Below are 51,276 nucleotides of genomic sequence, written 5' to 3' on the forward strand. Positions count from 1 at the left end.
TTGAACTTGACACATGCTACGTTTACATGCTGATTTATGTAAACTCCTATGTGACACGCTGCTGCTGACAGAGATGACTTGTGTTTGTGTGTATGTATGATTATGCTGCTGCCTGTCTTGGCCAGGACGCTCTTGTAAAAGAAATTTCTAATCTAAATGAGTCTTTCCTGGTTAAATAAAGGTGAAATAAATTAAAAAAAAAAATGTGTCTTTCATTCTTCCTCTTTCTTTTCAAACTCAGTGGTAAAGAAAGCATTACAAATACTGCGCTTGAGTAAACTGTCTTTGTTCAGCTTTTTGAAACAGTAGCTTGAAAAAAAAGAAAGAAAAAGGATTCTTAACTATTGTGGGATTTTGTTTTTTATCAAACTCCTTCTCCAATGTTTACCTGACTGGGGTAGAAAGTAACTAAGTACATTTACTAAACTAAACCAGTCAACTGCATGTAAAATAATTCAAACCAACTCTGCCTCAAGCAGCTGGCAGTGCAATTTTAGTAAATTTTAAGACGCGTCACTATTAAGTGTGATGATGTCATATGTAATAATACATTTCTTACAGGGGCCATTTTATGCATTGAATGAGTTTACTTTAAATACATTTTGCTAGTAGATGTGGAATGCAGGATTTTCTTTTTTCTTGCAATAGTGTATTTTAACATTGTTGTACTGATACAAAAAACAAAATCATCACTCTTCAAATACTGATGCTTTGGGCTTGTAGGATGGGTCAGCCCAAAGCCTTGGATTTTGATGAGTTGGGTACGAGACACGAAAGTCTACTTTTCTCACGAGTAGTTTTCTTAAAGTAAAAGATCAAAATGGCCTCTTTGGGTTTTGGACTCTGGCTCAGCCAAATCAAGGAATTTAAACACATCTCCTTGAAATCTAGAAAATTGTGACAAGCATTTTCATTATTATTTTGGACAAAGTGGTTATGCTAAAATGACCTGCAGGTTAATCAATGATGAAAACAAGCCGTTACCTTAAACAATTACAAGAAAACTGCTGACACATTGTTGCACTCACCCCGGGAAGTTAGAGTGATCTCTTGGGGAGGATAAAAAGACCACACCTCTCCTGAGCAAAAACCTTTTTTATTTCTCATTGAAAGGAACTTGGTAGAATATTACAGCAGAACACACGACTGAAACAGCTGCCATTTCACGTAACACAGTACAGGAAGAAGGATGTAGTTCAATCTCTTGTGTAATATTATATATAGTATATTTATATCAATAGAAAAGAAAAAAAAAAACTATTGCTCCCAGGTGTTTTGTTTTTTCATATGGCATTTCTGCGTTTGTTGTGTTGAAGTGGGTAAAGTAAAATTCAACAAGAGGTTTACACACCAAAGGAAGTGGGACAATGAAAGTGACATTCCCCAAAGCATGGGAACTTTGTGGCCTTTTTTTATTATTATTAGGCTAAAAAGTAAACTTTGTTTCCGTTGCAAGAAAATAAAACTTTAAACCGCTCTCAAAAAAAATGGATAAATACCATCATACAGCAATCAGAATATGCAAAAGAAAAGAACACAAGGCAGCTCCGCGTAAGAGCAGGCATGCAAAAAAATGTATCAGATTTTTAAAAGGAGCACTAAAGACAAAATGTTGATGATTGCAGGTGTTTGCGTCGTATGGCAACTGATGGAAAGCCAGTTCGTGACAAAACATGGTTAAACGGTTGGACTGAAACGAGGGGACAGCTCGATGCTATGTAAAGTGAACTGGAGTGCTGAGTGTTTGCTGACAAACTACTTCAAAGAAGTCGTTTCTAGAAATTGCTATAACATACTGTGTTATCAATTTGTTGTACTCTTCTTAATTTCCTCTAAGGAATAAAAGAAATGTTAGGAAAAAAAAAGCAGGTATGAAATATCACCCTGGACAGTTGCATCCAAGTTTAGTGTTTTAAATAAGCCACTTTAGGCAGCATTATCTAATAAATGTCTCGTATTTCTAAGACATAATTCAATATATCTCTTTTGAAAAATAATTCTATCTATACTTGATCTTTTTAGTAAGTAAATCTCTTCCAGTATATATTTTTTTCTTTATTTTTTCTTTTCTTTAGGTACAGCACCCTCACTGTGGGTTGTGTTTTCCAAAAGCACCTAATTTTTCTTACAATCAGACTGAATGTTGCTTCAGTCGTCAATGGTCTGAGTTCAAGATTAAAGGATCCAAATGGCGCACTCTAAATACGTCAACAAGGTCAATTCCCTTGAGACCGTAGCTCAAGCCCGGCAATATTAAGCTTTTAACTCGAAAAAATTGTGACCAGTGCAAGAGGCCTGAGCTCACCGCATCCCCTTTGATAAAAAAAAGGTCACCGGGGTCAGACGTGGGCCTGCATCTTATGAGACATCATCAGTTGCCACAGACGTCTCTGCTGCAGCAACTGGCTGAGCAGCTCTGGACCTGGACCTCTTGAGAATGATGCACAGGCACAGGTTAATGCTGATATACCCCAAAATACTGAGACAAAACAAGCAACGCGTGAGCATGCCTCACCACATTTCAGCTATCGGAGCAGAAATTTAGCACCTGAGGGATGGCCCGGGAGGGAGAAGGACAGGGAAGGGAGGGAGGAAGGAAGAGAGTGGGAGGTCATTTTGGACTTATTTGGATTGTCCATGGAAATCCAAATGAGTCCTGTGCTTGTAACAGATCACCTTACGGGACCTCGCTGGGCCAAGCGGATGTCCTGCGATGCCAAGGATGCCCCCTATAGCTGAGTCTGTGGCTCCGGGTGGTGTGGGTCTGTCTTGGTAAGCGGTCCATTACAGGTCATTTTAGACAAAAAACACACACAGCCATGGTGAGTGATGCAGGCGCTCTGTCTCACTCCCACTCTGCACCTGCTTCTGTGAGTATGTCACACTTCCTTAATATCATCACAGACTACAGGTCAGCACCAGGGGAGCTCTTACCATTGGATAACAACCAGGAAGTGAGACTGGCAGCCTGCTGCTGTGTCTTGAGCACTGTCAAACTTAATTTGCTGGGCTAGGTGCGTGACCTTATCAAATAGACGATCAATATATATATATATATATATATGTTAAGATAGATATATATATAGTGACATTTTTTATACATGTTTTATATCAATGGGGAATCTCATACAGGAGCTGACTTCTGCAGTCTGCACTCATTTAGCTATAACATCCACCTAAACTTTAGAACATGATTCTCTTATATAAACAGTAATTTTCTCAGTCAAATATACTTTTTTTTTTATCCGTTTGTTTTAGCATTTTAAAGTTCGATTCGTCATGCACAGAATAGTCGTTCCTCTCTCCGTTTCTCGCCAGGCTTTGCATCATGTTGTCAGCTTCATCACAACTAAGTTAGCCACCTCTCCATCAATCGTCTTCCACGTCGTCACCCTCCGACTCCTCTCCGGCTCTCCTCTCGTACATCTTATCCCGGTGTCGCTCCTGGATCTCTTTCATTTCCTCGGCGTAGCGGCTGAACGCTCCCCCGAACTTACCCCAAGCCTTGAAGGGGATTGTTATAGAGTTTCTGTAACTGGGCTTCACTTCGCTCACCCGTAAGAAAACTCCGTACTTGTTGGATCCCACGTCAAAGAAGAACCGCTTGGAGTCCACCATGATCGAGGTGCCCTCCGGAAGCTCGCTGTAGCCCCCGGCCCCTCCGCCGCCGGACAGCTCCTCCTCATCTCCGCCGTAGTCGTCTATCAACTTGGCCAAAGCGTCGCGGAACTCTATTAAGCCCTGGGCCGGGAGTGCGATGGTTTGTCCGGCCTGCAGGCCAGCGCCGGGGATGCCACCCACCCCCACTCCGAAACCGGGGCCTCGGTTGACGGTCTGTCGGATCCGGAGAAAGCGACCCCGCTGGTTCTCCTTCAGATCGAGGTAGTATTTTCGGTTCTCACGCACCAGGAACTCGCTCTTCAAGGCCCGTCTAGGCCCGGTGTCATCCCCACCGGAAGACTGAGCAATCTGCTCCGGGGTGCTAGGCCCAAGCTGGGCGTAGTGCTCTATGAAATCCCCCAGGTAGTCGCGGAACTCTGCCGCAACTGACATCGAGAGGGTCAGCCGACTTTTCGAGCCCCCGGCGCCGACCTCGGCGATTTTGATGAACCGGCCTTTGGCGTTCTGCTTCACGTCAAGGTAGAAGCGTTTGTTCTGAATGTCCAATCGCTTCGAGGCCAGCTCTTGGGTCTCCGAGTCTCGCTGGTAATGCTGAAACCCGCCGCCTCCTCCTCCTCCCCCTCCGCCGCCGCCGCCGCTGCTGCCACCGCGCTCACTGCCACTGTCCCCATCCGCCATCTTCGCCACCAGCAGCCCGTTTCTCTGCGTATCTTTGACCCCCACCCCCCCTTGCTTGCCGAGCTCGCAGAGGAAACCGGACGCTGCCTGCTGTGCTCTGATTGGCCGCTTCAGCCGCCAGTCAAAACATCAGATAAAGAGCTTGCGTGTAATTCGCCAGTTGTCCTGTCTGTTATTAACACACAACCGCCTCCTGTATGACATTCGAGTATACATTTTATTTGCAATACATACCAGCAGTCCGTGTCAGTGTTAAAGTTGTGTACCAACATATATTTGCAATGGGTAATTTGTCCTTTGATGATTTACTGTTGCCATTACCAGTTCCCCTATGCAGTCAGTATAGAAGTACCTGTATTTGAAGACGCGATGAGTGTCCTTGTGCGGAAATTTAGGAATTTAATTCAACAATGGCCTCCTGATTATGTATTTTGTGCATTTTTGGGACGGATGCCCCTGGAAGGACACTCCACTCACAGTCCCGCCTACTTGTTGGTTTCGTGCGCAAAGGCAGGCACGGCGATCTTACGGTGGGGGATGGGTGAATGCTCTGCAAGCCGTTTGGCGATTGGTCGGAACAGAGATTCGAAGTAACAACACACTCTCTGATTGGCTGTCTGGACTCCCACGAGGGGTCTCATCCAAAAGATTTCCGAAAGGGTTTATTGTTTCTTTGCTTTCGGGAGCTGAAATTGTTTGGTATCTACTCAGTTCTACAATCAAATAAAGAGACGGAAAAATGGTATGTGCGCCTCGGCGAATATTAAATGAATCATCTGGGGTTTCGGCACATTAGTGCTGCAATTAATTTGCTTCTGTAGAAAGTGTTGTTTTAAATGTAAACTGAGGAAATTCGAGCAGAAGGTGTGTGGTCAAAAAGCTTGCTAAAGAGCTAACTGTCAGCTAACACGTTAGCATTACCAGTAGCGCGAGAAGTCTGAATTTTGTTGCCTTCCCGGTAGAAGTGATATATTTTCCACGATGGGTTGTTTTTCCGGATAGTTAATCTTTTGCAGAAACGAAGCGCTTCATTAAAAGTATGAATCCGGTTTCATATTAACGTGTTTTTTCACTCGGTGTAGCCCGAGCCCCTCTGAAAGGTGGATTAGCAACCATTAGCAACCAAGAAGCTAAGTTTAGCTATTTCATTAGCTTAACGGTTGGTTCACTGCTCGTAGTTGACCGTAAGTCGTTCACAATACCTCCACAAATAAGTGAACTGGAGAAAAATTCAGTCTATGATTTCTCTGTGCCTAGCTTAGTTGACTTTGAGGCAAACTTTTCTCCTGTTGGAATTTGTGAATGAAAACTCACAGTTGACCGTCTTAAAGCGGCGCGTCTGTTTTGTGTTTGTCGCGGGGTCTGTGGCAGCAGCCCGCTAACAGCATCTCGTGTTTTTTTGTTAGAACGAGTCTGTGTTAGGTTTCTCAACTTCATGTGGTTATTTTGATTTTAATCATTTTATGCGGGCAATTTCTGGCAACAACAACTGATGCCGCTCTTCTGTGTTTATGTTTTACCTTTGATTGGCGGGAAAGCAATACTAGTTTAATCGGCATCTGTTATCCATTGACGTGCTAATGCGGTGCGTCTGCTTTGACTTTCTTATTTGGTTAATTTCCATTTTTTGTCATTGAACCACTTCACCAGCTATTATTTGGTTAAATTTCATTCAAACAAATGAGGGGATGCTGTCAAGTTCTTGCTATGCAGGGCTTGTTCTTTCACACACAGTACAAGCACTGGAGCCTCACATTTCTGCTTCAGATTTTTTGTCTTGCTTGTCTGATCTAATGCGCTTGTTTGATATTTCAACCCATGCAGGCTGGTGGCAAGGCAGGAAAAGACAGTGGCAAAGCCAAGGCGAAAGCAGTGTCCCGCTCCCAGAGGGCTGGGCTGCAGGTAAATCTCTTTGGTTCTTATATGCATGTGGTTTTACTGCATATCCTGTGTGCCAACCTTCCTGGTCACAGAGGGTTCGCCCTTTTTTTTTTTTGCTTGACTCAAACCACTGTCTTGTCTGTTTCCTGCCAGTTCCCAGTGGGTCGTATCCACAGGCACTTGAAGACCCGCACAACCAGTCATGGTCGTGTAGGAGCCACAGCAGCTGTGTACAGTGCTGCTATTCTTGAGTACCTCACTGCTGAAGTAAGCGTTCCCAATTTTGTGCATGTTTATTGATAATATTGCACACTGTTAATCACGTCATATCGTGTTTCTGTGTGAGATGGTGCTGTTTGCGTCATTCGTGGTCTTTTTTTTCTCAGGTACTAGAGTTGGCGGGCAATGCCTCCAAAGACTTGAAGGTGAAGCGTATCACTCCCCGTCATTTGCAGCTCGCCATCCGTGGTGATGAGGAGTTGGACTCCCTCATCAAGGCAACAATTGCTGGAGGAGGTGAGCTGGCAGTTTCCCAAACAAAAATCTGCTTATTTATTGATTGATTGATTGTCTTCATTGTATGTGCGTCATATTCTCTTCAGTGCCGCAGTGATCTGCTCACTCTGTTTGTTATATTCAGTAGAAATATTATTCTGCCACTCACAACTGCTTTTGCATCAAACATTTGGTCTCACTAATGTTTTCTTTTGTTTTCAGGTGTCATTCCCCACATCCACAAATCCCTCATTGGGAAGAAGGGCCAGCAGAAGACTGCATAGATGCCATGTTGACCAGAAATTTCGGGGCTTGGGCTTTGATAGGACCAGGAGTTCACATTTGTTCTTTTTTATTAATATTATAGCAAAAGAAGAGTGATTGTTAGGCTTTGTGTTGTAATATTTTCCCATAACTAGAAAAAAAGTACATAAAATCCCTTAACGACAAAAAACCCTTTGTATGTTATAGTAGTACGTTTGACTGGGGAGTTCATGATTATTTCAAATGGTGACAGTGAATTTGTTTGATTGGCCTGGGACTCTGTAATGTTTTATACTGAAAAAAGAAATTGTTAAAACCATTTTTTATATAAAAACTTGTTTTGTGGTTATTTTCTTGAAGTTACAATATTTACTATATTACAAGTTTTTAAGCAGATTGTTTTGGACATCAGCATGAATAACAGCTAAATGTGAGATGGTGCTTTTTTTCCTCTTGACTTACTGTAATATTTTGAACTGCACAAGGATATTGATGTATTAAAAGTTGAATTTTTTTACATCAAAGTGAAATATCTTTGAAAACTACTTATTGCAACCTCTGCTACCTTCTTGTGTTGTTACTAGCAGTTCATAAATGTATTAAACACTGCTGCAATCAGGATTCTGATCCTGCAGTGTTTTTGCCTCACTGTGGAGCCATCTGTCTGTCGTGCCACTGCTATGTGATTGGTACCGTGGTGTATGGAGAAGAGCGAACATCTGGCAGATGTGAACCATATCAGTACTTTGAAGTGTACCCACAGTTCTTAAATGTATGCACAAACTGAAATGTCCCATCCATAACATTTTTCAAGTTAAGAAGTCAAGAGTCTTTTCTAAAAGCTGTGTTCAGGGAAATGACGTATTTTATCTTTGAATAAATACCCGTTGCATGTTATCCATGGCTTCGTTTGAAACCAGTACTTGACATTCATTTTGGAGTTGTGTAGTATGTGATGTTTGAGGTGCTTCAGCTGTCCAACAGTACATGGGAGGGTGGTAAAACAATGCTGTCTGTTTAACAGAATAGTTGTCAAACATCTGGATTATTTAAGCAGGATATAATTTCAGCAGGAGAAATTAATTTCATAATTTAGAACTGTTGCACCAAGTTAATTTCTGCGTTTTAAAGAATTGTTGACTGTTATGCTGTCTTGGTTTAAAAAAAGTATACTTTGTTTGACAAAGTGAATCATAACTTGACCATCATAAAGATCATAACTTGGTTACCTCACCATAAAATGTGACATTTCTGACAGAGTAGCCACATGATTTCTCCTGCAGCTTTGCAATGTGCCAGCAGGGGGAGCCACTGGCATTCACAACAACATCTAGGTATTTTGAAAACTGAGATGAACAGCATATAATATTATTCCTTCCATTCCTGCTTCAGAGATGCACCATAAATGTGCCACATTAGCAACATGACAATAAGACAAACCTGATGTGGTAACAGAAACACATTTTTGGGCGCATGTTTGAAATTCCTGGGGCATTATTTTCTTCTGCTGCTATATGAATGCATTACAGGAATACAATGGATATAACATATTAAAATAAGGATATATGACTAGGGATCTGCCTGCTACTTTTAAATTGAATTTCCAGGATTCCAGACTATACTTTTTCATACATAAAATACATTATAATTATTTGCACTTGATTAAAATACTTATTTTTCTGCTATTAAGCATGATTGTAATTTCAAATTTTAGGGATTGGGATTTGAAATGAGGTTCTGCTGCCCTGAATCAATTCTTGTGAAAAAAATTAAAACAAAATAAGATAAAATTAGAAAATAGATAAAATGATAATGAAAACACTACTCACTGAAAACTGGATTTCGTGTTTCTCAATACACACAATTGATTATTGTATTGATATTTCAAGGTGTGTTTAGATTTAAGCAAAACACAGCCTGTCTGTGTCTCCTGCATATAGAGTCTTACATGTCTCTATATAAAACCCACCAGCAAGACCACAAATACAAGGTCCAGACAGCTGTACAATGTGCTGAGGTTCAGAGGCTGATGCAAAAGCACAAATCCTGATATAATTGATCAGAAAGATGGAGATGTATCACTTTATATGAGCTGCACAGACAGACGCACACACACACTGAACTGTATGCCTCAAAGGCATTCATCTGAACAAATGACACATTCCAATGATGTCCTAGAGCAGTTTATCCAACGTGAACAAAGCCAGTTCAGCCGCTTGTTGAGAGAATCATGTAATGTATTTCATATATATTGTCAATATCTGCTGCTCGGGGCTGAAATATGTCAGTTGTGTTCTCACTGTTAGCCTTTTATTATGTCATTTGTGTTGCTATGGTAATTTTTCTGAAGGCCTTTGGTGCTGTTGAGGATGCTTAGAGATGTTTGTAGAAAAACAAAACTTTGAGAGACTTGACTTCAGCTGACATGACAGCCATTCCAAGTGGCAGGAGTACAGCTTAAGAACAAGGACAACACTGACTTCAGTCAATGTTTGTGAAGAGATGAGTGGTGGTAGAAGTATTGAAATTATTTACTTTGCGATCGAAATGACTCATATTGCTCATACAAGTTTGTTTGATCATCCAGGTGGAACTTGTTCTGAGTCTGTCTAAAAGTGAAGTGTTTGTATAATGATTAAAGTTTACTCAAGTATGATGAATGGATACTTTCAAAAGGGATCCTTTTGTGGAGTTGAAACTACCACAAGGTCACAGTGGGGCAGACATGCTGTTTCTCAATTTTTAGTTTTTTTTTTCCTGCTTTCCAATCAGTTGAGAACTCAGTTAACCCTCAATCGGAGGTAAAACTCTCTAGATCTAGATGGCAAGATCATATCTAAAATTAATGTGACGTGAGGAAAACCAGGGCAGTTTCTTTCTCAGTCTGTAAAAAAATTGACACTTTTTAGTGTCAAAGGGGGTAATTACAGATTAAATCAAAGGAATCATTCTGCATTAACAAGTTCTCGGTTAGCTTAGCTTTGCACAAGGACTTGAAGGGGAAAGAGCTATCTCGTCTGTGTCCAGTGGTGGTTAATCCGTACAAGGAGCAAAGCATTAAAACATTAAAGTGAAGTGATTGCACTGTGCCAGAGAAACATGGTCTCTTTGGACTGAGCCCTGGCCAGCTGTTTCCCTCTTTTACACTCCTTCTTAATGCCAATGGAGGCTAATGGCTACTGATTCTATCTTCATACTTAGCATATGGGCATCAGTTAGTGTTATCGATCTTCTCTTTCAACCTCTTTCCTAAAAATGTTGAATTGTTCCATGCAGTCTTAAAGATGTTATTGGTAAGACAAGTTGATTTTTGAGTCTCATACCAACTGATCAAGAGCTGACACTTTAGGATGGCGACTGACCCGTCAAACACTCCCAGAGCATCATTATTTGGGAACTAGACTAAAAAAATCAACTTCTCTTAGCACGTTTAACAATTATCAGACTCTTTGGAAGTTTTATGCAGCCTCACTCGTGCTCAATTTTAGATTTCAATAACTTTTCCAAATTAACTTTTGATTCCTCACAGAAACATACAAGACTCTACCTTTGGTTTTCTCCTTTGTATCCTAACACCTCAGCATCGTGCTCGTCTCATTATTTGCTCTGCAGCTCCCACTGGCTGAGGTGTCGGAGAGTCTCTTTGTTACATGAGCTGCAAATGATGTGGAAGAGATGAATGATGAGACTGCAGAAGAACAACCAGGGTGACAGGAACAGAAAACTGTTTATACAAGGAAAAGAAAAACTTTCTGAAGTTCTGTTTACTCATGTCTGACTCAGAGGTGTAATGACTCTGAAATGACAAAGGATGCTGTGGTGGCCACAGCCCAGCGCTGACAGCGTGGATCGTATCATGACAATAACAGGACTGACCTTTGCAGGAGCAGCAGTGACAGCTGGACCTTTCTTTAAACTAGAAAATCCTCAGATTTGAGCCACACTGATTAATATTACGTTTTTGTTCAATTATCAGCCACATCTTTTACAGATTCAACTGGAGAAACACAACGTCCTCTAAATCAGACTCAGACTACCAGTGGTGTGCTGTATGTGTGGGTCTGTGGGTCTACAGCTTTTAGTGAGGCTGTCGGTGCGACTGCAGATGGCTCTGACACTCTTTCCCTCTGCAGCTAAAACACACTGAATTTTGACAAAAAGTTCTCCTTATCTGTTCTTTTTAAACCACGGACAGTAATGTTTCCAACTACTCCAACTATATCTAATTATTCATTAATTGATGCCTAATACGAGGAGTTCCACTGTTACAATCTGTCCCACCACAGACTCAAGTCTACGAGAATCTTCTGATAAATAGTGCACCTTTATGAGAAGAGTCCAAGTAAGTCACAAGTAATTTTTTTCAGTTAAAGGGGCAAAATGTGAGAATTTAAGTTGAAAAAATACATAAATAAATCATCCACAGACTTTGAATAAACAACAGTGTTGACATTATAATGTCTCCGTACCGTGTTGCAGATTTATAAACTGAAGTTAGCATGCTAACCAGCTAGCCCAGGCCCTTACATGTCCAAAGCTCCTGTGCTGAACAATAACACTGCCCCGGTCCTGAGCTACCTGTCAGAGCCGCAAGCTGCACGGCTAACTGAGCTAACTAGCTACAGTTAGCAGCAGTTAGTGGTTGCTCTGATTGTATGCTGAGTCCTAGGCGATATTTTTTTTTTTAGTATGAATTTGACAGGTGGGCAATTCTTGCATATTGCACCTAAAGTGGTAGTTTGGGTTTTTTGATCCTTAGCCAGTGTATTTCCTGCAGTAGATGCAATCCTGTCTTGTCTACTCTGTTTGACTCACAGGTGATCTCTGGGAGGGGGAGCAGAAATGCCTGGACAATTGTTGGATACACATAAATATGACTCCGAAACAGAGCAAGATTACCTGCTCCTTTACCGGATCATCACGTTCATGTTCCTAACTAAAACTGATGTCGAGAATAAATCAGAAAAGTTTGATTATGAAGCCTCTGCAAACTCTCAAATTATTCTTAAATTATTTCTCTGATCAATTGTGACATCAGATGTATTGTCCACATGAGCGCCGGCCTCTGTGGGAACACATGAAAGACGGAGCTGCCTCACATCTTCAAAGAGCGAGTATGATTTGTTTATTCTTACATCTCTCTCTCCCTCTGTCTTTACAGTTTTCTCTGGAGGACGGTGGGAGGGTGACAGCCAGAGGTCAGCCTTCAGCTCCCATTCTCCTCTGCAGCAAACAGGAGATGCCTGAAATGCATTGCTGGTGTTATGTTTGAACCTGTAATCAGTTCCTGAAAGTCTTTGCTGTTGTATAAACACCGTCTGTCTGCTGCTGTAGATCTTTTTCGAAGTGTTAAAAAAATTAATAAATCTTGTGCTGCACAAAGAATCATGCGTTCTGTTGAGAATATCTTTCTTCACAACATGAAAACCTTATTAGTAAAACCTGGAAGAAGGCATTTTCGTCTCTTGTTTGGGTAAATCATGTAAAATCCAGTTAAGCCAGACTGTTAGCTCCCTGACTTCAAAAACAAGAATTATCCTTGCAGTCAGTAATAGAGTCAGCAGTCCCTGCTCAGCAATATAATTCAGTCATATGCTAGTGAAATACATCGAGGCCACATAACACAAAACACAAGGAAACGTTTTTGCCTTGCCTTGTTAAATTTGAGCCAAACTCAGATATTTTGATAATTGACTCATCATTTAAATCGCAAAAGAAATTAATCTTTTTTTTTGCTTTAACATATAATGATGAAGTCAATGTTGATCACGTAATAAATGGCTGTAGACTAATGACACCATATGGGTTTAGATTGTGTCCCTATAAACTTTGCTTTCTTGATGCAATTTTGTTTGCCATCAAGCACAAAATATCCCAGATATCTCCAGACAGCACCATTTCAAATGACTTGATACACTCAGCCTTTGTCCTGTGTCATTGGTAGTTGTCGCTCTGACACAAATGATTGAGTGTTTTTTTTTTTTTTGCGATCATCCATTCAAAGGAAACGTTTATTTAAAGACCTGATTCACACCCTTGAGATTTGTTGCATGGTTAGTTTTTCGACTTAACGCAGCTGCAGTGAAGATTTTGGCATAAATAACATATTTTCAGATCAATCTGGGATCTCGTGGCTTCAAGAGAATCTTTTTTGGGGCTGTTTGTGTCCCCATCTCCGTCAGTGTTCAGGAGAATGCTGCAACACTGCTTCACTGTGAAGCTCCAGAAATTATTTGTGGACTACTAAACTGGCTGGACATGATATTGACATGGGGTTGAGTAAATGACTTTTTTGGGTGAACCTTTCCTTCCATTTTTTTTTAAACTTGTTGCAGCCCTGGTTAGATTTGCAGCTGCTTTTAGAGGCTTACACACCATCCCTCTTCAACCATGTTGAACCTTACACCCTGTGTAATGGAAGGTCACTCAACGAGACTCACATTAAACCAAAGCGATGTCTGACAACCTGCTTATACTTTAATCCATAGTATAACCTCTCTGCACTGATGTCAGTCTGATCTAGTCTCTCCATAAGAACTGAATTAAATCAAGTAATCCATTCTAGCTTTGATTAAAGCAGGTATCACACAGGTGTGATTTGTTATAGCATGCTGGTGAAACTGGAGGTAATTCCTTGTCTTCACGATGAAAAGAAACGAGGGCGTCCTTTGATCCTCTGGCGGAGAACATCTTCATACACTTTGAGCAAGAGGAGCTTTCACAGAGACCTGTCAGCGACTCCATGTCGTTATGTTTGATGTTTTTCAACCTTATAGCTTGGTTCAACGCAGCCTGGTGCCACACAGGAGACTCTAGGACTGAACACATTTATTAAAAGTCTTTAAAAAAAACAACACAAACTAACAATAGTACGACACTGGCCTTTAAACTAAAGAGAAAATCAGAAACTAGTATTCAATGTGGCTACTTTCAAAACAGCTAAAAAAAAATTAAATTTTCACCGAACATCAAGTAAATTAACAAAGAATGAAGCAAACATGATGCCTCAACTAAAACATTTTTTGCTAACAAACAAACTTGTTACAACCGTTGATAGAAATAAGAAAAATCAAGCAAGAAGTTGGTTTCCGTCCGAAGTTGTCTACATTGAACCACGATTGACCTTTTTATGCAATTAGAGTTCATAGTGCAACAATGAGCTGATTCAACCATCTCTTGTTTATGTTCTACATCACTTCAACGTCTGCACATCTTCTTTTCACACCCACAAGTGAGCACAGACGAGCAGCGAGCTGTGTGTTCAGTTTCAGACTTGTGTATGGCACAGTTGTCGTAACTTCATCAGGTGAGTTTATCCAAGGAGGCACCGGTATGGTCTTGGTAGAGGTTTGTGTCGGCCACATGTTCAACACAAGCACTTTGAATTCCCCAGGTCTTCACACACATACGTGCTGTATGGTTGGCCACATGTATACCTGAGTAGGTATCAACTACAAGAGATGTTATGACTTTACTTAAAACTAAAATCTGTCCACTCATCTACTTACAAACACACACAAACAGCAGTTTTTTTGCTCTCCCTCTGTGTCCCTGAATGTGTTGGCATTGTTCAGGAGGTGTTTCATCTCCACAGTTTGCCTCTGGATCAGCACCAGGAAAACGACCTCCCAACCATTTCGAAGAACAACTTGTTGGGCTTCCTGAAGTAGCGACACAGCTTCTTAAAGGCCTGGGTGCTCAACGGCGCATGTGGCCTGCCTTTAGACTCGTCCAGGCACTTGTCGTGCCCGGCAGACAGGAGACAGTAGAAGCCCTTGGTGGTGTTGTAGTAGAAGTTGTTGGGGCTTATCCTGGGCGGCAGGTCCAGAAACCTCTCAGCCTTTCTCAGCTCTGGGAAGGGATCCCGAATGAGGGCGTCGCCGTCCACCACGTGGATCTGCTCCCTAGGGAAGACCTCTAGCCAGCGGGCCAGATGCTGGTGGTACAGACTCCTCTGCAGCGCCTTGTACCCAGGGTCGATGTGGCCCTTGTGGATCAGGAGTTCCTCCAGCGGCTGGTAGGGCTTGTGGCGAGTCAGGCGATTGTGGAGGACTTGGGTGTAGTCAGAGACCAGCCTCTCAGCCGGGTCCCGGACGATGAGCAACAAACGGACAGCGGGGTTCATGTCCCAGATGCGAACTGGAACCTGAGGGGCAGCAAAGTAGCCTGGGGTCTTCTCCACCGTCAGCTGACCGGGTAAGGTAAAGGGCATCTGGGCTCGGTACCAGGCTAGGCCCCGGCGGAAGTGCTCCTCCACGTTGAAGTAGTGAACCTAACAAAAGGACAGATGGTGAAAACCTTTCTTTAACAGATCTTTTAGCCTTGCACCATTAAAAAGACAAGCCCTTTTCATTTAGACCTTGTCTTGTCCAAACGTATCTACTCCTTCACGCAGCTTTCCAACTTTGCAGTCCTCACATCAAACTGCCTCGGTGAGGATTCCTCTCTGTGCAGCTTCTTCGGCACAGGCCTGTCATCATCCATAACCACTTGTACAGTGCAAACCTTATACAGGCTGAGCTGAATTTCTCATTTTATCCATGCCTCTCTGCACTAATAATGATCACAGAGGAAAAGTTCATCAAGAGTGTGACACCAATTAAAGGTTCAACTCGATACATGAGTTGAAATTAATGTTCCTTTTTACCAGGCAGGAGGCATCCGAGTTTACTTGGGAAGATGCACTTGCATTAGCTGATTTATGTTTCAATTAGGGCTCGGGTTATTTTGTTTTGCACTCGGTAAACAACTCAGAGACGTCAAGTTATTTTGTAAGGTTGGGAATCACTGGATTAATCTTTAATAATGTTTGGTATTTTACAAGCTCATCTATCATTTCTCGTAAGTTCAAAAATCGAATGAATAAAAAAGTTTGTCTAGACGGAAGATGGAAATACTCAAGTAAGGGACCTCAAACTTGTAGGTTGTGCGATATTAAGTACAGTGCCGGACTAAAATCTACTCAGTTACTCTTCACCACTGGTGACAGTACAGTTATTAGGTGATGTGACAGTGATCGTTACCTCGGCTTTTGCCACTTCAACATCTGGGTGCAAGTTGAGCATCTCCAGCAGGGCCCTGGTGCCACCTTTCCGCACCCCAATAATAATAGCCCCGGGCAGCCGCTGCTGGGTGGCATTGTATGTGGAGGAAGAGGAGGAGGAGGAGGATGAAGAGGAGTCGGAAGAGGAGCTGGAGCCCCCACTGCGTAATTCCCTTAAGCACACAGACAGCTGAGTCTGCAGCAGCAGAAGCACCAGCAGTGCTAGTAGCACTGTCCACAGCATGGTGCCACACACACACAGACACACACACACAGAAGTGGAGTAGAGGTTATGTGCACACACTCATGAAGCTCTTGGACTTGTACAGGGTTATGCTTGTTATCAGTCAGCAGGGGGCCTCAGGAGGAAGCTCTTGAATTAGACAACCTAGGAGCAAAGAAAAAGAGATGGTTATTGTCCACTTTTGGTGTCTCACTTAGATGGTTTTCAACAAGTGTATCACAGAAAAACAGACTGTAGCACTTGAAACTGCAGTGTCAAAAAAAAAAAAGGAAAACTACGGTTCACATGACACAGACTGCTGCCACTCTTTGCTGCAGTTTTTTGCGCAGTAGGTTAATCACCCGAAAACTTGCATATACTTCAAACCACACATTGCAGGGGGAGATATAGAATTTATGTTTGTTTCACGTGTTAATCGAGCTCAGACGACAGTCGCCTCATCGCTCCACTCTGCAATAAGTCGGCTCTCAGATGCAAGATGAAAAAAGTAATAAAATGGGAAGAACATTACTTGAAATAAGTAAAGTTATCTGCCAACAGTACAGGTAAATTTCACTTGCCAGGATCTTTTAAAACACAGAAGAATTGCTTGTCTCAAATCACCTACAGAAAAAAACATCCCTTATCTTCAGTCTGCGAACATCGTACCAAGGTTGAGGCAGTAATTGAAGCAAGGTCCATAGAAAAAGACATACATTGTATTAAATACAGTGATGTCACCACACGACAACATGGTGTTATCCTTAATGTTTCAAGTGTGCAACATGCAGAATAGACTTTTCTGCACGTCTGCAGATGGAAGTTACTGGACGATACAGTACCAGATTTCCTGAAGACGAAAAAAAAACCAGGACTAGAAATGTGAAATGTTTCTTTTGAGCGGGGGAGGACACAGTGTCGGCTCCACTCAGAGCATAACAGTGTGCATAGTCACAGAGCGCTTCTTTTCATCTCACATAGATACAGTGTAGGTAATGCCTGCGCGACTGTTTCATGATCCCATATGTCAGAGACGGCTCTGCAATCTAATATGCCATTTTACACAGTCCCTGTCCAAGCGGCGTTGGTTTCAGCCCAGAATATAGGGCTGTGATGTGATTATGGCGAGAAGATGCTAAAATATTCATCTACATCTAAAGCAGAAAGAGAGATGATGCATAGAAAATTAATGCTGTTCCGAGGTTTAGGGTCACCCCAAGGAGCACTAACACCCCTCTGAGTTCAGCTGAACCATTTCTACAGTATGGAGGACAAGCTGCAGTGAACCCGTGATGTCTGCATGCGGGTGTTTGTCCCTTGGAATCGGGTTTGATCTGCGTTTGAGGAGGTTTCCAGCGCTGGAAGAAGTGTTAAGGTCCTTTGCTTGAATTAAGTAAACCTACCGATACAAAAATGCGTAAATATGTAGTCTAGGAGAGGAAATTCAAACTCAGAATTTTAATAATCACAATATTAATGTGGTAATAATATGAACGTAGACATATTCACTTTTTTTAATAACTGAATAAAATAGTTGTTCTCAGAGGAAAAATAAGGTCCACAAATCACTGTTTGAAGCTAGAAAGGTGGCAGGGTCCGCCACATATAAATAAACACTATGAAATTGAGGTCAGTTTGTTCATTCAGTTATTAGCTAGTCATGAAATGTTTGTATTGTATTGTATTGTAGGTTCTTGTGTTTCTTTGCCCTCCAAAGGGTCACAAGATAAATCTGAGCATTAATATATAAGAGAGGAAGAGAGGGAAAACATTCTGATACACAAATCTGTATTTATAATTTGGATTTTACTTTAGTCTCTGTCTGGAAATTATTGGATAATTAAACCTCTTCGGGTCAAATGGGTTATATGAAAAGATGTGAGAAGTGCAGAGGGGAAATGTCTGTTTGGTGAATCTGCTGACAACTGGGAGACATCTGAAACATGACAAGGACCCACAGCGACACACTGTCACAATGTAAGTGGAGTCAGAAGTACAATAATTCCCTCTGAGAAGGATAAAGTTCTAGAATATGGAAACAGTAAAGAAGTACGTCAGAAAGCCCTTGATCAGCAAACATCATCACTAGAATAGTTTATTTGAAGCATAACATTCATAATGCTGAATAAAATACTGTATTATCTTCGGAGACACTGAATAGAGAAGCGCTCTCTGTGGGCCCTTGAGCAAGACATGTACACCCCCATGTGTTAGAACAGAGCTGATCAGCTGCCTGACCGCACAGCTCCCTTTATTTTGCTGTGATGATAAAACATTTTTCTGCTGCTGATCGTATTTTGGTAGCGCTGGGTCGGGTAAACAAGGAAACACAGCACTGGCATCAAAACGGTCCTGAAATCGTTTGCAGCGGTGTATTTCCCAACAACTTTTTAACAACGCTCAAAACTTTGAGCGAGGATTTCTTGAAATAAACTCTCCTGCTTTGTTTCTGTTGTTGCTGTTACTGTTGTTATTGAGCCGAAGCCGCCCTGATGTGACGATGAGTTATTAATTAGTGTAACAATGTTCTGGTTCAGAGGAGGAACCCTGTCTAGCGTTGTTCCTGTGGCGGGGCTTTAATTGCACCTTCAGGGAGCGTCGCTGCACCCCCGACCTTCTGTGCTATCCCCTGGCTTGGTGACATTGTCGTCATCTATGTTGCAACATTCGCCATCCCTCAATGTAAAGCGGTGTGTGGTTTTGGTGTAGGCGCATTGGGTGTGACGACTGTTCACCACGGCGAAGCAGCTTCAGACCAGTTGATATCAAAGAGGTGTGTGACGTCACTTACAGTAACTTACAGTAACTTACAGTAACTTACAGTAACTTACAGCACAAATGCGTGTAGATTTTCAATGGTCCAACATTATTCCAGAGGAAGATTAAACAATTCCTTCTTTTTGTCTGTTCATCATATTTTTTATTACTTAAAAAAAGTCATAGTCATGGTTGAGAACCAAGAGACTGCACTTGATGACCTGAAAAGGTGCAGTATCACTGCTCACATAGACGGACATGAGATGAAAGTACAGTTAAAAGAATTATTAATGACCCTTCACACCTGCTGCACGATGAAGTTGAACTTTTACCCACAGGGCGACGTTATAGATTGCAGATTGCGAGAAATAGCTTCAAGAGATCCTATGTCCGTGCTGTGCCGTTAGGAAGTAAAACTACGGTTCGCATGACACAGACTGCTGCCACTCTTTGCTGCAGTTTTTTGCGCAGTAGGTTAATCACCTGAAAACTTGCATATACTTCAAACCACACATTGCAGGGGGAGATGTAGAATTTATGTTTGTTTCATGTGTTAATCGAGCTCAGGCGACAGTCACCTCATCGCTCCACTCTATACGCAATAAGTCGGCTTTCAGATGCAAGATGAAAAAAGTAATAAAATGGGAATAACATTACTTGAAATAAGCAAAGTTATCCGCCAACAGTACAGGTAAATTTCACTTGCCAGGATCTTTTAAAACACAGAAAAATTGCTTGTCTCAAATCACCTACAGATTTCTTAAAACTACTGCGGACAGACTAAAATCAAGTACATTGGTTATATACTGCTGTACTGTACCTATGTGAGCTCACTAGCATTGCCAACATTGATATTAGCTAATGTTGGCGACATTAACATTTGCCAGCATTGTTAGCTGCTAATATTCCAGCTCGCTAGCTGGCGTTAGCAACGTTAGCGAGGGCACAGACCGGCTCCTCCTTGAGGGGGCGGATGATTTCAAACAGCAGTGTTGATGTAACGTGAACACAAAGGAAGGTGGGAGATGGACCGCTATATTAAGTGGCTCATTGTTTCAATAACACCTTTAATTATTGTTTAAAAAATTACTTTTTTCTCATTATGTAAGAAAATTTGCTTTAAAAACATATTTGTCATGTTACGCCTTTTCTTTCCCCAATTTGTTTAAGTGCACCTCAAACCTTTTTGACATTTATTTTTGTTATTTACTGGCCAACACATACAACACTGATATGATATGATACTGATATATCTCCAGCCCCAAACATTTTCTTTCACAATGACTACGTATAACTTCTGGCACTAAATGTACATTAGCTGCTGACAGCGAGAGGAAGCATTTACAGTCACCATTTGCAAACTGTGGGATGATGCAAATCACTGTGTGAAGTCTGCAGTTCATGTGTGTGCGAGAGCTAGCAACAGAGACAAAGAGAGTGATCTTTTGGGAGGCGTGTGTGTCTGTGTGTAGACGTGCGTGTTGCAAAGCGAGACACACGCCTTGTGTTAAGTGGTTGTGTGAGTCCCTTGTGACTCCTCTGCAGGCTGGAATATTCCCCTGCTGCCGAGCAGCCCCGCTTCCACCTCACCTCATGACCTTCCTCTCTCAGCTCCTCCTCCCACCCTCCCTCTCACCTTTCCATGTCTTCGTCACCCCTCACCTTTGTTCTCTCGTTTCCCTCAGCCTGTTTTCTGACTCTTTCTTCGCGAGTTGTTTGAGTTCCTCCCTGTTTACGCACATCTGCTAACAAACCCCAGCACCATGCTAATGGGGGATGCCCTGCAGCAGCCTGTTAGCTGCTCATAAATAAAACACAGGCGCACCTTTCTGCCCTGAAATACTGTTGAGTCGATGAACTTTTAATCCTGACTGATGAGACAGGATTGGATTTACGTCAAAAGTGCCCCATCCTCAATTCGCTTGCAACAATTTAGGACATTTTTCTTCTATAATATATAATGCATGGATCTTGATAAAAAAAAATAAGAAGAAATTAGGTGACTATGGTGCCTATCTATAAGTAAGAATGACAAACCCAGAACTAGCAGATTCAAATATGTTTTATTTGATACTGGAGTAGGCTTGTTTGAATTAAAGCTGTCATGCTCTCTCCAGCAATGCAAATGGCTTTTGTCGGCGATGGTATGGTATTGCCGGAGTATTTGATTGTCTGCACACAGTTTAAAACTCGTTGTACTTTCTTGGCCCTTTTGGTGTAAATGACTTGAAATCAAAACAAAATGGCCGACTTCATAAGCACCCCTTAATGGCTGGACTGCTCAGCGCCATATAAGCTCTAACTTAGCCCCTTATCCCTGCTCAATGAGGCTCACATGAGTCATTGCAAGATTGCAAGTCCTTGTCTTTTCCCGCTCATTGCGCCTTGTGATTCACATTAGCCAGCATGGATAGGGAGACCCAGCAACAACAACAACAACAATGCCAAGATTGTCAATGATGCGTGAATTCGCCATCTTGACAAAAACAAGTATCTATCCAGGCTGGAAAAGATGGAGATGGAGCGAAAAAAAAAGAGAAGGGGTGGAGTGTAATTATCTGTGAAACACAGATGCTGTCATCTGCGTATTGGGAGCGTCTCCATGTCTTATAAGTTTTGATGTGCGTGTGTATCTCATCTCATCTGCATGTGTGCAGCCTTTGCCTTTTGTGCCAGCGCGCAGCGTGCGACTGCCCGCGATCCAGGCCTTTGGAAACATCTTTTTACTGAGCGATGGTATTTGGGGGTCGGGGGATGGATTATCCTGTACAGAGAGACAGAGGGTGGCAGGGATTGAGGAGACGGGCGGTAGGGAGGCAGGATGGGGCTGAGGTATGTGCATGCTCCACGGGAGGGTGTGTGTGTAAGGCAGCAAGGAAGATTGTCTCTGGTAGGGGGTGGCATGGTGAAACGCTTTGGATTGCCAAGCCTGTCACATCACCATGGCTGTGAGAGTCAGATAAAACTCTCCCTGTCCTCCTTCCTTTCTTTCTTCTTCCATTCACCCCCCCCTCATCTGTCTCTCTTTCACACTCTGGTCTCCTTCCTCTTCCTTTATTTGCCGGGCTCGACCTTAATTTCCTCGCACATTTGTCTTTTCTTTACCTCTAAACTTCCACCTTGGCCGTGCCTCCTCAGTTTGCTCAAACTAGACCAGTTGCGCTTGCCAATTATGGCACACATACGCCACAACCATGGAGATGATTGCCTTTCAGAATAAAAACCTAAATGTAACAAGGCTGGTCCCATATCCTATCCTGTTCCCATTACCCGCCTGGAGTGAAGCTGGCCAACACTCTGAGGGGGGTCTGTAATCAAAATAGATGAAGCCATCTGAGAAAGACGGGAATCGGTCATGCTTCCAGATCATGCCGACTGCCGGCGTTCTTCTTGTGTTCTCTCAGTTATCGCGCAGAAAAGATGGAGAACATTGAACGGTGAGAATTTGGATGGTGGTTTTGGATGTTTTTTGACGACATATGAATACAGAAAAGATACTCGCATAGTCCATCATTGTCCTTTGTCCAACACACTATGATACAAAGAACCTTTTAGGCCCAACAAAGCTTCCCATCTACTGCGAGGTCTTTCAAGGCTCATAGATAAGATGAAAGACATATGTGATGTTGGACGAGAGAGTGAAAACAGCTCTCCTGTTTCAATTGAAGTCAAGGAGTTTCGCCTCTTCCAGGCACACTGTGTATCTGTGTGAGGCGTTCGAGGCACCCTGCACCAGGTACTTGACCTGGGGAGTGATATGCTTAGTTACCCACGTGAGTGGAAGATTTGATCTTTTCCCGAGAGAGATTCAGAGTGAAGAACAATATAAAAACGAGGAAGAAATAGACTGAGGGAGAAAAACAGAACCACCAAAGTAGCTCCTGAAGAGAGTGTCTTTCTCTGTGCTGCAAAAGTGCGTATGAGCATCATGTGTGCAAGTAGAAAATGTAGTGAACATGAATAGAGAGATATTCTTGAATCGACAAGCCCTCCAAATTAATGACAGGATATGTTGTTTCTCTATACCCTCTGATCTCATGCGACTATCAGCAGGACGCCATCATTTCTTTGTGCACTTCCTGAAACGTCTCATTCTGTTCTTTTCCTTGGGAGTCTCTTTTGAACATAGCATGTTCCCAAAAGAGCAACAAATTCGAGCCTGCAAAGCCAAATTATTTCGCAGCAGCAGTAATTGACTGCTCAGTATGTGTTTCTCTACACTTGATATGCAAACTGTGTCAAAAATGAATCATCTGTGGCAATGAAATAAAACCTTTCCAGTTGGGTCTCTGAGCAACATCCACTATAGATGTGGCCATTCCCCATTTATTCCCCAAATTATGTGAATGACCGTGTAGAGAAATGCCTGACTTTATTCTTTTGGGTTTAAAAGATATATATATTTTAAGCTATCTATAGCACACAGGCTGCATTATATGTTAACAACATAATTGATGTTAACATTAAGTTTACCTGCCACAGCTATCCCTCACAAACACAATTCAAACTAATAGAACTCTCTCACAGTTTACTGACCGTATACTGTAGTTAGCCAAGACAACTATAGTAACTATGACTATGTCCCAGTGTCAAGCTGCAGGAATAGTATGAACACATAGTAATGGTTGTACCATGGGTCCTCATTTGTCCTTTTAATTATTCGTTGGATAATAAGAGGGGGAACTTCAGATATAAGCTTGCCAGAGCACCACATTTAGAATAGGTTGCTTGCAAATGACTCAGAAAGCGACATATATGACCATTTGAGTTTACCAGCAGGGGGGGGTACTGGAGAAATTTCTGCGAAATCCACATGTACATGATTGTGATATAAAAAGTATACATGTTGTCAGCATTTTTAGCACCGTTTCAGATCCGTCCAGACGAAAACACTGACATTTCTGAATATCTTCACCCTGGAAGGAGATATCCAGAAACTCCTTTTTTCAGTGAACTGAAACACTGTTTATTTAACAAAGGCCAAAGTACATAGAAGAAGTTTGTTTTTAAGAAATATCCGTGTACATGTGGACAGAGCCTTAGTGTTGATCAGTTCCCTGAGGCGAGACAACAAATCATTTAACAAGTGCCCTGACAAATACGTTCACATTTAAAAGTGAAAACAAATGACAAAATTAAGTATCTACCCATACATCAGGATGCTTTCATTGGTGTAAATAGATGTTAATGTCTTTCAAAGTATCAAAACATTTCAAATGGCTGTGCCATACTGCCAGTCTCCAGTAAGACAATAAAATCACAATTGTCATTTAATCTGAATTTCTATCTTCTGAAGTCAGGGGAAGCCAAAAAACACGAATTGTTGATTAGTTTGTATTCATTTCTTGTTTACTTGCTCCCAAATTATGTCACTTAATTTGCATTAGTATTGCAAAGTATTATCTTATCTAGTGAGGGATTAAAACAGATTCTCAGCTGGTTGCAGTATTGTGTATAAGTATTTGTGATTAAGTGTGTATCAATATAAAAGCAGCACAAAAATGTACCATATTCTTTAAATCCTACATCGATGTAGTGACTTTACAAATACAACAGCCGCCCAGACAGAAAGCCTCTCCTCACCTCATGTAATTTCATCATTTCTACATGTGGCGGCTTCTCTATCTCTGTCACTCTCTCTGTTTATATTTCACTCGTTCTGACCTTTACTGAGGTCTGTCCATCTTTTGCCCATCAGCCCCCTGCTGGTTTTCAAATTAGACTCTTTGGTGAAAAAAAAAAAAAAAAAAAAAAAACACCCACCGCCCTTTCACTCACTCATAATCTTACCCACTCACACATGCATAACACCCAGATAACACACCCTTCCCCAACCTCTCCTGTTTTAGCCCCTCCCCCCTCGACCCCCCTCCCCTCATACTTGCATCTTCAGCCGTGCACGCTCCAAGATCTGGGTCAACCGTATCGAACACCAGAATGCGCCTACTCCTTCTCCTCTCTGGTGTGTGTTTAGTGCGTGTGTGTGTGTGGAACACAAATATTGAGCGCGTGTGTGTGTGTCTGCAGGAGTAGAAGTCGGGGTCCTACTGTTGTTGTTTTATCAGAAAGTGCACAGAGGGAGACTGATTAGGAAATCCATTTTTATCAAAGGAATCTTTGTTTATGCACGTGTGTGTGTGTGTACACAGGCATAAAAAGGCAAGCTGTTTCTGTAATAATGTGTAAGTGTGTGTGTGTGTGTGTAGGTGTGTGTGTGTGTGTGTGTGTGTGTGTGTGACACGGAGAGAGAGAGAGAAACAGAGAGAGAGACAAACAGAAAAGCAGAGCATGCTGAGAGTGTGTGTAAATTTGCTCTAATTAAAAGAGGTTTTGGCCTGAGTGTCTGGGCACACAATCTACAGCCATGTCTGCGTGTCTGGGGTGTGTGTGTGTGTGTGTGTGTGTGTGTGTGTGTGTGTGTGTGTGTGTGTGTGCATGTGTGTGTATTTAGATGGCCCACCTGGCACAGGACTCAGCAAATTATGGAGGTAACAGAGAGGTTTCCTGTCTGTCAGTGCTTGGTCATCACCTGAGTCAGGGACACAATGAGGCCATTACTCTCTTCCATTTTTTTTTTTTTATCTTTGTCTGCATTCTGTCTGTCCGCCTTCTTGATAAATACTTTACCCACCATTCAAAATTGAAATGCAGCGATAGTAATGACGTTATATCTCTGCGAGGTGGCTTCGATCTAAAGAAAGACACTTTTCTGACAAAGTGCTCACAGAGCGCATTTCTCTGCCAAGGTTACCAAATCTTTCATAATTCCACTGGAGGGACGTCTTAAAACTACAGCATGCAGGGTATATTAGACAACAGTGTGGAAGCGCTGTGTCAAGACAGTTTGGGGAAGGTTCTGTTATAACATGATAATTCCTCCGTGCACAAAGCCATAAAAACATGGTTTTCCAGTTCCCTGACCTTAATCCCAACCAACACTCCTTGGTTGAACTGGAACACTGACTGTGAATCAGACTTTATCACCCAACCCCAGTGGCCGACCTCACAAATGTCACATACCAGAAGTGGAGGCTGTAAGAGCCGGGGGTTTATTACGGGAATACTGAGTCAAATCCGTCACCACTGACCTGTAGCTGTCTAAATGGATATTTCACTGTAGTACAACATACTGGCACACTGCTGATTTGTTTGAAGAAACGCTTAAAAACTGGATGTTCAGGCCAAAACATATTTTTTTTCCCTAACCCTAACCAAGTGGTTTTTGTGCCTAAGCCTAACCAGAGCATAAGCACAACATTGTGACAGGAGAAAAGAAGTTTATCTGTGGTTTTGCAGAAACGTTTGTTGCTATTCATACTGGTGATTGGGTTAAATAAGCACTGTAAGCTGTAATGTTGTATAAAAGAGAAGTAATATAAAAAAATACACCCCAAACCAACAGTACTGGAGACAAATCTTTATATAACACGTTGGAGATAAATTCATCCTGCATTGATGGGTGATGGACACTCCTCAGAGGGATAACACATCATTTGAATTACTGCAGCTTCACAGACCACACACACCATGCTTAATTCACGCCCCTGTCCCCTCTCTGCTGCCAACATCCTTGTTTACACACACACACACACACACACACACACACACACACACACACACACACACACACACACACTTACAGACATAACATATGTGGTCTCTCTCACACTGACAGGGGCCCCGACAGCTTGGCCTGACAGCGAGAAGAGACTGACCTGTCAGAGTGGATTTAACCCGACTGTCACATGTCGACAGGACGCTGTATTGTATTGTATGCTGCATGTTTGTATGTGTGTGTGTGTTTGGGAATGAGGGACGGGGGGATTTGGGTGCGTCCCTCTTGGCAGATCTGCGAGGTCAGCAGCTCCAGGGCAACAGACACCATCGACGTGTTTTTGGGGGAATTCTGCGCCTATTGCTGTACGTTTGAGTATCAGGCTTGTGTACATATGGGCGTCTGGAACGAGGGCGAGCTGACAGATGGGGGCGGGCGAGTCGTGTCTGGTCAATATCATCACGGGCCAACGAGCCCAAATATTATCTGGGTCCTGAACTCTGGTGTTTCTGGGTTACACACTGTACAGGCAGGAAGAAAACACAACAAAACAGAGAGTGAAAGAGGCGGGGAAAAGCAGATGGTGTTTATGAGAAAAAGGAGGATTTGAAGGTTGGGGGAAGACGAGGGGAAAGTGAGCGACGGATGACGGCAAAGGGACATGATGTGCCAGCACTATCAGGTGTGTTTGAGCTCCTGCTGCGAGCCTACCATGGCAACAATTGTTTAGATCGCTCTCACCTGGGCAGTAGACTCCAGGGACTGATGATTACTAACGCATGGAGGTGGAGAAGGATAGAAAAAGAGACAAAAAGGCGCTGTAGAGAGAGAAGGAGGGTGGTGGTGGTTACAGATGATGCCACAGTTGGTGTGGTGGTACGGCCAAATGGTGCCCTACGGCGACAGTAATAAACCGAACCGGCTGCTTGTGGCTTTGTTGGCCAAAATGGACGATTAGTCTGATTGGTGTTTCAACTGTTCAGCCCTGAAGTCAACACACACACTGTGAGACAGATACCCCGGCTAGCAGCTATGTGACACCAGACTCATTGGTTTAAATCACAAAAGCCCCTTATGTCCTCACTGAGCCCTGAGCTGTTCTCCTGACTGCAGTTCCGATGTCTAATGCTATATGTTCTCATATGCAATCACAGGAGGCGATGAAGTTAAACTGAAATAGGACAAGGCCGTTTTTACAAGCATCTTTTTGCCTCCCTACGTAAAATCTGCCACTCGGACAGGTGAGGCAAACTACAAGCTGTCAGCGTGTTACTGAGTTTATGTCAAAATCTCTCCACTTGAGCTTAAAGATCCAACAAATACTGAATCCTGAGAGAGGGTTATAATTAAGATGGGACTTATATGCTTAAACAAACTGAAATGAATAAACCTCTCTTCGTTTTCACGACTGAATAAACCAAATGGACACACTGACCTGAAAGGACAACGCAATTTCATACTGTCTTACTTACATTTGGCGGACCCTGCCACCTTTCTAGCCTCAAACAGTGTTCTGGGGACTTTATTTTCTTCTGAGAACAGCTAGTTTATTCAGTTGTGGGAAAATAAATGTTTCTGAGTTTGTATTATTACCTCATTACTATTGTAAAAATGGAAATCCAAGTTTTATTTTCTTCTCCAAAACTACATAGTACCCCATTACAGTAGTCATGTAGTCAAATGTGTTTGTTACAGTTAGCAGCACTGCGACGTGCATTATGTAGAGTGTATTTGTATTAACATGCCACATATGCTACAAAAAACAAGATGTATGTCACTGCTAAACATAATGAAAACTGTCCTTTAATCAATAGATATTATTTCTGCATCTTTATGCTTCATTAAGTATCAATTGTTACCCTTGATGTGTGTTAGAAAGAAGAAAAACAACAGATGAGGCCAGAATGTTTCCTTGTGTGGATCATTAGGACATATATGAGCTCTCGGACATAACTGTGTGGCGATGCACTGTGTGCACAGTCTAAATCGTGGGCTGCTTTTAGAATTAATTTGACCATTTAAAGTTTTGCAAGAAAAGTGGATCTGCAAGCAGAACAGGAAGCACATAATGGACGGATTCTTGCAGCGACTACAAATGAGGCAGAAATTCTGACTCACAGGCCCGGACGTGGGTGCAAATGCATGCACATGTGTTTACACGCACAAACACATTGTGATGTAGCCGAACACATTATGCTCTGATCACAGCATCTGCTCTGTGGCTATTTTCACAGCTCTACTGGTGATGCATCCTTACGTTCTTTTCTCTCTCTCTTTCTTTCTCTCTTTGAGCCCAGTATCCTACTTACTCTCCAAGCTGGCTCGCTCGGCCACACACACACACACACACACACACACACACACACACACACACACAAGTGTCACACCAACACACGCACGGATTCACAAACTCATTCCCCCACACACACAGGAACGCAAACATGCACTCTGTCATTCTTTTTTTCTTGCATTCACACTCACTTATGCACACAGATGTGTACACACAGCATTACATTTACACTTGCACACACACACGCACAGACACAAAGCGGAGGACATGAGGTGCCTAGCAGGGGGCCGTTTTGATTGACCAAGCACTTTATGACTCTTAAATGGCTTTACTGCCTTCCTACTTAACCCCCATACACCACCTCCATGACACACACACACACACACACACACACACACACACACACACTCACACACAACTGGGAATTAATGAGAGCCATCACTAACCGTACACACACACACATATTGCCACCCAGCTTGCGATTTGAGCTCCCTCCTACTGTCTGGAATCCATCAAGGTCACCCCACAAATCTAGAGCATTGCTCCTCCCCCCCGAAGTCTTTTTGTTTGCCCTCCATGACCTTGTTCTGATACACTTTCCTTAAATTTTGGGAGCGAGCCAGGATTCAGATCTAATGACTTTGTTACTGCGCAGAGCAGGTCGATACGGGAGATTGGCTTGATTGATTTTAATTGGCAGGACACCAGGAGGTGGGAGGGCATCAGTCGGATGCGACAGGAGTACGTCAGATATGAGAGTTTGAAGGCTGCTTCTTATCACCGTTGTTCAAATTTGGCCTTCGTCATAGTTCAAAATGTCAACGAGAGAGAGAGTTTGTATTTCAGCCATAATTCTGACCTTTTTTTTGCACTTCAGAAGCAGAGAAAACATTCCAACAAAACACAAAAAAACACTAAAAAGTTAGGAAAACAAACTTTTTTTAAAAAAGCAGCAACAATTTAGAATCAAGCATCGCATCTTTTACTGCTGTAACTTAAAAAAAGAAAACACACATTTGTCAATATCATGAGCTTATCATACTGTTTTCACTCTCTGTATCAGTATGCCACTCAGGTGGAGTGGTGATGTTCGTAGTGAGTGGGAAGATCATCATTCAGCCTTTGGCTCGAGCCCAGTGTGTTGACAGAAATCTAATCCTGCTGTTGTGCCCTTGGGCCAGACACTGAAGCCCATCAAGCCCCAGGACAGCTGCTCTGTAGCTGACCTCTGAGCTCTGTGTGCAGGAGGGCAAGCAAAAGGAAAATTCCCTCCGGGGATCGATGCAGTATCATGTAATTAATAGAGCTGAAATGCATCATGTAGGCAAACAGTCCTGAGTCCAGTTTTTAACACTGAACAAATAACATACTCCTCTTAATGTGGTTGTCAGGTTTTTGAGTTTTTTGGCCTTCACAGTCTTTGTTTTGGCTTGTTCCCAAGGTGTTGAAGAAAAGCAGTCAACAGTCAAACCGCAGCTTGAAATGTGGCTCTAAAAACGTTTAAGCTTCACGGAAGACTGCGTTAGTGGTCAGCTTGTGTTCCGACACGGATTTTACGGTAAAAAATAAACACCCGTACTCTCTTCTCCAACCACTGCTGTAGCATGATATATCTCTCTGTCATGGATCTGTCATTTTCTCCACACTATGATACTTCTGTGACGCACTATCACGTGTTTATATTTAACTATTCATTGGCTAAGTGAGGATGGTTTTGATACAAATCAACAACACGGATGGTTTGTGGAAGATTCAAGATTCAGGATGTTTACTGTCAACCCAGTTGTAAAAAATCTTTTGCTTCGAGACTCCTCCACAGAATACAGATACTGCACCGATAGTTGGATTATGTAGAAGAGGAAGACTGTCGAGGAAGAGTCTATGGATTATTTTTCAGTTCAGTTTTTCAAATTTGAAAATAACTTAAAGGTCCACTTATTAAAATGGTTGATTTTCATCTTTTATTCACATACTGATGCTTTGAGATGGCAACCAACCCGATCTACGATCCCAAAGCGCCAGTATTGGACCAGCTGTTTTCACAACCTGTAGCTACAGGCTGAAAGCTTCAGACATGAAGTGTTTATTAAACGTATCCGACATTTTTGAAATACCAGAAACAAACTTTCAGAACCCACTTTGTGACTCTGGGTCAGCATTTCAGGTGTTTAATTTTCAAAACATTCAGTGGTGTAATCTGCTAACGATTTGAGCGACTGGGAATTTTTAGTCACCAGTACTCTGAATACTTTAGTTTACCGGTTAAGACTCATTCTCATTCTCAGTGCGGTTAAACTGTGAATGACATCACAGTTTGCAGGCTGCAGGCCTTCGTCAGCAAACAGGTGAGATAAAAATAACACAAATTACAACTGAATGTGTGTGTGTGTGTGTGTGTGTGTGTGTGTGTGTGTGTGTGTGTGTGGGTGCGTGTGTGTGTGTGCATGTGTGTTGTTGGCTCCCTCCATCTGTCTGTGCCACCAGGGGTTCATGTCACCTCAGAGTTGCTGAGGTGTGACGGCCTCGACAGCATACATGTTCGTGTGTGTGTGTATGTGTTTCCCCGCTAAGCTGGAGTCCCTGTGAACCTTCACCCTGACAGAGCGAGCGGCTGCCAGGCTGATGAACTCCTACCCAAAGGTTTTGCAAACACAGTTAACACTAACCTCCTGAGTGCACGGCGTCCCACCAGCTTTTTAAACACCGACTTCCCTTCATAATATAAACCCGGAAAAAGACTCTAAACCTACTTTGACTTTGTAAAATATGAATGCTGATACATGTCAGTTTCTCTGAAACCCACAGAGATCAGTTTGACAACAGAGGGCAATGTATGGAGGTGATTTACAGCAGCTCTGATCAAGACTATAATTTCAGGGACGACAAGACAAGGTGGAGAAAATGGAAGGTAGAGCATTTTATTTCTGCTTAGAGGGCAAAATATAAGAGTATTTAATTTCTTGACAATTTGTGATTTAATTTTGTTCATTTGTTATTCTAACAGCTGGTATATATCTCGGAGCTGAAACTATGAGGGCTATCTTATCGCCTCTTGCCTGTACAAAGTGGCATTTACAGACAGGACAGGCCGGGCTATCTGGTTGGAATTCTAACTTCATTAGACATATCCACAACACAATACATAGATATGTCTGACATAACATCAACACTGTTGGTCCTTCACACTTTGTTGTTAATGTTAGTTCATTTTCGGGAAGGCAATTCTGACCATGTCTTACAAATTGCTTCTTCAATCAACTAAAACATGCAAGTGTGGGTCAAAAATGTAGATTTTTGTACATTTTGACCAATAAAAAAGAGATTTAAAGTAACATCAGATTATAAAGCTTTGATGAATACATAACATCGCAAAATTTTAAGGCTATATCGCAATAAGGAATATTTAAAATTTCCTCAAAAGCACTTCATAACTGCTAAAACTGGGTCACAAAATCAAATTTCACAATATTTTTGAGCAAAATATTTTGATATCGATAGTTAGATAATAGACTACTATTGGTACTTTCACAAAATGTTGACACAATGAGGTTAAGACATGTATTACAACATGTAGAACAGTCTGGTAAGTTCAGAACATGTCCTCACTTTACTGTAATTCAGCCTTTTAAAACCAGGAAAAGACTAAACTTATGCCAACTCAAGATGTAATGTTATCACAGTCTCCTGTTGATGATGTTACTGATGTGGGTCTTCGTGTCTGCCTGCAGTCATTTCTGCGAGAGTCAAACGATGAGTGCCTCACTCTGGAACAGAACTGTAGAATAATGGATGAGGCCGCACACTGATAAAACTCTGTCAGGAAGCCGACGTACAAATGACACTTAAAAGTTTTGATTGTCGGAAGTCATCTGAATATGAATATCTCTTGTAAGTGCATTGTGCGATTTTGTGTCTGTGTGTCTCTAAGAGTGTGTTTGAGACGTTAATGGGCTCATTGGATGCCCTGTTAGACCCGAGGACCGTTCAATGGAGCGAACCGACTGTTGCCGCCTGCTGACTTTTTATGTCGGCATGTAAGAATGTGCAGGTGTCTCAGAGATATTGTTAGTCACACACTCAGCTGCACACACACACGGGGACAGTCATGGCTTCTTACACACAAATATAAGCATGCGCACGCTGCCCGTTCGGCATACTTTGTGAGACAGAGAATTTGAGAGGGCGAGTGAGAAATGTGTGTGTTTGTGTGTGAGCGCATGAGTGTGTGTTAGTGTGTGTGTGTGTGTGTGTGTGTGTGTGTTCCGGTTCAGTACGCTTCAGAGGACGTATGCACTCTGCTCATAAATAAAGGCCATGCATTATTCAGGACCGCTCCTCCAGCTAATGCCCCTTAATGTGCCCAAACAGTCATAATGTACTCTGCTACCAAGGTGGCAGAGACCCCCTTAACACACACACACACACACACACACACACACACATACACACAGACGTCAAACCTCCGCCCCTAGATCTGACACAATGTCTTTGTCAGTGTCGCACTCAGGCTCTTATCTGGCTCTCAAATCGCCCCATGTTCCTAATTTTCCAAAAAATCCATTTGACTTTTGATCCAAATTGCTCTCGCTCACGCTGTCTCGCCATATTCCATCGAAATTTGCTCAATTTGCCCTTAATTCTCCATCGTCACTGTCTCCATCTCCCACTCCCTCCCATACATCTCTTCACTCAGTCTTTTTGTTTTAAAATGAAAATATGTCTGAGTTGAGTTTTTTGAAAATCCGACTGTCTTTCCTCTCTTTGTGGCCCCTGGATGCAAGCTTTCTGCAGAATTAGGATTTCGTCCAAAGGAGGATTTGTAGCTGTGAAGCTCCGGTGCTGAAGGTTCCTAAGCACATAATCTTAATCAGTTTTTAGGGAAATTAACCTGATTCCATCCAGAGGTAAACAGGAAACAGTTTGGAGCAAGAAAAGCCTCAGAAAAACATAAAATTGGTTTAAGGTGAAGTGTTTATCGCTGCCGCTTTGCTTGTCTGCATCTTATCAACAGTGTTTTATGTTCTAATCACTTTGTAATTGATTCAAGTGTTCATCGTCTGTGGGTTTAATTGCTTTAGTGGTTAGTGATCCTATTTTGTTTTGGTCTTTGTGCAGCACTTTAACTCTTTGGAAGTGCAATATAACTCAAGTTTACCATTTGTATTTGCTGTAAGGAATAATGCATGTATGAGGCATTCGATTTTCTCCGCAGTAGAAACACTTAAAGGGGCAGCTTTTCAACCCGATCCCCAGAATAAATGTTGGCAATGTATGTTCCTACCAACCATGCATATGTTGCAACTCTCTTTTTGCAAATTCTTTTGTTGTGCTTACGCTCTTGTTAAGAATTATTCATGCTCCATTTACATTTGAAAATGGATATATACTTTTTTAACCGTCACTGCCCACATACTTCCAATGCATCCTTCACGTTGGCATGGATATTAAGCAATACAACCACTGGAGGGCGCCGCTCAGAGTCAAAACGGTCTTATATGCACCATCCAATCTCCTCCCAGCTGTTCTGCTGTAAATGTTTGTCTCTGTGCCGGACCTAAGTAACATCATACAGATGTTTAAAACTTTACGACTACTCGAATAACCTCACCTCAAAATGTTCCACCATTTTAAAAACCTCTTCCTCTTGTCCTGTGGCCGTGTCACACTTGAACTTTTAGGGACTTAAAGCCGCGACAGCTGAGATGTTCAAGGAAAAAAAGGCTCCATTCTGCGCATGCATGGTTCGTTCTCAACGGGAGAGCAGTCTACTTTGGGAGAACGCCTGGTTTGCTGTACCCAGGAGCACAACAGAAAGTGTTAGAAGGTAGTTACAGACACAGCAACTGTAAGAGATAAATGTATCTTGGTGATTATTAGACGGGCGCCGTAGCTTTTCTCTCTACCATCACGGCTCAAAGTCCCTATAGGTACAGCTCCATTGTTTCATATTGGAAAGAGTGTGAGTGTGGATTGAAGGCACTCGCCGTATCTACATGCTTATCTAATGGTTTAGGTACAACAACCAGCTGGTTAGGGTGAGGGAATAAGCTACATTCAGCTTCACCTGATTCTGCCGCCATGACCACAGCTTGAAAATGTCCCAAATTCATGCTAAAAATATCCAGTGTTTTGTTCAATTACTTAACAGCTCCCTGTTGGTTATTGTGGGAATAGCTTTCGAAAAAAAAATATTGTGGATGCAAAATACTTGACCTACCCTGCTGAACAGTTCAGTAAGACTGCGAAATCTGATTGTCCAGTTAAAATAAAGGATTTTAAAAGGATAAATGATCCATATAAGGTAGAGATCATCTCTGTTTTAATTTTTTTTTATGTCTTTCAAGCCAAGTGCTCAATAGCTTGTCTGTTCAGTGTGGGCAGTGCAGTGGCCTCATTTCTGATGGATTTTTCTCTTGAGTTTGAGTTTCTGTGGGTCTGACCTTTAGTCGCTGCTCATTATAGCTGTCCTCTTCTTCTTCTACTTACCAAATACTCACTGTCTGTGAACAAGGTGATTTTTTTTTTTGGACGAAGCAATCTCATGTATTTCAGTGTGACAGCATCGCAGACTGAACATTACAAAACAGCATTTTTATTCACATGAGCGGTTCACGGATGATTACACAGTAATTTAACGTGATCTCTTTGTTTAGGAGACGCGCCACATCTTGGTCTAACATTAACCTCTCACATGACACTGATTGCTCACAGTTTGTTTTGAGACACACAAAACACGCCCCCCCCCCCATTCCACACACACACACACACACACACACACACACACACAGACCAGACAATGCCTCCATTCATCTCTTTGCTCTCTCCGTCTCTTCTCTCTCTCTCTCTCTCTCTCTGTCTCCTCCTCTGCTCACATCAGCTCTTTATAAACACGGTGAAGGTCAAAACCACAGAGCGCATCACGTCTGTCCCTTTGCAGCCACGCTGACCTGAGTCTGCTCCGGTCATTTCTTCTCTTTACGTCTGTTTGAATACATCAGACGCTCTAGTGTGGAGGGGTTTTTTTTTTCATGGTGCAGACTCACCTATTACCACTTAGTCATGTGGGAGTGTCATGATAAGTCGCGCTGCTTTGTTTTAGCTGCTGTTTGTTCACAGTTTGGCTACATCATGCTGTGGACATGTCAAAATCTGTTCTGCAGGATTATTATTTTCAGCTTGGATTAGTTTGTTTGAAGGGAAGCATTCGATCAATCACAACAAAAATGTCAAGGATAACACAAAGAAATTTCTTTTTTTTCATCTTGGTCTTTGCAACAAGTCCTCCAAATTAAAAGACAAAATAGTTTGCAAATTACAATTTCTCCAAAATCGTTGCATTTACTGTTCTGTGATGTGACAACGCCAAACTGTGTCACTGTTGTGTTTGACTTCGGCGACTTGTGAAAACAATACCCTCTCATTTAGTGGTCAATGTAGCAAAAAAAAACGTGCAAGATCCAGTTTCAAAATAAAGGCACTAAAACTATGGTTACGTTTCAGAAAACCTACCCTTTTTTTCGGCTTTAGATAACATAACTGGTCCACTGGATCAAAGTTTTATGAGTGAACCACCCGACCAACATCCAAAATCCTAGCATCTGTTTCTGGCTGCTTAGATTACAGTCATCCTCTTCTCCCGTCATTATCGCCCCCTGCTGGTGCTACATCTTTATCCGCACTGTCCTCCATAACCTTCTGCGTCCTGGACAGGTAGGCCTTTTGCACGCTTTGGTGTAACATTTGGATGAAGGACACAATATTTTAAGGCCAAAGAAAGATCTTGGTTTGGACAATTTTTTGTAAAGGGTAGGTGTACGGCTGGTTATTGAAGGTCAATATTTTTATGGCATTGACCGAATCGATTTGATACCATCAAGTATCTAAAAAAAACTTGCCATCTGATACCAACTTACCTATTACCAATACCTAAGGAGTTAATCTCATCAGCATCAGTGAGCCAATAAGCATGCGGCAAGATGTAATACTGCTTGTGATTGTCTGTCTTGAGGCAGGAAAAACACTAGGTTGAACCCAGAGATGGGGCTCACCACATGTATGAGTAATGTAGTCTTTTGTTCAACGGATTTAATAAAATTGGTAACGAAACAAGTATAGTTCAGAAACTATTAGCAAAGTCATGGTTTCGGAACTGATAATCCAAAATGTTTTAACATTACCCAGGCCTAGGGGGGAGACTTATGGTTACAATACCAACCACTTGGTTAACGGTGCAGTATGTAGGCTTGGGGAAGAAATTTTAATCAGAAACTGACCTTAAAGGACAACACAATTTCATACTGTTTAACACTGTTTATATGTGGCGGACTCTGCCACCTTTCTAGCTTCAAACAGTGTTCTGGGGACCTTTTTATCCTCTGAGAACAGCTTGTTAACTCAGTTATGGAAGAAATACATATTTATGAGTTTGTATTTTTACCTCATTCCTATTGTGAATATCAAAAGTCGGAGTTTGAATTTCCTCTCCAAAACTACATTGTGCCCTCTTAAGGTTAAGGAACGACCGTGATGATGATTAAAGAAGCCACTGTTGACACTAAACAGTCTGATGTTTTCTTCACACTTCCAACCGCTGCGACCTCGTCCTCTCTGGAGACTGTACAATAACATCACCCAACATCCTACTTTGTTACTGACAAGAGTCTTAATCACCAACTGATAAGAGCCACCAGTGGACTTAGTCGCTTAAATTTAAACAAATATTTGGGCGCATAAAGCTGAAACAACTGATGCTGTTATTTATCTTGGGAGGACATTCTTGCACTTTAATGTGCAGAGAGTAAGAATGAATGTGTCCAGGCGGCATCATACAAATAATTACCCAATGAAATGAAAACCTAAATGATAATAAATGATCACTTTCACAATCTTAAAAAAAAATGTGTACAATTTAAGCAAAATAAGTGTTCACTGCCATTAAAGGAAAAACTTGTACCTTCTTCAAAAACAATGCTGCTTGATTCATTTCTAAATATAACTTATGCTCATCTCTGGCATCACTGACAGTAAAGGAACACGCATTCACGTTCAAGTCATCAAAACCAGTTCCCATCTGATGAGCACAAGTCCCCCCAGCTCTACCTCTGAAAGTGGTCTTGGAGGTTTTTTTTCTTATTAGATTTCAGAGCTCCCTTCCTCAAATATTTCCCCTCTGCTTTCACTTCCCCCGTAACTCACTCTGCCTCTGAATTTGTGCACACCCGCCGCATGCTTGAATGCACACACAAAAGAGACCTCGTCAACTTAATCTACACACATGAATGAGCCCATACTTTCCCCACGTGTCAGCATTTGTGACTAAAAAGCCAGCAGCTCATAGTGTACCTCTCCGCGTCTTTACTTTGCTGTCTCGCACGGGAGAAACGAACAAATAAGCCTCCAAAATAAACTTCCAAAGAGGGAGGGTCGACGAGGTTAACTCACCTATACTGCGCAGGTACAGTCACCCTGCACAGCATGAAGTGGGACTTTTGTGTAAATATTGGCTGTGACGTACAGAGTGAAGTGGTTTCTCTGATTCAGTGCTATAATAAAAGAAGAGATTAAAAAAAGAGGACTTACCTTAATTATATTTTCCTCAAATCTATCTTTATAGCAGCCCTCTTGTTCTTCTTGTTCTTCTTGTCTTATCTTCACCTTCTTTCCTTCCGTCCTTCCTTCCTCTAGTCACTTTTGCTCCACGGGCGTCACTGAAGAGGTGTGTGTCGCGTGTGTGAGCGCGCGTGTGTGTGTGGTGGTGCGGTATGTGTGTGAGAGAGAAAGAGAGAGCTGGTAAGAGAGCGACTCTGCTTTGTGCTGCCGACCTCAGTGAGCGTGTTGTTGCAACTGACTGAGTGACTGGGAGAGAGGGAGGGAATGTGTGTGTGTGTGTGTGTGTGTGTGTGTGTGTGTGTGTGAGAGAGAGAGAGAGAGGGAGAGAGAGATTAATTCACACACAAACACATCTCCGCCTCAGGGAAACACCCCTCTCCTCCTTCCTCCCTCTTTTCTTTCGCCCTTCTTGTCTTTTTATTCTTCTCACATCAGCTCCTTTCTTTCATCTGATCACCTTGAAGGACACGTGGAGCAGAACCTCTCCACTCCTCGGCTCTCAGCCGAGCCTCCTGCTTCATTCTCGTTTTTTAACCTTCTCTTGTGTTTTTTTTCGCAACCCCCCCTCACGATCCTTCCTTCAGTTTGTTGTTGCGAGTCCCCAGAATCATAAATAAGTTACAGAGAGCTGGCACCAAACTACACAAAGGCAACAAAAACAAGCCAACTATCTGTGATGGGCTCCTCTCCGTGAGCTGCTGGCTTTTTGTCTGACTTCATATCAGTGAAAATATTTTTCTCTTTTTTGAACTTTCCATGTTACTGCCTATGTAGCTACAAAGACCTTTAATTGAATAGGGAGGCAGTAGGTGCAGAGAGAGAGAAAGGAATGCTGGCACTTTTCAAATCATTTCAAGGACTGACACCTTATTAATGGTTGTTGAGTGTGACTTAACAGCACTTGGCTAAAGTTTTTGGTGAATGTGTGTCAGAGAGCCATGAAAAGTGCGAATGAGCGAAGTGACTTTTTCAAAATTTTTAAAGGTGCATTATGTAGTTTTGGTGGAGAAATTTTAATCAGAAAGAGAAAGATCTTCATTGACGGATTTAATACCCAACAAACAGAAATTCTCTTCGTTTTCATACGAACTGACCTAAAGGACTACACAATTTCATACTGTTTTACTTTGTTTATTTTTGGCGGACCCTGCCACCTTTCTAGCTTCAAACACTTATTTTCCTCTGAGAACAACTTATTTATTCAGTTGTGGAAGGGCTAAATGTTTCTGAGTTATTATTACCAAATCTTTTGCAATTGTTCATCTTAATACAAAAATATCCATCCATCAACTCTTTTTATTCAAACGAGTGAAAAATCTGCAAGTTAAGTAAACCTGTTTTCAATAGAAAGCGAGAATTAGATATCAAATGTTCTTCCTTTTCTTTCTTTGTACAACAATCACTCTAAGGAATCATTCCGAGACAAAAAAGGCTCAATAAATAAATACTAGATGCTTACACATCATTTGCCAAATTTGCCGTCCAAATCAATACCTGACCATCTTCACAATAAAAGGATGGAGGGGAGAGGAAGCCGCTGACTGCCTGAATGAACACTTACAGGTAATAGAAAAAGACAGCAGTCAGTTTAACCTTGAGGAGACCCCTCCTCAGTTTTGTGTAAGCCCATCACAGCGATTACAGAATTTAGCTTCAGCCTGCTAATCTGCTCTGGATCCACATTAAACTGCTCCTCAGGAGGCAGAGCAGGGGGGGTTGTATGTGTGCAATCATATGCAGGCCACTCTCCTGGAGTATTCAGACTCCTTTGTTTTGGCTCTGTACTGCAGCACATTGGGTTTGAAATGAAGTCAAATCTATGAAGTTAAAATACTCGACTTTAAGATTTGATCCGAGGGCGTTTACGTCCACATCTAGGGATTGTAACCCCTTTTTATACATAACACCCCCAAGGGTGAAGCAGGGCTCTGAGTCCTCCTGTTCACCAAATCTGGATGTAAACAACCTCAAACACCCGTAAAGCTGAAAATGAGTACTTTGACCTCATGTTCAACTCTTTGTTTCTTATACAACTAATTCAACAAATACCATCCAGCTTATGTTTGTATCACCACAACAGGGACTTCTTATCAAATATAACTGAATCTTTCTTCCCTACAATATCTGCAGCATTTTATAGATGGTTATGTTAAGTCAACACAAAGCACTTTTTAAAGGATGAGTCTAGTGTAATTCTATATTTTTATAACCGTCAATAAAATTCCATAAAAGATAAAAGATAAAAGATTCCATAAAGTAGATCTCGGGATTGTTCACAGCCAAGAAGTCAAAAGCTTTTTTGGCTTCAAAATGCCGCTGAGCAGCTACTGTAGGGGAGAAATGGGTCTCCACCTCCAACGCTGTGTACAGATTAAATGTAACGTCCTTGGTTGAGCATGATGAAGCAACGTGTCACCTTGTTTTAAACAGTTTTACTGATTTATTATCGGATCAGTTCATTATTGTTTTTTGTCCAAAAAAGTATTCAGCCAGCCAAATTTGTAATTTGTTTATATATTTATATTAATATTAAGTTTTCAGCCAAATGGAACTAAAATGGTAATTTGTAAATTTCTCTGAGTGCAGAGCCAAAACAACAGGAAACATGTCACTGTCATAATACCTACAGACTGTAGTGTATATCTGTGTGATGCATGTCAAATCGTGTCAGTAGGTGGGCAGTGTGTGTGTGTGTGTGTGAATGTGGGGGTGGGAGATGATGAGTGACCGAATTAGAAGAAGCCCCCAGTCCCTCCGAACAAAGCCCCTCCACCAGCTGAAGTATGGAGCGTACGAGCTTCTCTTATCGCCACATTACTGTCGATGGCGGTGCCGAGGTTTGTCTTTTTTTCACTCCAAAACAAAAAAGCTGACCCCCTGTTGAGCTTCTCTGCGGGGGGTGCACTCGTCGAGCCATCTTCCTCTCCCTCTGAGACCCCTGGGAGACGCTCAACCCCTCCTCGCCTCCTCCCGTGCTCGTTTCCATCACTCCCACCTTCCCCCATTCTCTCTCATCTCATTTCCCTCCCTCCGAGGCTCGAGTTAACTCTCGCTCTGATCTACTCATCTGATCGCTTCCCCCCCCCCTTCCAAAAAAAACTATTTTCCTCTCCTTTTTGTCATCTTCTCTTTGTGTTCAGGTCTCCTTCCTGTCTCTATATCCCCTCTCCGCCCTTGCTGTCTCGCCCTCCGACCCCCACCTGTAATCTCCCTCCTCTTATCTGTCGCCTCTTTTTACAACTTCTTGGAAAACACCACATTTCTTTCCCCTTGCCACTTTTTATTCTCTGTTGTTTCCCTCTCCTCCCAAGCAGCAAAGCGATTTGGCGCTCGCTCGGGCCTGTGAGAAGACCCAGGGGGTTGGTTGCTCTATGAGGCGACATCTCTGAATAAATAAGCATGGGTAATTTGCTCCGAAACCTGCAGCCCCTTATTTTTTTTCTCTTCTTTTCACCCTCCCAGTTTAGCGAGAGGAGATAAAGACACAATAAAATGGTGGGAGATCCTCACAGAGGCTCATTATATGGTTGTCAGTGAAGTTTTCTCACAGGGCTTTGTGACAGATCGCTCAGTCCCACTCCGCTTCATCCATTTCTTTTCAGGGCAAATTATCTATATTACGTTCCAGTTTCTCCCGTGGCTGAGTATTTGGATAAAACCGGCCTCATTTAAGGGAGTAATGAACCGCCGATTCTCGCTGAACTAAGGCAGATCATCAAGAACAAATTGCGAACCTTGTCGCACAGAACTAACAGCTATTAGCGGCGTCGCACCTCACGCACCCGGGCCTATGAGACTGTGATAAGGATTAGGCAATTTAGAAGTAATTTGCCTTCAAAAGGAGACATTTTATGCAATGGACTGGACACAGTGTATCCATGCACGGGTTCAATTCTCTTTCTCTATGCTAAACACACACAAACACAAACACACCCTCCTCCATTCATGGCCCGGTAAGGGAAGTGAGTGAGCACCAGGTCAACTGTGAACATCAGGTATTAATAATACAGGAGAGGAAGCAGCCCCTCCGTCTACAAAGCCGCGCACTCCGACTCTGCGTCTCCGCTCGCCATCCCTCCGCAATGAGCTACATAACTCAACACAGACGGGGATGAGAGCCGAAGAGGTGCGTGCAGGGGACGAAACCGGCCAAATTGGCATCCAAACGTGATGAAAAACTATGAAAAAGAAGGGAAATTAATCTGCTCTTATTGGATCTCACAACATTCTTTGGGACAAATAATCACTGAATTTGCAGCAGGATTTTTAGGTAAAAATGTAAGCAAAATTTTGACAAAATGTTTGTGTTAATTTGTAATAATCTGTCAAGTCAGCTGTCAAAGGCCGTGTAAGTACCTCACTGACAATCAGAAAGTGTAATTATATGGGCATAAACCTGAGTATTTCTTTGCTGCGAGCTTGCGAACTGGGCTATTATCAAAACTTTAAAATCAAAGATACATTATGTGACTTTCTATTTCCCTCAAAATAACAACTTCAAAATCATGTTGATGGTGCAAATTGTGCAAAATGCCAATTCCTACTTAATGTTGCTTTAAAGACATACAAACAGGGTTGCTCATAATACATGGATAATTATCACCTGACTCTGTAGTAGCAGCCTCTTTCAGCTCGGTGTTTTGGTTTTCTATGCCCAACAGATTGTCAGTGTGTTTGAAGTGAGTTTTAGGAAGTTACAGAGGCTGGTTGGAACAAAACATTGCTGGAGGGCAAGTACTGGGGACCCAAGTTCTCCTAATGTAGTTACAAGATGGTTTGTTTGTGAAGAGTGAGGCTTGAATTGACATGACTTTGTCTCATAAAAGTGAATATTTGGTCATTTTCATGCGCAAACTTTATTCATATTTCTATGAGAAAAAACTGATTCGTAAAAATCCAAAGACGACAACTAACTCCTTGTACTGTTTTCTTCATTCATAAAAGGTGTTTAAGATTTACAGCTGAATAATAAGGTTGTAGTTATTAATATATCACTTTCATTTTCAAAGGTGCCACTGGTTGAAAATAGGGATGCAACTGCCAAATATGTGTAGTTTAATTATCAATTGATTAAGTTTAGTCTTTAAAAAGTGTTCATAACACTTCTTTTGTCCAACCAACAGTCCAAAACCCCCAAACTCTGCATTTACTCTCAAAAATGACAAAGAGAATTAGCATGTGTGTGTGATTGACTGAAAGGATAAATCACAACTCATTGTCTTCTGATCGACTAATTGGTTAATTGCCAAATCCCTGCAGGTCTAGTTGAAAGCTACAGTACAGTATGTGCTTACTCTACCTTGATGACACTTCCCTCCACCTCTGTGCTGTTATAATATGAGACCATGTTCAGCCTCTTCTTGAGTTTAACAGCCCTTTAAAAATAGATACTGTATGAATCACAGGAAATGCAACGTCTTACCTTTTAAAGAGGCTCCAACTCTTATCAGCTCCCCTCTTGGTTTCAGTCTGATGGTCTACGTTGGACCGCTGAGTCGACTCCTGTTGTAATGACAATAACATTCAGACGTCTCTCTGTGTGGGCCTTATGTAAGCAGCAGCCAAAAGTCGGCTTTTATCGTGTCAGTTAATGTTGCTGTTTAGTTCCTTTTTACTTCGCAGCATTTTGTACCTTAGATAAGACGAAATTAACTCATTTTCATTACTGACAAACGAAGCTGAAGCTGAATTTTTTGATATTGATTTGACTGCATGCACAACAGAAATGGCCGTAAACAATTACGTTTTTTTACTTGTAGTTCATTTCACATCCTGATTCAGCTCAACCGTCTGCTCCTGCAGCCCAGTCACGTCAGTTCAATCTGTGAACAAATCCTGGGATTTTAGACTCCGAAAGTGTGAGTGTGTGTGTTACGTACAGGAAAGTCAACTTTTGCATGCTGTTGATTTCCATTCCATTGTAAGTATAACAAATGTCGCAGTATAAAGACGAGAAAGTCTAATTAGGGATCAGTCTTTGTGTCCCCTCTGAATCCTAAAGTAAACTTGTTTTATTGCCTAAACCAACCAAAACTGCCACATTTCGTGTTAATTTTTGTTACCATGACAGCGAAGGTCAACTAATACTGGATCTGCTCTGTTTAGAAGTTAATGGGAATGATCGGTGTATCACCTGCACACAAAGTTACACTTTCATGCGATGTGAAAGTGGAAAGTTGTGTTATTTATACGCAGATGATGAGATCCTGGTTGGCTTCTGTGTGACGCTGTTACCCTCCTCAAAGTTGTGGAGCTCTCCTGTCGGTGTGAAATCTGGCCATACTTTGGTGTTTGGAAAGTGAAAAGCTGGGGAACATGGTTACACTATAGGAGTGTTTTCAAATCCTGCGAAAGTAGGTATTTCCAAGTTGGTTTTCCCGACTTCCAAACTAGATGCGTCCTGGCATATTTGCACGGGAAAACATGGGCACTGCAGAAGGTGGATGTTTGTATGGCAAGTCTGTAAACTTCACAAGGAACTACAGGGGCTGATTTTACAGCTTAAGGCACTTTAAGAGAGAACACTGTATAAGGTGGAAAGTAATTGTTTACTTTGTGTGTTTATGTGTCATGTGTGTTTATGTTGGTGAAATCAGGCTTGGTAGATTTTGATGTGTTTCCAACTTGGAATTCCGCCTATTCCTCCATATTATTCCAAATATGACAATATTCTGAATTTGATACAGGTCACGTATATTCCAATTTAGGCCTCATTTTGAATTTTGTTGAAGAAGATGGGGTAAAAATGGAGTAAGACGTGGTATTTGCTGATATTATTAAGGTTTTTGGAGCATTCTTCAGACACACAGCCTCTTGTGTGTTTACAGTCAGCTCTGTGCGTTGTCATGGATGTTTTGTACTCACCAGCCAGCCAGCAGTTTCCAAGGCTGGGATTTAGATGTATGCCCACGAGAAACATCCACAAGTCAGAAAAAGAAACATTAAACACTCAGGTTTTGGGATATGCACCTAAGAAGGACGTTGAGGTAATGAAAAATGGAGGCTGCGTTTATGTTTACGGCTGCATGAGAACAGGAATATTAGTGGTATATACTTTTTCGTTAGCCATTCAAGCAGCTGAGTAGGAATATTGTTCGTCTCGGTGTAAAAAACTGAATCATTTGTAGTGATTGTAGTAAGCGTCGACATAATCAAACATGGCAACACTCAAGGAGGTTAATGAGGAAGCAACAATAAGATTCTCTTCAGAGCTTTCAACCACTGTTTTTGTTGTTTGATTTGTTGTTTGTTACGGACGTTGCAATTACGATATAAGCCTTGTTACACTGAGAAAAGGAATGTCATCAAAAAATTACATTGCCTGAGCACTGATAAGTCACATCATATAAACTTTATCAACGTCGTGTAATTTGCATTTCAGAGCTTGCGCTCATTTAACAGATCTTTTCTGTGGAACTGAGATACACAGCTGTTCACTCCCTGCACAGAGAGACCCACTCTGTGAACACTTGCTGGAGCCACCACACTCTCCATGTGTCCACCACCACTCCCAGCTCCCGTCAGAAGCTGCAGAAGGACAAACAGGGTTCATTAGCCGCTGATGAGTCATTTAGCTGCAGCAGGCCGAACAGAGAAAACAGAGGCTAATTAGCCAGTAGTCGCCAGCTGGGACATCTAAACCTTTGCGCTCTTGATGTGCGCCGTCTTTGTGTCTGGGCTGAGAAGCTAAGAGAGTAGCTACTGTAGAAGAGAGATCCAGCGAGAGGCCTTGATTGTATTCAAGTCTCTTGCTTTGAGAAGACCGCAGTTACTTGAATGGAACGAGAACAAACTGCTGCATGAAGGAGAGACTTTGCACTGAAGGAGGTGGTGGCTCTTTCATTCCAGGTTATTGAAGATAGTAGAGACTGCGTTCTTGTATGTTTTTGAGAGATAATTTGATATAAAGTATTGCCGTGGTGTTTCTTCACTGCAGTTTCCATTTGTAAATCAGAAACAGTGATGTCTTTCTTTTTGTAATTTCTGTTTGTGAGGTTTGCTTTTGTCCCTTTTCCAACTGGTCCCTCCCTACTTGAACTTGGCTGAGGTGTTACTCCACATGAAAAGTGTGGAGCTCCACAGCTGTGGAGGGAAGGAGGATGTATTCGCAAAAGTGGATTGCGTTTCAAGATTGCATGCCAATAAAAGTCGCTCATCGGGTGAGGATGCTGAGGACTTCTGCGTTTTAGACACCACAGCAAATTAATCTAACAAAAATGATGTGATACAGCTCTTGGTGACTTTTGAATTTATATTTCAGTTTGATGTTCCATCACAGATTAATTATTTCATTATTTCTTTCCTAACCTAACCTACAGTAAACCAAACCAACTGCCGTAAACATGACTGTCCTCGAATTTTGTGAACTCTGATACAAATTTAACCTCAGCAGGTGGTGGTTGTAGGCCTGAACCTGTGCATGTGTGACTGTATGACCTGGAGTTTTACTGGTGTAACAACATGGCTAATGAGGTAGCTTCCAACATTCAGGATTATCTCGTCCTGTCCCTCAAAAGAGATCAAGGGTTTTTCTGTAAAGTTTAATGATCACCAAAGATTCACTCTCACTGTCACGATTCAATTAAAGCGACTTGAGTTGAAAGCCGTGCTGTCATCAGCGGTGGTGTGTCCAGGCCCTAAAGTAATACTGACTTTAAATCCAACATTTTCTCCCCTCCGTCCCCTGTGGCTTCAAGTGGCATTAGACCAAAATCTGCAACCGCCTGTGATTTTTAACCAACTGCTGACTCGATGCATTTTAAATAAAGCCTCAGCAGCGGGGTTAATGCAAGTGCGTCTGTGCACATGAAGTCTTAGAGTCTCAGACTAATTACCTGACACGAGAGCAGGACGTAAATGACATTTTCGGGAGAGTAGAAGAGACATTTTTGACATTTTATAGAGACTCTGAGTTAGTCGAAGTGGCCGGGGACATCAGAGCAGTGGACACATTACAAACCTCCAACTCCAACCGTCAGTTAAACAGAGCCAAAGGCAAAATAGATTAAATGTTGAAGCCCTTCTTAACTTGCTTCTGTTAAAACCCCCTTCATGTAAAATGTGTAAAAAGCAAAGTCGGGTTTCTTTTTTAATCAGCAAAAAGAAAGATTGTTATTTGTGCAGACACCTCAGCTCACTCAAAACTATGATGGAATATTTTGTTCTTCAACTAAAAATATGTAAAAACAAGCAGAAGAAGTGGAGGTACAAAATCAGCTGTGACACCTTTTGTTACGCTGACTCTGCGAGCACACACACACGTCGTTTCTTGACATCGCTGTCAGTGAATGTTGGTAGGGGGATAGGTGCAACATCCTAGAATAGATGAGAACTGTCATCCCCCGAAAAAATCTGATTCAAGTGGCAATTCAGAACTGAGCACGAAGGCCTGCGGTGGGACTGCAGCCGCTGTGACACACGCAGATCCACACACACGTATAAACACAGACACACACACACATCGCAGGCGAGGTTGTGGCGGCCTGTCGGTGAGCGCGAGCAAGCGAGTGCAAAACAAGGAAAGACAGACATGGAGGAGAAGGAGTGAGAGGTAGGAGACTCAAAGGATGCCAGTGCAAGTTTTCTTCACGGCAAGGACAAACTTCCCCGCTCTTGTGCATCTTTTTCATGATTTCATCGATTTTATCTCTGACTCAATTTAACATTTTACTGACCTTACCTGTCCTTCTTCCCCCGCCTGCTTTACCTGCCTGCCATTAGTCATCAGGACCGATGTATACACGGTCCTCAACAGGCATTCAACATTTATCAGATTGTCTTTGGGTGTTAAGTTTCCATCCACCTGGTAAAAACTTTTCGGGTGGAAACAGCAGAATTTCGAGGCAAAGTTTGTTTTTTTTGTGCTTGGCTGAGGGGAAGAAGTTTGCATACAGACAAAGAGATGTCTGAAAAATCTGATGGATTTATCAAATACACCTTGTGTTTTTCACTGCCACTGAAAAATGAGAATAGCGGGGGGGGGGAGGGGTTTCATGGATGTCTGTTCCAGCAAAATCACAGTAAACAAGCCAGGGACGAAGGTTTGAGATGGCATCTTAGAAGGAAATCTCCAGCTTTTCTATTCTGGCGACTGGGTTGGTCTTGGCTGAACGTCCCCAACCTTGATCTTGAATTTATTTTATTTTATTTTAAAAAGATACCATTACATATCAGTTATTGGTTTAAAGAATGTATAATTTAGTAAATGCTTTTTTTTTATTTCCACAGTTACAATACATAGACATGTCAGTGTTGGCCAAGTGTTCTATGAGTATCCTTGAGCAAATGAATAACAATGCTCAGTGGTTAGAGAGCATACCACGTCCCTGCAGGGTACACAGTTTGTTGTACTTTAGTTTAGGTGGAGTTGTGCCATTTTTGTCCACGTGCACAATGCATAGAGACTCTTGCGTGTGGTTTCTACTGTTCCACTGATCTACAGTTGCCCGTAATGTATGCAGAAAGATTTGCAGCCATCCAGCAGCAAAGACGTAGGAGAAGACTGCTGCAAGCAAACACAGAGAACACAGTATTCTTTAAAACGGTCTTTATCTCCACCCTTCCATTGCATTCACGCGACAACTGTTCAAATCATCTGGCCCCTCAAGTGGTTGCCAGTTTGTGCGCTAGCTAACACTGCCAACGCTAACTAGCTAACGCTTATGATGGGTGCATACTGTAAAACTCAGCCATTAATATGTTTTTTTCCACATTACCAAGACTGTTGATGCTGACGAAAAGAAATATACAAAACAATCATATTGGACCGCAAAAAACATTTTAAAATCATTTAAAAAGTCATTTGTCAGGGTTTTGGTTTGGACCCAGAATGCTGCGACTGAAGACAGAGAACCAGTACGAGGGTATGTCTTTAAGAGAGAGTAGTAAGAGTGAGTGAGGAGGGCGGGCAGGCTGGCCGGCATGGACTGGAGGTGAAGGAGAGGATTTCCAGGCGGGCCTGAGACGCTGAGAGCTAAGCAGAGAGATGCTGGAGAATCTGAACACAGGAGGAAAAAACACAAACATGAGCTGTGTTGCAGTCTCCGGGAAAAACACTATAGCAAAAGCAGAACACTGGAAAATGTAGTGACAAAATTTCATTGAGATAGTAAGGTGAACTCGAGTATAATCACCACACGTGACTGAACAATCTGGCATCGGGGTGATGAGGGGACCAAGTTATTATCGCCGGAGGTGATGAGCTAATGAAGATCATGCGCGTCTCTCTGCTGCAGCGGGAACCGGTCGCCACGGCCACGGCCACGGACACACACACACACACACACACACACACACACAGGGAGGAAAACACACAAACAAAAATCCCAACTGCCATGGCAAAAATGTTATTAATATGTCCTCTAAGTACATTAGATATTCAGAAGAGCCATGATTTAGAATTTTCTTTCAGATCTTTGCTTAAAACCAAAAACTTTGATTTACCAATGGGAGTTTTAAGCTTTTAAACCACATGAGGACCGTTTCTGCTCCTCAAACTCTACATCACCAGTTATAGGTGAGATGTCACTCATGGATTTCTGCAATCCTAAAGCTTATTAAAAATACAAAAGGGGGACATTGATTTGATGATCTGATTTTGTTAGGGTTGCCAAACTCAAGTTTCTTGGCATGACAGACACACTTCTGCATACAGCCCAAACAAATGGCACAACAGTTACAATAAGATGAAGCTGTGAAGTCACTCCTTTGTGGAAAAAATGGATTATATGATGTCGAACTCAGCACATAGAAGGACAACACCTGAACATTACTCATCAAATATGGCAGCTTAATGTGTTCGTCTGTCTTCTAAACAATGAGAGTTTAATCTTATGAGTTGAAAAAAAAAGGTCAAGTCAGTGCAGCTCCATGTGTCCAGGTGAAAGAATGAAAGAAAGAGTCCAGCATAGTCAATTTTGAGTTTTTCCCTTCTTCTTTTCAATTATTCACTTTATTTATCTTGAAGAGAAACTTTGCTATTTCCTACTTGGGATTAAATATGAAGCCTTAATTTTTTTTTTTTTTTACAGCATTCTGTCTGCATCAGTGAACCCGTACATACCAGGGCTTGCGTGCAAAAAACTGAAATATAACATCCCACGTGTTGCAAACATGTTGCCTGACAGAATTTATTGACATCCATGCTGACATTTAAATGTGTCTACCAATTTCATGTTCAGTTTAATCCAGAGAAGTCTGTATCATTTAACAGGCAAGCAATACGTGACAAGCAAGTGCAAAACTATTTCAACTAAAGCTAATCCAAATAATGAAATACTATGTTTGACCTCTAGCCATCGCTGGTTTGTGCCCATGAAGACAGTGTTTGTTTGACTTGAGGTTTGAAATATCTGCCACTGAAATGTCACCCTCCCTCCTGATAGGACGTAGGTGTCAGGAATGTTGTTTGTGGCACTGAGACGCTGTCTCTTCCACTGGATTCTTCACTGACCTCACAATCAAGAGTTTTCATTCAGATTTATGGACGTCTTCAGCATAAAAATAGTCAAATAGTGGCCCATTAAACATTTAATATATACATCCTTGTCACAGACTATCTCCTAATATAGTGCCTGGAAACTCTGGTAAACAGTTTTGTGGTATGCTTGACTTCAGTAGCTTCCGGAAATATAACAGAAGTTGAAGTAAGCGTTTATCTGGGAAATTAATTTCTATTATTTGGAATATCAAAGGTTTACACCGTCACTCTCCATCTAAGTGAAACTTGAGCTGTCTACATGAGGCATCTTTATTCTGATTGGCCGTTCAGTCTGGTTATTAGTAGCATATTAGGTTCCATGTGAATACAGCTAGTGATTAAACTGCAATTGCACTGTGAGGACATTTTCAAACAAATGCCT

General features: G+C 42.0%; 3 protein-coding genes across 3 annotated transcripts; 1 reads left to right on the forward strand and 2 right to left on the reverse strand.

Moving 5' to 3' along the window:
• Positions 1 to 1,077: 1,077 nt before the first annotated feature.
• Positions 1,078 to 4,349, reverse strand: LOC115581600 (transcriptional activator protein Pur-beta). The gene has a single exon (XM_030416834.1). It carries the CDS (start codon positions 4,297 to 4,299, stop codon positions 3,370 to 3,372), a length of 930 nt encoding a protein of 309 aa, XP_030272694.1. The 5' UTR covers positions 4,300 to 4,349; the 3' UTR covers positions 1,078 to 3,369.
• Positions 4,350 to 4,885: 536 nt separating this feature from the next.
• h2az2a (H2A.Z variant histone 2a) lies at positions 4,886 to 7,836 on the forward strand. Its single transcript, XM_030416835.1, has 5 exons — positions 4,886 to 5,041; positions 6,124 to 6,201; positions 6,334 to 6,447; positions 6,567 to 6,696; positions 6,898 to 7,836. Exons 1-5 carry the CDS (start codon positions 5,039 to 5,041, stop codon positions 6,957 to 6,959), a joined length of 387 nt encoding a protein of 128 aa, XP_030272695.1. The 5' UTR covers positions 4,886 to 5,038; the 3' UTR covers positions 6,960 to 7,836.
• Positions 7,837 to 13,747: 5,911 nt separating this feature from the next.
• hs3st1l2 (heparan sulfate (glucosamine) 3-O-sulfotransferase 1-like 2) lies at positions 13,748 to 38,677 on the reverse strand. Its single transcript, XM_030418417.1, has 3 exons — positions 38,387 to 38,677; positions 15,963 to 16,370; positions 13,748 to 15,211 (listed from the first exon to the last, which is right to left on the reverse strand). Exons 2-3 carry the CDS (start codon positions 16,224 to 16,226, stop codon positions 14,546 to 14,548), a joined length of 930 nt encoding a protein of 309 aa, XP_030274277.1. The 5' UTR covers positions 16,227 to 16,370; positions 38,387 to 38,677; the 3' UTR covers positions 13,748 to 14,545.
• Between the last annotated feature and the right edge of the window lie 12,599 nt (positions 38,678 to 51,276).

The sequence above is a fragment of the Sparus aurata genome, chromosome 5 (genome assembly GCF_900880675.1).
Source record: "Sparus aurata chromosome 5, fSpaAur1.1, whole genome shotgun sequence".
In the NCBI taxonomy this organism is placed as follows: domain Eukaryota; kingdom Metazoa; phylum Chordata; class Actinopteri; order Spariformes; family Sparidae; genus Sparus; species Sparus aurata.

Excerpts from the sequence above, each read along its gene's own strand:
- LOC115581600 (XM_030416834.1), bottom strand. The coding sequence starts at position 4,299 with ATGGCGGATGGGGACAGTGGCAGTGAGCGCGGTGGCAGCAGCGGCGGC.
- h2az2a (XM_030416835.1), top strand. Across the intron at positions 6,448-6,566 it reads TTGAGTACCTCACTGCTGAA|GTACTAGAGTTGGCGGGCAA; the intron begins GTAAGCGTTCCC and ends TTTTTTTCTCAG. Across the intron at positions 6,697-6,897 it reads GGCAACAATTGCTGGAGGAG|GTGTCATTCCCCACATCCAC; the intron begins GTGAGCTGGCAG and ends TTTTGTTTTCAG.
- hs3st1l2 (XM_030418417.1), bottom strand. The coding sequence starts at position 16,226 with ATGCTGTGGACAGTGCTACTAGCACTGCTGGTGCTTCTGCTGCTGCAG. Across the intron at positions 15,212-15,962 it reads TTGAAGTGGCAAAAGCCGAG|GTTCACTACTTCAACGTGGA; the intron begins GTAACGATCACT and ends TCCTTTTGTTAG.